The sequence below is a fragment of the Electrona antarctica genome (assembly GCF_951216825.1).
Source record: "Electrona antarctica genome assembly, chromosome: 19".
NCBI classification, from domain to species: domain Eukaryota; kingdom Metazoa; phylum Chordata; class Actinopteri; order Myctophiformes; family Myctophidae; genus Electrona; species Electrona antarctica.
In genome coordinates this window covers 8962175-9025143 of record NC_136800.1, presented here as the reverse complement: position 1 = coordinate 9025143, position 62969 = coordinate 8962175, and the positions used below count along the sequence as shown (strand labels likewise).

Genomic DNA, 62969 nt, shown 5'->3' with positions numbered 1-62969 from the left:
TTGCCAAGGCACCAAGGCAGAACTGCCAGTCTTCGCTTTGACTGCAGTTCTGCCTTCACAGTGTGTCCTCGCCAGACATGCTTGCAGAGACTCTTGGGTGATGAAGTCAATGACGTTGGCTGCCATGTTATTTGTGTCCAAAGTGGCCAATAGTGCTGCAACACAAGTCAAAAAAATCAGCTGCAAGGTGATGAACACATGCATGAATTACTAATGGCCACGTGCTTGCTTGTACGAGAGGTGTTTAAACTACAAGCCTCAGGATGATTGAAATATTTGTCACATTTATTCACTCATCTTTTACATAAGCCCCACGAAGGAATTGATAATTGCTTTGCTCTAAACATAGATATCTTGGATTTACGTCGTAGAATGGAAGGAGCATTGACCTTGGCCACAAGTGAGACATTCCACATTCCTTAAGGCGTCACCTCACTCACTGGTCAGCTGGGTGACGAGGACACAGACAGCTAGCCGGTAGCATTAGCTCAGTCTGCTTTCAAAATAATTCCCAGTTATTTGAGCTGCCACCGACGGCCATGCAGCTGCAGGACAGAAGTTAAAAATGTACACAGAGATAGGTTTGAACGTGGACTGGCCGGCGACAGAGTGGCGCTGTGTACCATTCTGGGAGTGTACATTCTGGGATAAGATGTTTTTGGACTGACTAAAGTGGTGCAAACAGATGCTCATTGTAGGAGTGGTGTGTCAGAAGGGTGAGAGAATAGCTCATGTTAAGCTTAAGCACTCAACCCCCCCAGAGTTGTTAAATTGGACCTAGTGGTGGAGAGTAACCAAGTAACCATGTACTAAATACTGTACTTTTTACTTTACTGAGTATTTTCAATACTTTTACTTCTACTCCACTACATCTCAGATGCAAATTATGTAGTTTTACTCAATTACAATTATTTGCTAACATATTACTTTGAAGATTTGTATTAGTATTACAAAACATACATTAACCACTTTAGCCCTATATACTTTGGCGATTTGAAAATGGCCAATCTACTCGCAAAGCATTGTGAACTTGTAGAGCTAATATTTTGGTACTTTATATATTTTGATGCCAATACTTCTGTACTTTTACTCAAGTAAATTTTGAATACTTGACTTTTACTTGAGTATTTCTACATGATGGTATTGATACTTTAACTTGAAAACAAGGTACACTTCAAAAAAAGAGTATCTTTTTCCTCCACTGGCTGGACCTGAGTTGGCTCTGTACTTGAACCGCTTTTTTTCCTGTCTACACCAAACCAGTGTCCCAATGTCTCAATGGAAGAGCAGAGAGACCACCTGCAGATTTACTAGTGATATTGTATTACAATTTACAATTTAGGCATTTAGCAGACGCTCTTAATCCAGAGCGATTTAACATATATCGTACAAATTGGTTCAAATTAAATGAAATTCAGTAGAATAAGTTCTGTCTTGCAGCTTTAATTTATACTTACTCTATATCACACAACAGCGACAGGAAATTAGCCTTTTGTTTAAGACACTAGATAAAGGTATTCATATTTTATGCTTTTTTTTGTGAAGCGTGTTCTCAAAAAGTAAAAAAAAAAGAAGAAAAACCAGGTCCCAGCTGTCCCACACAAACATGTTTTGAGATTGACTACACGTGTGTGCCAGTAAGCTTGTTGTTAAACCTCTGAATGAACCCCATAAAAAGCAACACTGAGGGTGTGTCTGTGAGCTATAAGTGGGTGGTGTTGTGTGTCCGTCCGATGAACACAAAAGCATCATGCCGGTGACATCATGCACTGTCCCCCAGCACCATTAGTCACGTCCCCAACACATTCGACCACCACTTCGCTCCTTATAGAACATGTCATAAGATGTGTGAGCACGCATGTGTGAATGTGCGTGTGCACACTTGATCATGTGCAAACTGATTTTTAAGACGCTAACGGGCAGCCCATTCAAAGTGATGCTTGATATTCTTTGGTTAAAATGAGTGCTCTATATTCTAAAAGTAATCATTGCTATATGAGGGGGTAAGTGGGGAACATAGAACCTGGGGAACATAGGTACGCTCCCCTATATGAGTAGTGTTTGTTTGTTCTGTAGCAGGGGTTCTCCCTGTTTCTCCAGCTCTTTCGTAAACGGACAACACATTGTCGGGTCAGGATACCAATTTTGTCGAACAAAACAAACATTTGCATAGCAATGATCACTATCTGAACATAGAGCTTTAACCTTTTAACAAAAACAAACAAACAAAACATGTTTGTCTTTAATGGAAGCTATACAGTCTTTTTTTCAACGATTCAAACCCCAGCATCCCTATTCTCAAATTTTGGCGTAGAGATTTGGAGTGGTTTTATGTAAGTGGTTAAGCCCAAATATGACAACGATGACTTATCAACGTTTTATTTTCCCCCCGCCCCCTGACAGCACAACAGCAGAGCGCTTGACCAATCACAATGAGCTGGAGCTGCAGAGGCACTGTGAGGAGAGACAGCAGGAGATTGACCACATGCAGGAGGTGCTGGAGAACAAGATCCAGCTCCTGCAGGAGGTGGGTAGTCTCTCGAGACAGACTGTTGACTCAGGTCAAAGGAAAAGAGGGTGCTGTTTTTCCTCTGTTTTGCCCAATGGGTTCCCAGATTGGGAGGTGGGTGGTGGACTCGCTCTGCTCTATGTCTCCTGTCAAACTGGCACCGCCGTCTGGGCAGAACCCAGTGGTGGACAGTAACGAATTACATTGAACCCATTTAGACCTGAGGCAGCCATTCTCCATTCGACTGTGCATGACTGTGGCACAGAATTAAATTAAAAACTGTCTGGGGTAGACGATAAAAAGACCCAAACTTTTCTTTTTAAGTGAATATAATCTTTTAAGCAAGTACAAATTGGACTGAGCAACTTTAACTTGTACTCCAAGTCATATAGGAGTATATCTGTATGCTTTAACTCAAGTACTGAGGTTGTTGAGTACATTGTCCACCACTGACAGTCAGGAACCAGACCAGTTCAACGTGTGCATTTGTGTCGCAGGAGGCCCAGCTAGCGAGGTGCGAGGCTGAACGGATGGCCTCCCTGGCTGGATCACACTCCCATGCCTCCCTGCTCTCTCTTGACACCCCCATGGAAGACTTCCCCGAGGACGAGAACCCCCTCGCTGCCCTTCCTCCACCCACCACCAACAAAGACAGGTACAGTGATGAACAAAAACATTGTAGAAAGACTGGTGTAGCTCAATGGTTTTCAAAGTGGGGATCAGGGACTACCAGTCCCTGATCTAGAGGGTCCCCACTCCCAGACACTTAAAATTAATACAAATCAAAACAATGTAAGAGCAACTATTCTAAATATATCTGTTTCATTACCACCACTATAATTGAATGTGCTTTATGCGGTTATATTAAAGTAACAAATAACCACTTAGAGTCCCTGTGCGGTCCCCCAGGACTCTATACTAGTTCTCCTCTTTTGTTCTCGCAACACGAAATCTCCCGAAAATAACCAACCGATCAGTTGTAAGCTTGCATATCAGCTATTTTCGAGTCTTCACCCCCAGAATAGGGACCCCTAGGGTCTGTATTTAAGCCAACTTGTTACTCTGTGATCTTAGTCTCTCGAGACAAATTTAAACCTGTCATGTGTTTTTATTTGCAGGCTGATCGAGGAGCTGACCAAAGAACTTTGCTCCAAGGATGCTCTGATCACAGAACTGAGTGGAGAGAAGAACTGTCTCACCCAGAGAGTGGGCGAGCTGGAGGGACAGCTGGAGGACCTGTCTTCTTCTCTACTGCAGAAGGACAAAGATGTGGAGGTAGGCTGGCTGTCGGTAGGCTACAACAGGGGTTCTCAACCCGTGGGTCGCGACCCCTCGGGGGGTCGCCAAAATATTTTAGGGGGTCCCCAAATTATTTTCAAAAAAAAAAGAAAAAAGAAAAAGATTCTTTTTTAAATTTTATTTTCACGATTTTTCAAAAATAGCAGACCTACAAGCTCGTAGCTTGTAGATCTGCTATTTTTAAATAGCTAAAGTATAACAATGCTTAAAACACCAAAAGGGGTTCCCGCCCAAAATGGTTTAAGGTTATTGTAGCAGTCAATTTATATTGGGGGTCGGGAGGGGGCGGGGCGGGGGTCCCGAGACGTTGCCAAAGCATTTTCGGGGGTCCCCGGCCAAAAACGTTGAGAACCCCTGGGCTACACAGTCAAATGTCCACAGAATGGGAGGCGTTTGTCATTAAATCAAAGCATACCTATTTACACGCACCTCGGCAGTGGGTGCAGGGCCAACAAGGCAATCACGGAAAGGAGGTATAGGGCTCGCACAACATTCTTTAGGTAAAGGAATACTTTATTGAAAGGAAGACGTTTCGATCTCAATAGATCTTCCTCAGGTCAGTATACAGAAGCTACTTTCCAACGTGGCTCCACGGTATGGCCCGTGCCATCTAGAAGGGGTCTGTCAATTTCTTCACAATAACATCAAGTAAGTTTCACCTACTTCTAAGTTAGTCTGTCTACTTCCAGCACTAGGTAGGTAGATTTAAAAGTAAAACCTATTACCTAATCATTTTACAGTGTCCAATAGTGAAAATGTAAGTAACTTTGAGTAAATCAGGTTTCTGATTAAGCCATCTTGACACTTCAAAAATAAACAAAACGACCGATTAAAAAGCAAAATATGGGGCAAAACTTCATACTTACGATATGAAGTGTGTGTCTGTCTCAGTGTAAAGGGGCTCATCTCACAAACCATCGCAATGTCCAATTAGTGATACTTGTTTTGGGCATACTGCCAGTAGGTCAAATTAGTTAAAGGTTTGTCAGCGGTATTGGGGAGCTTCCATGCAGTACGTAGTGACACAATGACTGGCCTAGAGAGAGAGAGAGAGAGAGAGAGAGAGAGAGAGAGAGGGAGAGAGAGAGAGAGAGAGAGAGGGAGAGAGACCAGAGGATGTGACAATCCACAGCTTTGTTTCAAGGGCTATTCATGTAGGGCACTGGGATAAGTAGTACCTGCTGGAACACATACTGTGTGGCGTGCATGCCACAGACACACAAATGCATGAATACACACACGGACACAAATACATAGTACAATCCTTAGTGTTCATGTACCTCTGACAGTGTACAAATGGAACAAAATGGAAAATTTGTTCTCCGCATTTGACCCATCTCTTGGAGCTGTGAGCCGCAGCGCGCGCCGCGCTTGGGAATCATTAGTTGATTTGACCCCCAATCCAACCCATTGATGCTGAATACCAAACAGGGAGGCATTGGGTCCCATTTTTACAGTCTTTGTATGACCCGGCCAGGGATCGAACCCCTGGCCTCCCAGTTTCAGGGCGGACACTCTATAACCACAAGGCCACTGTCTGGTTCTCTGTGTGTACGTGCACATGATCCCTCAATCCCATAATATTTTTTTCCCTGGTTCCTAAGGAACCGTACAGTAGTCCTGTACAGTACACCTCAATGCGTAGCACTTGACCTGGCCTTGACGACCATGCAGTCTTATGCAAAGGTTAAAATGTTATTTACATAACATGTCATTTTGACAGATTCTAGGTTCATTTGTTTACCCGACATTTTATAGTTTCTATAGTTTCAATATACAGATTATACTTTTTGATATTATATTGACGCTATAGGTTCTTGGTTCTTCTTACTACACTGTCTCTACGTTTGATGTATGTGTTTGCCTTGCTTACTGTAAGTCGCTCTGGATAAACAGCGTCTACTAAAGGCCTGAATTTTAAATTGTTCCATGTTTTTCTGTTCACAGTTCTACCAGGAAGAGTTGGGTCGGGAGAGACTACGCATTGAACAGGAGATGCAGGTAGGGGTCACTTTCGATATTATTATCCTGCCACCCTAATAGACAGCGCAACACCTCATCCTTTGTCCGCCTTCTCCTACCAAACCACACCGTTTGCACACATCTCACCATGCACAACACCAACAGCATGCCTGTCCAGACATCAACCACTACTTTGCATCCATGCAACTGTCATATTTACAGTACAATACCCATTTTTATGAAATAACACATTCTTGCGCAACACCACCAGCCTACGTCAAAATCGTCACCACTTCGCCGAGTTACGCCAACTCCGTTCACTTCATGGGGCGCACGGCAAACGCCACACAACTACACTACATTTGGTGAACGCGCCTATCGCACGGCAAACGCCACACAGCTGTGTGATATTAGTCTGGCTAGACCGGCTAACACAACTACGCTTGGTGAACGCAGCTAAAGCAGCTGCTGCTGTACAACCTGGACCTCGCATCAGTGCAACGGCTTCACAACTTCACAGTACACTATGGAGGATTTTTGACAAGTGCGCGAGTGAGTGTGTGTGTGTGTGTGTGTGTGTGTGCGCACACGCAGTACACCTACTATTTATCCAGGGTGTGCGTGTGTCTAATGCCATGTTCTTCCGTGCATTATTTATTATTTATTTTCACACATGTGTTTGTGTGTGTGTGTTTGGGTGTGTGAGTGTGAGTGTGAGAGTGAGTGAGTGTGTGCGGGCGGCCGCGCAACAACACATAATAATAATTAATAACCCATCCGTTTCTACACAATACTGGGTATAAACACACAGCTGAAACATGAAGTGGAGTCTGTCAACTCCCAAAATGTCCTTCTCCCCATATTGCGCTGCTACGTAACTCTAGGATGAGCCGCCCGAAGGGCGGCGAAATTCTAGTTATTATTATTAGTAGGAGTAGGAGTAGGAGTAGGAGTAGGAGTAGGAGTAGGAGTAGTAGTAGTAGTAGTAGTAGTAGTAGTAGTAGTAGTGGTGGTGGTGGTGGTGGTAGCCAGACTAGTGGTGGTGGTGGTGGTGGTAGTAGTAGTAGTAATATTGTTAGTATTCTGTCCCTCAAAGTTATGGATGTCACATTTCATGAACATTTTCATGAGAAAGGTGAATGGAAAATGTATTCACTTTTGAATGAAATTAAGACACAAGGTGTTATTACAGAGTTTGACCAGCGGGGGTCAGTGTTGTGTCACTGCAATGGGAGCATGTTGTTTTGTTGGAAATAGCATTATGACTCCTATGGAGAGAGGTAACACAAGGCATGTTCTGGAAAGCACCATGTAGAGACCGTGGTTTGCTGAAAATATGAGTAATCTTTTACGTCAAAGGGCTATCATTTTTGTAATTTCTGTATAATTACACCTCATGAAAAGATATGGTGAATTATTAATTTTTGTTGCACAAAGAATAATAAAAATATAATTAAACAATCTGACCAGTAAATATTTAGCCGTGGGTGAGTGAGTTACTGGGCCCAAACCCTCTATCACAAATGTTATATTTTGTCATGTTGTTTAGTGTTTACAGTAACAGCATGAGCTGTAGTCATGTCCATGGCATCATTCAAATCAGGGGCCTAAAAAAAGAGGAACTGAGTTATTAATACAGTCTCATATACAAATGATAAGGTGGCGCTTTTATGAGTCTTCTCACACTAACAATACGCACCTAGCTGGCACAATATTACACAATGAGATTGTGTTTTTGAACACTTAATCCCTGTGAAAATAGATGATCTATTAAGCTCACACCATGTTGCACATATTGTGTGCTTGTTTTATTTGTATTGTTATTATTTTTTTATTTTTTTATTTTAGAACATTTTCACCTATAACACCTAGGCTATAACTGAAATAGCGAATGCCAGGTTGAAAGTGATTCACATATCGTTCCACTTTTCCAAATGTAAAATGTACACATCACCAGAGACAATGTACCGTGTAGGGAGGCTACAGAATGCACACTAAGCCCACCACAGTGCCCAAACATCATTATTTATCCCCTCGTTGCTAGCAAGATTGATTCCCCACAGGGGAGAATTTTCTCTTCAGTTAAATGGAACAAATGGAGATGGCCCATTAGTCTGACACCAGTGACTTCAACCAGGATATTTGGTGAATCATTGCACTCCACTGGTTTGACTGATCAATAGTCATTACTACCATATTTAGCTTGATCAATGTGTCTGTCTGTTTAGCCTCAGTCCATCCATCTGGCTCTGAACAACCCTGGGTCTTGGCATTTGGCTGTGGCCTCAACGCCTCACTGATTTTGTTTCAGGGATATTTCTTTTGCTGAATGTTGTTGTCGAGTTGAGGTTCTAATTTGAGTTTTCATTTTAACTTGCAAATCAGCTCAGTCTGAGGGATGCAAAAGGCCGTTGCCAGGGAGGCCCCGTGCTCAGATTTCACACTGTGCGTGTGTGCGTGCGTGCGTGCGTGCGTGCGTGTGTCCGTGCGTGTGTGAGAGACATAGTGACTGAAAGTGTTATAGGACACCTATTCGTTCTTTAAAATATGACAGGCAAGTTTGGGACTAAATCAGTTTTTGTTGTTACTATGCAACTATGCTCAGAAATGAATGGTACAGTACATATTGTGCACATTTTTAGGGTTAGGGTTAATAGTGCATGCATGTGTGGCATGCATGCATGTGTGTGTATGTGCGCGTGTGTGTGTGCGTGGCATACGTTCTCACGGTGCTTACATCTTCCATGGATGGGTGCATGCGTGCAGCCACTTGTGTTGGATAGCATGTTGGAGAGGGTCCGGTTTCAGCTGGCTGGCCGATGGGTTGAGATGACCTTTGGGTGCTCGGAGACTTTATGGATGTTGGATATCAAGTTCTGTGGTCTCAGACAGACACCCGCTAGGAGAGCTCTTAATTGGTTCCCCAGACACCACAGGCATTACTGTTAAGATACATCTTAAGTCTAGAGAGAGAGAGAGAGAGAGAGAGGGAGAGGGAGAGGGAGGGGGAGGGGGAGAGGGAGAGGGAGGGAGAGGGAGAGGGAGAGGGAGAGGGAGAGGGAGAGAGAGAGAGAGAGAGAGAGAGAGAGAGAGAGAGAGAGAGAGAGAGAGAGAGAGAGAGAGAGAGAGAGAGAGAGAGAGAGAGAGATTTTGCTTACAACAATATGATCAAAGTCCTCATGAGGCTGCTAATTCTGAAATCAAATTACCCGGTGTGTGATTTGAACAGCAACAAACCTTCAAATTCACATTTTGATTTGATATCAGGAAACCCTGAGCAGAATTTGCTAAGCCAACTCTCTGGGTGCACGGGGTCAAGCTCTGGGTGCACGGGGTCAAGCTCATTAAAGATGTTTTCCATGAAGACTGCGTAGAAGAAGCCTGGGGGCTTTTATGGTCAGATATCTCGGTCACGGTGTGAGAACGTGACCATCTGTGTGTATGCACTCAGGCACAAGCTGTGTTTGCCATGGAGACCAACTTAAACCAGTAAAAATGCATGAACGTCTGTATGCATGACAGGGGAGGTCTGTGTTTGACTTATAAATGCTCTCAGATCCCTGATACAGCTCACAGTCCCATGCTGATCAATGCATAGCAAAAAAAAGACCTATACGCTTCCATTATTGCAGTTAAATTAACACTGTAGATTTAACCGTGCGTAACAAAATCACCAATTAGGCTACTCTAAGTTCAAATAGCGGCACTATACAAATATTTTAAAGGCAAACATGAGTCACAGATACACGTTTCTTGCAATTTATGCTACATCAGGCTAACATGTTTCAGCCAGAGCGTGATGATTTGCCTGTGAGTTGGTGAGTTGTGAGTGGGCTGACAATATGACATAGAATAATAATTATTAAAAAAGGCCAGATCATTATCATGTTGACCGCATAAAAAAATCAGCGACAACTCGCATCCAGCAACAGTTTTAGGCCAAAGCGATTGCCATTCCATACAGTGAAATCCTACAGTTAACACTCACAGGGGGTACAAATGGAACCAAATGGACCCTCAGGGTTAAGTCAAATTACTGTAACATTCTAGATTTTTACAGTGCAGCTGCCCTATCTCCTTGCACTGCCAGTGGGGGCATGTGTTACCTTGGTAACCAGTTTTATTGCCCCGTTATGCTGATCTGTGGAGGAGGCAGGAGGCTGGACACTCCCTGTATCTCCTCCATCCCCTGTGGAGCATGTGGCAGCTCTTTGTCTGATAACACACCAATGGATAGCTACGCAATCTCCCAGATGCACCTGTACCATCTTATGCAGACAATAGAATGGAACATATAGAATAGGAATAGATTTGTCCTACTTCTGTGTGACAAAACGTTGCATAGCAACACCGAGTATTTTTACCTCTTAAACACTGTATACTACTTCATTGACCGGCATCCCCCAGGGTTCTATACTAAGACAGCTCCATTTTTCCCAGTCTACACCAAATCTTTTTGAAAATAGCCGATCTACAAGGTCATAAGTGGCCCCTTTTCCACCAGGGTAGAATCGGTTCTGTTCTTTTTGAACCAATTAAATTGGTAAAGTTGGTTCGGAAAAATAATTCTTCTTGTCCTGAAGTGGGAACCAACATGGGCGTGTCACTATGCAGATGTGATATAAACCATCGTAAAAAAATGAAGAATGGAACAAGTTCTTGAACCAAAGTTCTTTTGGTGGAAAAGTGGCCAAATGTGTTGCGAGTTTCGCCGGCTATATATCGTCCCCACGAATATGGACGCTAGGGTTTTCAGTTGTTCAACGGTTGAGTTTCTATGGTCCATGTTTTGTATCTCCGTTTTATATTTGTATTGTGTTTGCTTTTATTCTCTGTGTTTAGCTACAGTGTATTTAGTTTTATTCTTCTGTACAGCACTTTGTAAACTTTGAGTTGTAAAATGTGCTTTATAAATAAAGGGGATTGGATTGGATTCAATGTGTATAATAATAATAACCTGATAAATGATTGGACTGCTTACAGTGCTTTATATATTGTGTTGCATCATTACTGCAGAAATATCACTTCACACAAGCTTTTATTTCGGTACAGTGGATGGATTTGTCTTGTGCATTTTAATGTTTCATTTCAAATAGGTCAATGATGTAGGGAAACCAAGGTAGAGAGAGAGAGAGTAGAGTGGGGAGGCGTGACACCAGATAGGGGTCGGATTCGAACACGGGTCCTCGCTCTAACTAGCAGCACATGGTCTCATTTGGTCTGTGAATTAACTGGCTGAGTCACCAGGCAAACCTCACCTGGTGTACTATAGAATAGATATTGCCATCAAAAACAAATAATAGGCTATACTTGGCAACTACCTGGAAGTGGGAATGGGGTGGACAAATAAGGGAGAACAACTATGCTGTAGCAGCCTATTTCTGTTTGCACAAGAGAGCACATGACAACATAATGAATTACGTTATATTCATCCAGGCATGAGCTGCATGACACTGTAACAATTCCTGTTTCCATGTGAAGTATTCCGTTGCAATACTAAATATTGCATGAATTAAATATTCTGGTGTAAGTTCTGTGGAATGTATTTTTCCTTTCATTATAATATAAAAAAAACATTATTTGCGAATATCCTGGTCCTCGAATATTCCTTTGAGTGTGTTCAACAATCCAATTTAACGCGTTTCAGTTCGTCTACTCTACACACTACATTATCAGAGCGTCACTAATGTAATGTTAGTATTATGCTACTGTGTGTAGAAGCATTTCAACCTGTTCACTGATGCGTATGGAGCTCCAGTAGACTGGGCAGCGAGAAGTAGCACCGTCCCCCGGGGGAGTCGCACTGTGTTCTTCCAGCGGACATGCACGGTAAAGCTGACGATAGCGAGGTTTTCAGATATTTTTCTCTGCCTAAAGTTAAAATAAACAATGATTTGCTAAGCGAATGCGACTTGTGATTTATAATTACAACCAAACGAGACACATGCGAAGAATGCACCGCGCCGTTCCACCCCCTCCCCCGTGTGTGTGAATGGTGCGGTCTGCCGTTGCAGGTCTGCTCTGTTCTGTCCAGACAGAAGGCTCTGTCTCCAGCGGCACTACGAAAAGAACGCTGCTCCTCTGTCTCTCTCTCTGCCGTTCTGGCTGGGATGAATGAAGGATTTCACAAGTCATGTTTTAATACCGAAGAATATGGAGCATTCAGAGCAGCCGGACTTCCTCGGGAAGTAGTAGCTTAAATGACAGCCGAGCAGAGCTCACCGGCGGCAGTGACAACCTGAGAGCGCTCGGTCGGCTCCCATGACAGCCAACTGATGCAGAGGAACGCTGAACGCGTGTGTGTTTGAAAAACGCACGTTTTTGTCCGTTGACGAGAGAATAAGGAATATACCGAGGAGATTAATATGAATGAATGACCTGATGAAATCTGGATGACTTGACATTTATTGTTATTTATGTTTTTTGGAACCGTTGTGCACGAATATTGCCGTCGCACCTTCAAGATCAGGAGCGACGCGGCTGGGATGTCATCCTTCATTGACATTTACCGTCTTTCTATCTCTCCTCGATAATACATATTTACGTCACAGCTTTGGCTATGTCCCAAATGACATTGGCGTTTGCAGCTCAGCAATCGTTTCAGATTATAAGGCTACATATATTACAAATATATATTTTTCTCAAAATATAATAGTGGTTATTTGTTTAATCTTGACGTTGTCTACCTCAACTGATCATATGTCTTATTTTCAAACAATCTTATTTGCAGCATCTAAACTGCTGATATTCCCAACTTTATTTATTTGAGACATATGGGGTCTCTATTATGGCCAGAGAGCTCATTGCTTCTATTACCTTCCATGAATAATCAATGCATGCTTGAGCTTCACACCTCCTTCTGAGGACATAACGCGATGAGGACTCTGTTGTCTGTGGGATCGCTGATCAAATCAGTGCGGTGAAGTGCAATTCTGACGTTCAGTACCTGAAAGGTCCTTCTCTCCTCATCACCAAAGCCTCCCCCCTCTGGCCTGCGTAATGCTCGACCTCAAGATGAAGGAGTCTTGTCGTATCTGCGCGCGGGAACTCTGCGGGAACCAACGGCGGTGGATCTTCCACCCGGCCTCCAAGCTCAACCTGCAGGTGCTGCTGTCACACGCGGTGGGCCGCGAGCTGACGCGGGATGGCAGGGGCGAGTTCGCCTGCTCCAAGTGCACCTTCATGCTGGACCGCATGTACCGCTTCGACACGGTCATCGCGCGTGTGGAGGCCCTGTCCATCGAGAGGCTGCAGCGGCTGCTCCAGGAGAAGCACCGGCTGCGGCAGTGCATCGGCGGGCTCTACCGGAAGACCAACGGCGTGGAGGAGGAGGAGGAGCAGGAGGAGGAGGGGGGCATGGCGGTGGCTGGGCCGGCGGGCGGTATGGTGGACATGTCCGGACTTACCCACGCAAAGTACTGCGCCCTGCTCCAGGAGGACCTGGTCTACTCCCTGTACGAGTCCTGGGCCGATGACGACCTCGACTGTCACCACCACCACCACTCTCAGTGTCCCAATGTCGCTTCAGGGTCGGAGGTCACAGCTGCCACATCACACCGTTGCTCGGCCAGCACCCCCAGGCGGTGTCGGGGCTGCGCCTACTGGCGGGTGGCGGACTCCGACTACGAGGCAGTGTGCAAGGTGCCCAGGAAGCTGGCTCGGAGCACGTCCTGTGGCCCTTCCACGCGCTATTCCGCCAGCGTCGTGGGAGGTGGTGTTGGCGGCGGCGATGGGCGGCGAGACGAGGATGACACGGAGGACGCCCCTTCGTCTCTCACCCTGGTGCCCGGCGGCGGCTCTCGGGACCCGTCCCGCCGGGCGTCGGACAGCGACCGCACGCTGGCCGGCCGTGCCAGCTCCAGCCCGTCCGTGGAGTCTCTGGAGACGGCGGGGGAATGCGCCATGCAGCGGCCTTCGGCTCATGCGAGGGGCGCGCCGTGCTTCCTCGGCGATCCCCTGGATGATCGGATGTCCGACTGCCTCTTGGAGGAGCACATGGGGCCCGCTGCGCTCGCCTCGTCCACGTCCCACCTGTCCCTGGCCCTCGGGCTGCTCCAGACCTGCGGTCTCCATCGACCGCTCCGGAGCCCCAAGGGCAGCAAGCTTCCGGTTCTGGTCCGCCAGGAGGACACCACTGGAAACGGAAGCGTCCGGCTGTCGTTCCCCGATCCTGTCCTGGGGATGTCCTTCTGCGGTCCAGACGGAGAGCGGGGCGTCCACGTCCCCATGTCCCAGCTGGACGCCCCTCTTATCAGGCTGGACGCAGAGATGGACAGACATCTGGACCTGGCCGAGATGGCGGAGCTGTGGGAGGATTTGTATAAAGAGTACCCACCTCCACGCCCGCACCAGGTACACAGCCAAATCCTTAGGGATAATTTAACCATTTGTAACTCTGAGAGGGTACAAATATGTAGTGTACCCTAACCCTACTACCCTCTCAGAGTTAGGTATGACTCAGGGAAATAAGTAACAAATGGATAAATTAACAATAGGGATTGTACTGTGTATACAACATTAGCGAGTGGTTCCTATGCTATGCACATCTCTGCAGATCGAACCACAAACCTCCAGGCAGGCATAAGGGGCTCTACTGCCGGAGCGCTAGATACCTATTTCTGGGTTAATTAGCTGCATAATCTAGCCGCCAATCACACAAATCCTGCCTATAGCCTTTCCACCGAAAGCCGTTCCTCAGAGCATGTGTGCTACAGTGTGGGGGTGTGCATTGCAGCGTAATTGTCTTTGTAAGTGAGTATTACTTTAGCGCTCAGGTCAGGAGTGGGTAAGCTGCCATACACGTCATCGTGGCCTGATATCCTGAAGTGTGTGTGTGTGTGTGTGTGTGTGTGTGTGTGTGTGTGTGTGTGTGTGTGTGTGTGTGTGTGTGTGTGTGTGTGTGTGTGTGTGTGTGTGTGTGTGTGTGTGTGTGTGTGTGTGTGTGTGTGTGTGTGTGTGTGTGTGTGTGTGTGTGTGTGTGTGTGTGTGTGTGTGTGTGTGAGAGATCTATGATTGCCAAGAGGAAATCTGCTATGCCTATCGAGCATTAATTGTCTATAGCTCTAAAATTACAGCATAATCTTTTAAAATTAAGAAAATATTGTGCTTTTTAAAATTGAGGTTTATGTCTGATATCTGAATACAGTTCAGAATGTTTTACTTGGATAAGTGAACTGGAGGCATTGGGCCAGCAGCCTCATACAATGACAAGCATTACAGCAGCTAGATGAGGCCACAAGGCATGACCAGAATCAGATGACGGATTCTTCTAGAGTCAAGTTTCTGTTTTCATGCAAAGCAGTTTCATCCTCTCGTGGATTAGTGTTTTGGCAGTATCGTTCAAACAATGAAATCCTCCCTTCCTAAATTAACAATCATCAGATAGACAGGGATGGCACCCATCCCATCACCACTTAATTTAAATGGGTATTTCATTTTAAAACACTTTTTGGAGGGTTGATTTTAATGTCTACTCAGGCTATTGTGTGCACCGCAGACAACTTGATTCAATTTAGATCACGTCCCCGTCCAACACGCCCATTCAGCTTCAAACTACATGTTAAGTTAGGCTCATTCATGTCCCTGGTTCTGGTGACTGATATTGTCCAACTGCATCATTTTCCAACTACATTTTTAATTTTAAATGTCTAATGTCTTTAAAAAAAAGAGAGAAAGAAAAGTAAATGTAATAGAAAAATGTCTCCTCATGCTTTAGTAATATCAGTCACCATAACCAGGGCCCTGTGTTTGAAGTTGAATGGGCTTATATAGGAGTGAGGAGTGTCTGATCAAATTAATATCGAATACCGGTATCGAATAAAGCAAGTAAAATAAAACTGTCGGGGTGCACATGTGAAAATAAAGCAACGTGTTTTAATGTAAAATACATCTTTAAGCCTTATTTTAGACTATAATCTTCAATGCTGAATACCAAAAACAAGGACATGAGGTTGAGAGTGGAAAACTTTGGAAAGGCACACAACGACCCAACGCTTGATGTTATTTGGGCTAACTTTAACCAATCTGCACAAGCAGGCTCAAAATATACAGAAGACATACCATAGGTATTTTTGGTAACACTAACACTATATATATCTCTTAAATTGGAACAAGCTGGCATTTTGTGTGTGTGTGTGTGATGGGGGGAGAGAGAGAGAGAGAGTCATCGTGGAGCCAGGGCTGTTGACTTAAGTAGGTTAGATGTGAAGATGCACAGTGACTCTACAACTGGCCTATTTTCGCAAAGAGCCCTGGAGGCAAAGAGACCCACGCAATGTCAGACCACCTCACTGTCTTCACTACTATGGCTAGTAGTACAGCAATACTCTTTTGCTATACTATTACTCTGGTTAAATGAGAAAAAGAGCTTGTGCATCAGCAATGGTTTTCAGTGGAGTGCTAAACCCAAATCCAGTATTGGCCTACATCAAAAAGTAGGAATAAAAAAGAAAAAAAATCCAAAAAGGTAGCACAAACAAAAATTACTCACATTTCCATTTCTTTATTGGCACACACCAAAAACCATTACGCGTTTCTGCAATGAGCCTTCATCAGAGCATACTATTATTATACTATTATTCTGGTGTTTATATGTAATGCCTGTACACTAGTGTAACAAAACAATTGTATTTATTTTGCCTGCTTACAAAAAAATTACTTCTGCTGAATGCCATGTTGGACTAACTGAGCATTCAACCAGAAAGAAAGAAAAAAAATAAGAGACTATATTTGTATTTAAATACATACTAGTGGTGGATATTGCTTACAATCTCACGATAGATATGTATCACTATACAGCGGCCACGATATCGATATATATCGATTATACGTTTATTCAAAATAATGTCCATGTTGCACAAATACAATAAACAAAGAGGTAGGAGCGCACACCAATAGTGGGGAGGTGCTGACCACGGGAGGTACAACTTGGAAAAAGGATGCACAGCTCGTAGTCACGATGCGGAGCTGCACAAATACAATAAAACACTTTCAGGCCCACAGAGATCTTTAAAAAAAAAAAAATGTCTAAACATCCTAACAAGGGGTCTGGGAAGGGAGTGCATTGCAACTTGCAAGGGGGGCTTTGATAACGTTAAACACGGGTACGTTTGTCAACACTGATCACCCAGACAATTCATGCCGTTTATTGCCGTATCGATATAGCAGCCTCTCGATCGATCCACCTATCGGATGTTCTATCGATATATCGCCATATCGATTAATTGAATGCACCACTAATAAATACCCAGCTTTCATTTGGATCTGTAGTATTTGGTACCTGTGGTCTGATGCCATACTGTACCTCCTACTAATTTCATGTTGCCCAGAAGGAAGTTGTGAAAGATGAACTAGAATTGCACAACTGAAGTGCAGAAGCACTGATGCGCCACTGATTATGTAAAAGATAGTAATGGTATGGAGCACTTTGAACACACTCACTGTTACACATGAACATGCGCACACACTGCTTTAGAGACTTGTCGTCAGAGTGCAGCTTTTAGCAAAGTGCACGCATGAATGGGCGATTGAGCGTTGACATGAATTTCTAAATGTAAACATATTACACAATCCCCAGTGGTGGACGTTATGCGTTGGTTTTGAGATTTCTGACTGAGTCTAGTTCTTTTGTCAACGGATCGCACACATCTCCATAAATACAACCACATTCATAAAGTTGGATATAAAAACAAAAACGTCAATCAGTAATTTATCTTGCTTATTCTCAGTTGAAAATAAGGCATTTCTGTTTACTCAGAGTCACAGCAGTGAAAAGCATCAGTATCACCAATCTAAAGCGCCAAAATGGATTTTAGCAAACAAACCGAAGCTTGTTAGTCGTTTCCATTGTGATCTCATTAGGCCAAAGTGTGAACAAACCTTCTGTGTGTGTGTGTGTTCGTGTTCCAGAGTCTCGTGGAGGAGCAGCAGAGCCAGCTGAACCAGTATGAATGTGCAGCAGGGCAGTGTGTCAGCGAGCTGCAGAAGGCTCAGCTTCAGGTCCAATCTCTGCAGGCCAAGATCCACAAGAGTGAGGCCAACAATACGGTACGTTGACTCGGAAGCCTCCTTTATACACTTGTACAATGGTGTTGCTTGCCAAAAAAAGAACGTTTTTGTTTGTTTTATAATTATTTTTTAATTGAGTTACATTCTTGACGATTCAATCGATATCAAGGAGGAACAAGGAATGGTTTCTCAGTGCATGTCCCAAGGTTTTTTAATTTTTTCCCCCCATTCATATCCTCATACTCACTCAGCCTCTCTCTCACGTACACACGCACGCGTGCGCTCACACACACACACACACACACACACACACACACACACACATACACATACACATACACACACACACAGGTTAAAAAAGAGCTTGCCAATCCTCAAACGTTCTCACGGGCAGATGCAAAAGATTCAAAGCTACACATTGAAGCTGAGCCGCCGCGTCTCCGACACACGCCACTAAGGACGCACGCTTGAACAGATATACAAAGCGACAAATACTGTATGGTGTGATCTTTGCATCTTTGTGCATGCCTCGCACAATAACGGTAGAATAGGAGGACGATCTCTGTCATTGCACTGGCAACTCCTACAGGTTAATGGTTAGAATTCCTGTTCGGTGTGGTGGGGAACTGAGAGGAATGGCATGTTAGGAATGGCATGTTCCTCAGCATGCACTACATCCTCCAGGTTTAGCTCCTCACTTGTCAAGGGAAAAGAAGCAGACTGGTGTCGTCACGTCACATGTTTCTGAGGTGGCACCCGTCTGTCACCAATGTCAATCAGTAGGGGTCTGCAGGGGCAAGGCAGGGGGACTACAGTTCAAGGGGGAATCGGGAATTGGCAGGACGACTAAATTGGGAGACAAATGTGAAAGACTGTACTGATGACTGTGTGTCTGTCTCCTGCTTACATACAGAAGCTGCAGGAGAAGTTGACTGAGATGGAATGTGAACTGCGTTCCATCCGCCAGGATGCTCAGAACCAGGAGAGAACCATCCAGGATCTCACCGACTCCGTCAGCACCAAAGACAATGAGGTGTGTGACTTGTGTGTTTGTTTATGTATGTAGAAACTGCTTTGAAAAACTAGTCACTAAGTGCTAGTGGCAGTATGTTTGTGTTTGTTGACAAGTGGCTATTAGTTTCACAAGCCGTTTAGAACAGTTCTCCCAGCATTTCCTTGTTAAAACCCGGTGGAAACCAGAAGAAGGCGTTTAAAGAACCAATTAAAGTCTTTAGGACGGTCCTTCGTATTGGGACGGTTGCACAGTTGCTTTCACAAAGCAGCAGGCGCAGGTTTCTTAGCAGCCGTTAGCAACTACCTTGCATTTAGAAGTCCCCAGGCAATGATTGGTAGGTAGAGGTCTCTGATCGCATCGTGAGACTAAGGGGACATTTTAAGCCAAGAACACTTAGTCAAACACATCCTGAATAAACCCACTTGAACCCCCTATATAGTACTGTACTTTGTCGTACTATGAAATGTTACATACATTATATGTAAGATTGCGCAAAGTGTGGTGCTGTGTTCACACTGGCAGCTACAAAGCTACAGTCTCCCATAGATTTTCAGTGGAAGCCAGCGACATGAAGATCAAAGATACATCGGATACACGATAAAGTAGCTTTTAACTTCACACCGTCAGCTACAAAGATACAAAACGACCACGTGTTGTTTCACCATTTCTCGGAGAGAGTCTCTCCACACAATTTCCTCTGGAAAACGAATGATTTCCGTCAGCCTGTTCGTCCCAAGCTTTATATTCTCTCACCCATCTTTGACGTGCCCTTTTATAACTTCAACCGCCACTCCGCGACAGACAGACCTGCTCTTTGGTTCGTTTTTTTTTCCTCAATATTTTGGAGCTGTCTGTGTTGAACGCAGCATGAACACTCAGGTCCTGTTGTGCCTCCAGGCCCAGGAGCTGTATCAGCTGATCGAGGGGCAGAACGCCACGCTGTGCAAGCTGAGAGAGATGGCCCACCGCAATCAGTTTACACAATCCAAGGCAAGACCCCCCCCCCCCCCCCCCCCCCCCACACACACACACACACACACACACACACACACACACACTACTGCTCTAAATACTTCAGTTACAATTACAAGTCCAGTATTTAAAATTGACTTGAGTAAAAGTACAAAAGTATTGGCAATCGAAATACACTTAAAGTACCAAAAGCAGAAGTATACTCATTATGCACAATGTCACATTTCACAAGTTCAATAATGTATGAAAGAAATATTTTGTAAACGGCTGATCTACAAGCTAATTGTGAGCTTGTAGATCAGCTGTTTTCAAATAGCCGAAGTATATGGCTAAATTATGTTTTGTATGGTTAATCAAAATATAGTAACTAAACATTTCAAATAATATTTGTAGTGGAGTCGCCTCTGAGATGTAGTGAAGTGTTGACAATTGGAAATACTTTACTACAAATCAAATGTGTACTTAAGTACAATATCCTACTTGAACACATGTACTACATGTACACCACATGTACACCACTGCTCCACCACTTTATACCAGTGGTTCCAAAAGTGGGGTCCGTGGACCCCTAGGGGTCTTTGAGGGAGTTCCAGGGGGTCCCCAGCTAAATGATAGTTAGGAACCAAATGGACCATTATGGGTCTGTAACTCTCAGAGTTACATTAACATTGATTTTACAATATAAATTGGGGGTCCCAGAGATAGAAATTAAACGGGGGTCCGTAGACTAATGCATGTAAAACTGGGGGTCCTTGAAATTAAAATGGTTGAGAATCACTGCTAGAGCCGTAAAAATCTTCTCTTATGGGGGTCCCTGGCATATCTTTTCAAATGGAGGTCAATGTCAATTTGGGAGTCCTTGGCATGAAAAGGTTTGGGAACCAATGCTATACACAAAAGAATCCACAAGCTTCACCGCGTAAATGCGTATTGCATATTTCCACCCCTCAGGCGGCTCCTCCGGAGAGGGGCAGCGAGGCGGAGGTGCTGGCCCGCCTGCAGGGTGAGCTGGTGGGGGTGCAGAGCTCTCTGTTCTCCCTGGGCCTGGAGCTGGAGGCCAGCCAGAGGAGTCTGAGGCAGAGCCAGAGGAAAGGGGACGACATGACCACCTTCAAGGACAGACTGCACTCTGACCTGCAGGAGGCGCTGCAGCACCGAGAGGCCACCGACAAACACAACCAGGTGTGTGTGTGTGTGCGCGTGTCTGCGTGCGTGTTTGTGCGTGTGTGCTATTTTTTTCCCTTCCTATAAAATGCACCAAAGGCCATGAGAAGTGAAGTGACGTTTGGTTTCTTGTTGTTGCTGCAGGACCTGCGCAGCGCCCTCCAGAGGGTTCGCTCTGAACTGCAGGCTAAGGAGGCAGCTCTGAAAGAGAGCGAGGCCGAGAGACATGCGGAGGGACAGGAGAGAGAGAGGAGCGACACACAGCTCAAACGATCTCTGCAGGACAAGGAAAAACAGCTGCAGGTGGGGCACACACACACACACACACACACACACACACACACACACACACACACACACACACACTGTAAAAACATGCACAAACACACATTTATTCCTTATTTCCCTGAGTCTCGTCTAACTCTGAGACTATAGAAATGTAACCAAATGGTTACATACATTATACACTCCCAGAGTTACAAATGTATGAATTAACACTCGATTTGACTGTGTGCTAGTTGTGAACTGACACGCACGCACACACACACACACGTGCTGAGGTCCCATCTGAAGTGCTGGTGTTTTGTGTGCAGGAGTACTCGGAGATACTGGAGTCTGCAGAGAGTTGTAAACCCAGAGATGCTCTGCTGGAGAAGCTAAGAGAGCGCATTAAAAGCAGAGACAAAGCTCTGGAGGTGAGACACTAATAACCACGGTTAAACACTCTATATCCTAGTGAAAATAGCTGACACGACACCTTGTGAAGATAGTATTAGCTATTAGTATGAGCTATTTTCACTTATTGGGAAAACGTGGGGATAATGGGAAAAGTTTGAGTGTTGGAGGGGCGAGGGGTGGGGCTCTACATCCTCACAGTGGGGGCTCCTCACTGGCTGGTAACATGCCCAAAATTGACAGGGTTAACTATTTAAAACCAAGAATGTTTGTACACGTCTTTCAATATCTATATATTTTTTAAAGGGAACGCAATATTCTGAGATGGGGGTAATTTTTGGGGTCCTTGACATGAAAAGGTTTGAGAACCACTGCTACAGAAACATTCATTTTTCAGAAAACAAGCCTGTGTTTAGAATCGGCCTCAGTTCTCTATCGGTTAACATTCATTATGATTGCATAACGGTACGATCAGAGAATGGTCAGAGCAACAGTGCTGCAGTGTGGCGTTGTGATGCGTGATCTGATGTCGCGTCTCCTCCTCCTCCTCACGCCACAGCGCTCCATCGACGAGAAGTTCCGCTGTCTGGAGGACAAGGAGGGCCAGGTGAGGAGGCTGCAGCTGGCCCTCAGAGAGAAGGAGAGAGACCTGGACAGGCTGCGCTCCATCCTGTCCAACAACGAGGAGACCATCACGGTGAGAAGGAGAGCTTTTAAACACTGAGCAGGAACACAAGCCTAATGTCCTGGCGTTCCGAGCGGTCAACCACTTAAGCCCTATATATTCTTTATCATACGACAAATATGTTTTGAAAACATTATTTTAAAGATTAGATTTATTTGTTGAAAACTGCCCAAAATATTTGAAAAATCGCTCAAAATCGGACACCAGAGTTAATGTGGTTTAGGGTCTAACCACATAGCCAAATGTAACGTGTTTGATTCCTAACGCCTACCTGACAAAAGACACATAGCTGGCGCTACTCATCGGGTGGCCTAATATATATGAGCTAACCATTTCAGACAGAAATATACAAGAGTTGTGTATATTCTAATAATGATGGTGGATGGTATTGTTTCTGCATTATTTTGGGGTATTTTGCATGCGTCCAGAGTCTGGACTCTCTGGTGCGCGGTAAGGAGCTGCAGCTGGAGCAGGCTGCGGAGGCCTACAGGAACCTGCAATGGCTCCGACAGCAGAGCGAGGAGAAGGAGAGGACGGCACTGAGGGAGAGAGACGCCATCGTCAGCCAGCTGCAGGCTGCCCTGCAGACACGCAGCCAAGAGGCACAGGTAACACATACGCTGCCCTGCAGAAACGGAAATGATGTTGGATCCATTCATATGTTCCAATGTTCAATCCCCAAAACGCAATTAAATCGCTAATCACCATTATTTGTACGTCTGCGTGTGCGTGCATACAGGACGTGACTGCAGCGCTCCTGTCCCGCGTGCAGGCTGCTCCCACTGAGGTGGTGGAGGAGCTGAAGGCTCGCCTGGCTCTCAAGGAGAAGCTGTTCCAGGAGCTGCTGTCGGACCGCGGCCGCCAGTCCGCCGAGCACCAGGCACAGGTCCAGGACCTGCTCAGCACCATCGGCGCCAAGGACCAGTACCTGCAGGTAGAAAGTGGTGGGGGGAAAATAGTACTCAAAGGTTTTACTTAAAGGGGCATTCCACTCATTTTCATTCATCAAGATGTGTTTCACCATGTTAATGATTTTTTTCATACTTACAGTTCTAGGAAACACAAAATGGGGGGCCTTTTTTATTATTTCCACACAACAGCTCTAAGGTATATTAATGACATAGTAAAATGTTGAAAATGGGTGGTTTTCCCCTTTAAGTAAAATGTAGAAATACTCTGTATTATAAAAGTCAGAAATTCAAAATGTACTTACAGGTCTGTTTCATCAAGTACAGAGGGTTCAAGTGGTACTGAATTTGAAGCTCAACAAAAGTTAATTCATCCTAGTGTACGATATGATTATTGTGAGCGTATGTACAATATCACTCTCTCTCTCTTCCCCCTCCCCCCAGGACTGCTCTGATAGGCTGGCCCAGGTGATTGACGAGCGGACGGGCCAACTGCAGGAGCTCCGCAGACAGCTGTCCTCCGCGGAACGCGAGCTGAGCGACGCGAGGCGGGAAAAGGAGCGGGAGAGGGAGGCGGGCGGAGAGACGGAACTCCTGAGGAGTCGGCTGAAGGAGAAGGAGGCCTTCATCAAGGTTCCTACCTCACTCACTTCCTCACTTACACCTAGACTTACACACCCCAAGTGTCCTCTCTACGCACGACACGTGCACCAACAAACGCACACTGTAAAAATGTCTGTCTGATCTGTTGTCCAGGAGCTGGTTCAGGGCCAGGAGGAGGAGGAGTCCATGGAGTCCTCCTGCAGAGAGGGGGCGCCAGAGGTCGAGGCCCTGCAGGAGGAACTGTGCCTGGTGCTGAAGAAGGAGAGGGAGGCTCAGGTACCCAATAGCATAGATATATAAACATTTTGGAACAAACTATCACAACATTAACGAGGAATCCTCACAAAATAGGAGGTGGAAGATGTGTTTCTAGTCTTGCCCTAGAGTTATGTAACGGTGAACAAATGAGATCATCCATTGTTTATGTCTCACTCTACAGAAAGAGCTGTGTGCCGTTCGCGTGACTTTGACCCAGGTCCAGCAACAGGCCAAGCAGTCTGCCTCTGAAGACACCCAACACCAAGTAGGATGGAGCTTCACTCTCCTCCATCTGCACAGCAATCTGTTGATTTAGCTCTGAGAGAGTAACACTATGAGCTTTATGCGTCTGCCAACCAGTTGCACTTTACACCCATGTCTAATCTAATGAAGACATTGAAGATATTTGATATTATTTGGCTTATGAAGACCTTGATCACCAAAATGTAATCGGTTTGGATTTGTTTGTGTTCCTGAGATATTGCATTCAAAATGTCGGAAAAGACAGACATTCTGTATGTACGTACATAGGGAGGGATGGATTTACAGATTGACGGACGGACAGGCAACACAAAAACTGGTCACGGTACCATTCTCTCTGTCTGTGTTGAATCACCACTTGCCGTGCAGAGGAGTGCTAGATTGGCTGACAATTCAGACATTCGATTTGCCGTCTCACTCATTGCTCCTGATTTCTGTCATCACTTTAACCCAGTGTGTGCTGGAGCAGATCGTGTCCGAGTACCACCAGCTGAACGATGCCCTGAGGGCGGAGAAGAGGCTGTACCAGAGCCTCAGCCACATTCACACCAGAGGGGACAGGTAAGTGACACCTCGTCAAGCTCTTCACATGACACGTTCACACTATTTCACACCAGAGGGGACAGGTAAGTGACCGACACCTCGCCAAGCGCTTCACATAACACATTCACACTATTTCACACCAGAGGGGACAGGTAAATGACCGACACCTCGCCAAGCGCTTCACATAACACATTCACACCAGAGGGGCAGGTAAGTGACACCTCGCCCCACTCTTCACATAACCACTCCTTCGGAGGTCATCTATAGGTTTACGGTTTTCACTTTGACTTTGACTTCAGGAGATTTTCAACACTCCCCATATTCATTTAGTTTATTGATTTGTTGGTTTGTTGGTGTTTTTGTTTGTTTACCAGGGACATCGTCAGTTTTCACATCGATGTAAATATGCCAGAGTTAGCTAAGAGCAAATGTTTATCTGTAGTCTGTAGGTATTCATTCAAAACAATACAACTAAAGTACAAAGGACAACACAATTACAGTGTAATGTAAACACAAATGATTGCACGTTCGGTTTGCTTCAAGCCATCTCTTAGGGTTGAATTTGAAAGTAAAATCATTGGTGCTATAACCTGACCTCACTTTACTCCCCTCGTTCTCCACCCCACAATGCAGCAGCTCAGAGAAGACCCAGGCCCTGCACACCGAACTAGATTCTGTTCAGGCGCTCCGTGGCCAGTTGGAGGAGGTCCTTGCCAGGACCCGTGACATGGCCGCGGCGCTGGAGAGGGCGGCACAGAGGCGGCCCGCTGATTTTGGAGGTGGGGATGGGCGGTGTCCGGCCTCCAGGGCTGTTTAAACTAACCCGCTGTCTGCGGACGGTTACTGGCACTGTGTATGTGAGAGGCAGGGGGTCTGTCCATGCTGAATGCCAGTTTTGTTTGCCTTTCTACGCAGTCAAATGTTCAGTGTTCATTTGTTCCTTATGTCCCTGAGTCTCGTCTAACTCTGCGCGTACAGATGCAACAAAAGGGACCTGTAAGGGCCTTTGTTATGCACGGTAAAATCATTTAGATTTATTCATTTGGTCCTTATTTATTTCCCTGAGTCACGTCCAACTCTGGGAGTGAGTGTACTAACACTGAGGGTTTTACTGTGTGGGTGCATGGCGTTGACTTGGTCTCTCTCCGGGACATTTTATTGGAATAGGACTGACATTCAGCATGTAGGCTAACTTTGTCCAGACAAGCACTGATGGCACTGCTCACTAGTGGAGCAGATGCCTGTTCACAAGTATACTGTATGATGTGGCAACTTGTTGGCCTCATATTAATTTATTAATATATTCTTCAGTGGAGTGTTTTGTGAATGTGTTTTTTATATATTGTGACTGCCTGCGTATTGCTTTGCAGTGCGACTGTTCTGTATTGCCATTTCTTTTTTTTTTTAAACGTATGTATCGTGTTCTCGCCATTGTCACTCTTCTGCCTTTGTGTCACAGTGACATCTTGTGGTGTGGAAGCTCATTGCCTTATAGTGAAACGTCTCACCTTTCATCTTTTTATTTTAATACCATCTTTGTGTACACACATAACCCAGGCCCATGAAAAGTAAAAAAAAAAAGAAGAAAAAAGATGGCCAATTAGAATGCTGCTATACAATTTGCGCTTTTATATATATATAGTTATTATATAACCTAAGCCTTTACCTGCTTTGCACTACTTACTAGATGGTAGTTTGGTCGGAAAGACAATGCATGGACAATGAAGTGAACCATAATGAGATATGGTGCCAATATGCGTGCAGATATCAATAGGCACTGTACAACATCATGGTAGAGTAGGGCAGCTTTAGCGTGTGCTAGCGTAAAGCCTAATGTACTCTGTTTTACGACCGTGTGCCTTGCCGCCAAGAAGTCGAGTTCTTGGTGGCAAGTGACACCGTCGTGTGATGGAGTGTACAATTAAGTGTGCTGAGGCATGTTGATATCTAGTTGAGCTTTGTATCATCATGGTAAGTGAAAATGGTAATGGATGTTTTGCATAGGAGCCCTGCTACATGTGAATGATATAGAATTAGCCTTTTCCCAAATAAGTTATTAAACTACATTACAGAACAGACCTTAGATTTTTTTTTATTTGCCCTGATTTCTCATTTAACCTCGAAGATGGTCAGCTCTTTGAAACATTCATCTTTTGTATTCTAAATGCAACACAAATAAAAACGTGCTGGCTTTTTTGTCAAAAGCACTTTTGTTATGGATTTCTCTTTCTTCTCATTAATTAGGGGGATATTATCCCTAACTGTTGGTCACCCCAGTTGTTCCTTATTGCACTGCCCCCGCCCTCTCTCCTCTTCCCAAAGACCAACCAGAAGTGGATTTTAAACATCCTTAAGCCTTATTTATATGCTTTAATAGCTGTGCGCTGGTGTCACATTAAGCTTGCTGAAAACAGCAAGCTTAATAGTTGTGCTACTTTTGACACGCAACACCACACACGACAAAGCTAACACCAAGCCTTAAGTTTTGGAACTTATCCCCCGCCTTGTCCCAAAAGCCTACCTTTCATAACCTCCCACATCCACACCCAATTAAAATGCCATGCAATATGGCTTTAGAGACTTTTACCATTAATGTTGACTATTTTATTTTATGCTCCGTGGTACGATTTTCAAGCTACTTTTCAAACTACGGGGGTGTAGAGGCCGTGTGGGAATTGGAAGGTTGCCAGTTTGACCCTTGGGTCACACAGTCTTAAGTGTCGAAGTGTAAAAGACACTTAGCCCCGAACAGCTGCTGGCTGAAGCTGTAAAGGCAATTTGCCCTCGCCAGGGGACCGGAAATACACTCCCTCCCTTCAAGTTATAGCTTGAAAATCAGTTCCTTTCGGCAAGCAACGACATCATGCAGTGGAGGTTTAGTCTTACTTTTGCAAAAAACGACCATCGATGTCAATGGTTGGTATTTTAGGGTAACTTTGCCAATTGTCCAAACCAAACCCTAGTTTAATGAAGTTGAGGACATACTCAACATGATGTTGGCTCTCCATGGCCACCTCCGTGATGGAGTCGGGTAACACCACCAATCTCCAGACTTGTATAACATTATTACAATATGCAGTTGTTACACTCATGTCCTTTCTACGTCATGCATGAGATTCCAGCATGGTGTTTTCCCCTGTTTGCATGGCTACGTTGACGTGATGTGTGGCTGGTTATGAATTCACAAACGCACTATACAAAGCACCGACCCATGCCAAAACACAGCTCTGCCTCCTAACTATTGGACTATTATGATGTCATCGGTGCAAAAGGTTTGTATAAAAAAGAAAAGTTCAGAGAAGGATAAAGCACTGTCAAAATCACATGCTCTGCAACATAAAAGAGAGATTATAATATATACTTTATATACTTTATAAATTGCCGCTTATATTTTATTATGCTAGACTACTACCCCATATATTATACAAGACATACAGAAACATACAGGGCCCAACATACAGGGCCCATTCTAAATATAACCATGATATGGTGCTATGGTATGTAAACAGACTCATATCCAGTGTGTTTATATTACACATTATTCACTTTCAACCTGGCAACCCGGTGAATCTTTTGCGTATGCATTCAAACATTATTCTAGGTACAGTAGGTAGTCATCCTATATAGCTCTAATTGTGATTTGTGACCTTTCCATGATTACAAATCTACAGCATTCTGAAGTCCCAGTAATGTAATGATTAACAATTAAGTATGCCCATATAAGTGGAGTGCATACGGTGCGTGCGCGCACCGTATGCTGTCCCATTGTGGAAAATATTTGCCCCTTCATAACCTGCCAGTCAAATTCCACTGGGCCTGTGCTTCCTTTTCCGTCCGTGCGTGCGTGCGTGCGTGCGTGCGTGCGTGCGTGCGTGCGTGCGTGCGTGCGCACGCATACTGCAGTGTAGTCAGTAGTTGTCTGGTTATAACTACTTTTCAAGTTAACACAGTGTTATAATTTTGGTAAAGTGTGTGTTCGGTAACTCAATAATTTCCAACGACAATCGTGTGTGTGTGTGTGTGTGTGTGTGTGTGTGTGTGTGTGTGTGTGTGTGTGTGTGTGTGTGTGTGTGTGTGTGTGTGTGTGTGTGTGTGTGTGTGTGTGTGTGTGTGTGTGTGTGTGTGTGTGTGTGTGTGTGTGCGCTCAGACATTACACAATTGGAAGCAAGCTTTTGGCTCCTTTTGCTTTATGCACAGTAAAATCCAGATTGTTTATTCAACTCTGAACGTGTAAATGGACTTGTACGTGTAGTGGAATGGAATCTCAGAACGAACACGAACACGCACACACGCACACTCATACAGGGCCGCGTTTCTGGCTGGCTGGCAGCTTGTGACATAACATTTCCCTTCGTTTCGTCCCATGACTTCAGAAGCGGGTGATTCAGTCGGCCAATAGGAAAGGGGAGAGGCAGATTGAGGGAAAGCACAGGGAAGAGTTGAGAGGAGAAAACAAGTGGAAGACAGACAGTGAAGCGTGTCTGTCGTATACAAAGACCCGTGCGGTGTTAGGGGAGGAAAATAACACTAAGCAAAAGAGAGAGAGAGGCCGTTTGTCCTGACTCTGTTCACTGTCGTCTCTTCAGAGCTCAGCGCAGAGGAAGACGTGGAGGAGGATGAGGAGGGAGACGATGAAGAGGGCAGCAGCGACGAGTTCAGCGACAGCATCGAGGACGACGGCGCCAAAGTGACCGCCCGGAGTCTGGCCTCCGCTCAGGTAAACATAACAATGCTTTGTCAGTTCACCATACAGAGTTGATCTAACTCTAGAGATTGTTTTGGTTATACGTTTGTACCATCTCAAAGACACAGATGGAATGATTAACATTTACATTTGAGCCTGTTTGAGTTCAAGTGGACAGTTTATTATCACAGATGTCACTTCTATTTCAGTTTCCATGTCAACAAAAAGTACAGGCTCTGTCTGACCCCGTGTTTATAACAATAATAATTAACAATAGTAATTCCTATTATTAAAGTGTCATGTCACAAACGTTTTTGGGTTTGAAACCTCTCTCTCTCTCTCTCCATCCCTCTCTCTCTCTCTCTCTCTCTCTCTCTCTCTCTCTCTCTCTCTCTCTCTCTCCTTCTCTCCCTTCACTGTCATCATTATTCAAATGAGCCAAAATGCTTTAATAACAATCTTATGATGGTAACATAAATCCTCTTTGTGCAGTCCTCTGGAGTGACCCCCTGCGGGCCCATGGGATTCGCTGGAGGCCGGGGGACGGCAGCACAGTCCCAGGAGAACGGGGAGACCGCACAGGTGGACGTGCGGCAGCTCGACGAGCCAAAGAGGACCCTCGAGGGGCAGCAGGAGCTTGAAGAGATGAGGTCCCAACTGGAGAGAGACGGATACAGCTCCTTGGCTCAGATGAGGTGTGAATAATGATGTCCTTCCAGCAGCACTCTCTGGAAATGTATTGATGCAATAGACCAGTGGTTCTCAACCTGGCATGAAACGGAAGTGACTTTAAATTAAAGACATTTATAATACCTCAAATGAAATTGAAAAAACTAAATGTAATGCCTCGACTCCTACATTCCAAGTGCTTGTCAGGATGGCTGATCCACAGCCTTTTGTTGATGCTATCATGCTAATGTCGCCTCCTGTGTCTCCTCTCCGTAAAGGAGTGTGTTGCTGAGCCTCCAGCGGGAGAACCAGGCCCTGCGAGAGAGCCGAGGTAGACCGGAGGGTCCGGCGGGAGGTCTGGGACCCAAGGAGGATGAGATGCAGCAGGGAGAAGAAGCAGAAGATGGCGAGGAAGATTATGTGGACGAGGAAGAGGAGGGAGGAGCCCCACCGGCGGCGGTGGGCAAGCGCGGCCCCCCGTGTGTGAAGCTGAGAGAGGGACGGGGAAAGAGGCAATGCACTCGACCCCACTCCCTAGACCTGGGGTCACTACTGTCCCACCGCCAGCCCCAGCACAGCGACAAGGTGACCGCACTTAAAAGGACCATACTAGCATCAATGTACAGTTTGACTTATTGTATAATCATTCATACCCAATTTTTAATGGCTTTATTTTTATTGTTTTTTTTGGGTTTTTTTTTGAGGGGCGCTCCTACATCCAGCTTTTAGTTACCGTCCACAAACTTCGTCTTAAACAAGTTTTTGTCCCATTGAATGGAGAATTTTACATCATAGTGTCTGAGCAAATAGGCATAGTGTCTATTTTATGTCATGATGATGTACGCCCCTCGCTGATTTTATTGCCATACTGCAATAAATGGAATCAAATAACTCATAAATCCAATTACATAATGCTTTTTTACATATATATTTTTTAAGCAGTAGCGCCACATAATAATAATGTAATGCCAGAGTAAAATACAATTCAGTTTAGTCACTTTAGTGTACGTCTCTGTAATAGCGTAATAAAAGGATAGAGACCGAACCGGAGAGTTAGCCCCCCCCCCCCCCCCCGCTATTCATTTCAATAGAAGTTTCTCAGTGGCGTTTTGAAGCACCCGGAAGACTGCCAGAAGTACAGTTATAACTCAATGGCTCGAGCGAGCGGAAGTTTAGCGTAGCCTAGCCCCGGACCTCAAATTTGAGGTCCGGGCTTACGCACGTGACATCATGAACGTCCGTCCACCTCCATGAAAGTGCTGCAATTCCACATTTCGCCAGTAGGTAGTGGCAGCTTCAACGTTGGATAGCCTTACCGGGGGCTTGGTAATAATTGACTACACTTGTATTTGGTGTACAGGCGGGGAGTGCCTTTCCTTGTTGTTGCTATTGCTAAATCAAGTCTTGTCGTCACAGGAAGGGGAGGAGCCTGGCGGCGGAGCTGCGGGGGAGGCGGCGGTGAGGCGGGGCTTCTGGCAGCACGTGGAGGAGGGTCTGCGCGAGCAGGCGAGCGCACTGCGCGCCGACCTGGCACTGTGCCGCCAGGAGAATAGGGAGCTGCAGGAGAGGCTGATGGTGTCCGAGGCCACTGCGCACGCTCAGGCCGAACAGCTCAACGACTACAGAGACCTGCTCAGTAAGAGTCATGCACGCACGCACGCATGCACGCCATGGCACTTGGCAGTCACGATTCAATTGTTTTATCCATCCATCCATCCATCTTCAACCGCTTATCTGTAGTCGGGTCGTGGGGGCAACAGCTCCACCAGATAGCTCCAGACTTCCCTCTCCAGATCAACATTAGTAACTTCATTCCCGATTCCCTACGATTAAAACATTTTATTTGATGATTGCATATACTAATAATTTGACATTTGACAATTTAATTATGTTTTTGGCATTGAACATTGGAACATATATGTCATTTCTGTTTGTCTTTTAGGCTTCGTAAACAAAATAATGCACAGGGCAGAAATGTCAAATATCTTAAAGAAGAAAGAAATTATTTGCTGATCTTCAAGCTCATGTGTCATGAAGTGACACGTCTATTTCTGTATCTCTCTCTCTCTCTCTCTCTCTAGGTGAGACATCGGTGCAGCAGGCCAGTAAGCAGGTGCAGGTGGACCTGCAGGATCTGGGCTATGAGACGTGCGGACGCAGCGAGAACGAGGCGGAGAGAGAAGACGCCAGCAGCCCAGGTGACCCTAACGAACCCACCACACTGTTAAACACAAAACAAAATGTGACCCTTAACATATCCACTTTTTGCACTCAAAGGGCAGTATTATGCGTGTCTTAAGTACCAGGTCTTATTACTTAACTTAAGACCTGGAGGCGTGATCAATGCCATTTGGCTATTCTGAGTGGCCAAACAGCATTGACCACGCCTCCAGGTATTAAGTTAAGTCATAAGACCTGGTACTTAAGACACGCATAATACTGCCCAAAGTGTCCAGTAACTCAAATTAGAATTTAGAATTTAGAAACGCATCCTTTCATTATGTTTCCTGTCATTTTTTTCCTGTGTTTTTAAAGTAAACTAAACACTTGCTGTTGTGCGGACTTTTATTCATTTGAACTGTCACCCTGTGTTCAGCACCAGCAACGAACTGGATGTGTGCAACCCACTGTTTTGAACTAGTCTCTCCTGTTCAACCCACTGTTTTGAACTAGTCTCTCCTGTTCAACCCACTGTTTTGAACTAGTCTCTCCTGTTCAACCCACTGTTTTGAACTAGTCTCTCCTGTTCAACCCACTGTTTTGAACTAGTCTCTCCTGTTCAACCCACTGTTTTGAACTAGTCTCTCCTGTTCAACCCACTGTTTTGAACTAGTCTCTCCTGCGCAACCCACTGTTTTGAACTAGTCTCTCCTGTTCAACCCACTGTTTTGAACTAGTCTCTCCTGTTCAACCCACTGTTTTGAACTAGTCTCTCCTGTTCAACCCACTGTTTTGAACTAGTCTCTCCTGTTCAACCCACTGTTTTGAACTAGTCTCTCCTGTTCAACCCACTGTTTTGAACTAGTCTCTCCTGTTCAACCCACTGTTTTGAACTAGTCTCTCCTGTTCAACCCACTGTTTTGAACTAGTCTCTCCTGCGCAAACCCACTGTTTTGAACTAGTCTCTCCTGTTCAACCCACTGTTTTGAACTAGTCTCTCCTGTTCAACCCACTGTTTTGAACTAGTCTCTCCTGTTCAACCCACTGTTTTGAACTAGTCTCTCCTGTTCAAATCACACTATATTGAAATCGTATGTCTGCTGTCTGCGTGACTTATTGTCGACTGTAGGAATGCACGTACTGTACAGTATGCCAAAGCAATGTCACGACAGTCGTGTACATGAACTATTTTGGTCATTTAGGTCTGTGTAACTTATATACCATGAAGAATAAAAAGTCGTCGCACACTTGTATCTGCCGATGCCAGTAATGTATTATATCTCACACCGACACTAAACCCTGAAGAAGGGCAGCCTAGACTATCCGTAATGTTGGTCTGTTTTTAGCCTGTCCTAAATTAATTACTGCCATTGGCAGCAACGAGTGTGCGGTGACTTTTTTGTTTTTCTAGTGTTTATACCGTTGGCCGGCACCTCTCAAGGATTGGTCTGTGTTGCACCCTGGTTACATAATGTATAATTTTATTCTAGCTCAACAGTGTGACTTACATGTCATGTACCATATCAAAGACCACATTTTCAACCCGGCAGCGGGTTGACAATCAGTTCTTTGTGTCAAGCTTCCCCATCGTAATACAATGTATGAATTAAGCTACCCGAAGTTGTTTGTGTGTTATTGTGTCATGTGTTACCACCGCACAGCTAATTCCTCCCTTCTCGCACTGCGTTAACCGCTCCCGACTCCGTCCAATATGAATAATCACGTCATCAATAATATCCGCCTTTCCGTCCTGTAGAGTTTGACGACCTGGAGATGTGCACGTCGCTGTCAAACCCCCAGGACTACGAGGGCGTCGGGGGAGGCTGGTACCAGGACGACCAGAGCCACGTGGAAGGCTCTTATGATCTGGAGGAGGAGGAAGAGGAGGAGGAGGAGGAGCAGGTAGGGCTGTCACCATTGTTGTCGATTAATAATGTCACACAAATAATTGTGATTAACGATTTAATTGTGTTTTTTGGCATTGGATATTGGAACTTTATGAATAGAAATTACATTCCGTTTGCCTCTTAGGCTTTGCAATGAAAAGTGTACAGGGGCGGATATAAGAAATAACTTAAATATACAAATAAATTACTGCCATTTTTATACATTTTATACTTAATTAATGTAAAAATAGCAGCAATAGCTGATCTAAGCTTGTAGATCAGCTAATTCTCTATGTATGAACATCTTTCAACATGGAAACGATTATGACAACATAATTGCGATGTCTTTTTTTAAATAATTGCGATTAGACGATGATAATGTAATAATTGTGACAACCAACCCTAGGTGGAGCAGGGAGACGGAGCAGCCTCTCTCCAGAAGGTGGTGAGGGACCTGCGCTCCCAGCTGAGCCGCTGTCACAAGGTGATCCGCGGACTGCAGCTGCGCATCCGATCGCTCTCTGCCACCAGCGACTACGCCTCCAGTCTGGAGCGAACCCCGCGCAAGGTAGCACACAGCTGGACTCATTCATCAGTTACTCCAACTGCCAAGAAAGAGTGTATAAATGAATTGACCAAAAAGAAGGAGAAAAAAAAAGCATTATAGTATTCTATTTTTTACATGTTGGCAGTAGCTGAACTACTAGTTTAAGTACCATTACCAATAGCTTGTGCTTCACTATTTTCACAATGATGGTGTAGCTTTCAAGAAGTTAAGCTATTGCTTTTTTAACCATGTAGGCTACCTGGCTAACTCCTCAGTTTTGTTTTATTCAATCACTCAATGTCATGACATAACATGTCCTCCGCCACATTACCAACTACATTTGGTACAATGTAGATAGCTATTTCTTTTTTTTTACTAACTTGTGTAACTGGCTACTAATGTGAGTACTAATGTGAGTACTCCCTCCACTGTTTCCAGGTGAACTGGGCCTTTGAGGCGGCATCTCCGGCGCCCAGCGGCTTGGAGGAGGATGAGGGCTGGATGTCTGACAGCCTGGCCACTCGCACAGAGCCCAAGTCCAACCGAGAGCTCCGGGAACTGGTGTCACGGGTGACGTCACTGGAGGCCCAGCTGAAGCTACAGGGCAAAGGCATGGCGGAGGAAGGGAAATGTGCCACCTGGCCAGGGTGAGTGGAGTTACCATTTACAATTTAGCAGACACCAGGCCTATTCATACTCCTGTTTTAGGTGATAAGGTGACCCCCGGAAACTACAACATACGCATGAATAGGCCTTTACCCAATGTGACTTACTTATGTGTGAAATAAGAGTAAATGGCATGCACCCGTGTCAACAGACAGCAGTGTAAATAAATGAGTAAATAGTCACATAAGTAGAGTGAAAAAAGAACAATGTATTACTGTAGTTCTTCAAAGAATCTAGTGTACCGGGTTCTATAGGCTAATTATTTGATCAACTGTGGACAACAATGCAATAATAATAAAAATAGAATTGGATAAAAAGGTAACTAAGGAATAATACAAATTGCCACACATGGGCAAATATAAACAATTGTGTATAGTCTGTAGAGCTTTAATCAGGCCTAATAATTTGAGCCCGACCCGGCCCAGCCCAAAAAGATTCAGCCCGAGGCCAACCCACAGCCTTTGAAATGTTTGACAAACTGAGACAGAGACAACAAACTGAGACAGAGACAGAGACAACAAACTGAGACAGAGACAGAGACAACAAACTGAGACAGAGACAGAGACAACAAACTGAGACAGAGACAGAGTCAGAGACAACAAACTGAGACAGAGACTGAGACAGAGACAGAGACAACAAACTGAGACAGAGACAGAGACAACAAACTGAGACAGAGACAGAGTCAGAGACAACAAACTGAGACAGAGACAGAGACAACAAACTGAGACAGAGACAGAGACAACAAACTGAGACAGAGTCAGAGACAGAGACAACAGAGAGTCTGTTGTTTATATAAATAACGCAGCCACCAAGTGGCTGCAGTGGTGATGGTAAAGTAATAGCACTGTTGTGCAGAAATATCTCATCAAAATGCAATACTACACACACCATTCTTTTTACGATGTGGCGCTAAGGTGGCGAGCTGCCCGAGAAGAGCACCCCGTATATCTATATGTGTCCTCTTCCTCCCTTCACAGGAAGTATAACACGCTGATCCAGGCTCAGGCTCGAGAGCTGTCCCATCTGAGACAGCGCATGAGGGAGGGCAGAGGAGTGTGTCACATCCTCACTCAGCACCTGGGTGACACCACCAAGGTACCGTCCGTGGCTCATGCTTCACTTATACACACCGTTGCAGGCCAAAAGACAGCTGATCTACAAGCTCACAGTGCATCACATTGAGATGATTGTCATTTTGATCAGCTTACTTAAAAGTCATCGTCTGCGCATTTATATGCAGTGGTTACATTTCAATACATCTCATAGTATAAAATGATCTCATACTGGGGAAAGAACGCATGAAGAATAGGCTTGCAGTGTTGGCGTCTTTATACCCACTCGACTCCCCCTGGTGTGACAGGCCTTCGAGGAGCTGCTCCGTGCCAACGACATCGACTACTACATGGGGCAGAGCTTCAGAGAGCAGCTGGCACAGAGCACGGCCCTGGCACAGAGAGTGGGCACCAAGATCAGCGGACGTAAGGAAACACTCTCACCCCTTCTTGAAGCTCAACTGCACAGAGGGCCAGCTTAAATGGGCTGTCCGCACCAAGAGCGATACCTATAATGATGAAATACGTCGTTCAAATGTCATTGTGGATGCTCGTCACGTCATTATCGTATTTTTTTCCCCTGCTCATTCTCTCGTCTGTCCTACGCAGGAGATCGTGCCGAGGCCCACGACGATAAGACAGGCCACGAGCTGCTCGCTCTACGGTGGGTTGGTCTCTCGATGATACGTCTGTCTGTACACAGGGATGTGTGTGTGTGTGTGTGTGTGTGTGTGTGTGTGTGTGTGTGCGTGTGCGCGCGCGCGCGTGCGTGCGTGCGTGCGTGCGTGTGCACACATATACAAGTCTCAGTAATTAGTTTACTTGGTCCTATGACCTGACACGATCAGGACTGTCCACATGACTATGTAAAAAAATGAGACATGTTAATCCACACACAGACAGCAGAGTAGACACAGGCCTCCTATGTATCTTTAAGAGGCTCAGTGACTGCAGGACAGTCCTCCAGTAAAAGACGGAATCTCCTGAATGTTTGACCAATTTGTATTATTTACATGAGTTTCCAAAAAAAACAAGAAAAAACTAAACACAAATGTAGCCAGAAACCTGCACAGAATCTAGTCTAGCCTGGATCTATTTTCTCTCTACTTTGACCAGACGTGACTCAAAAGCAGGTCAGGTCCCGACGCATTTCAGGAGTCACGCTTCATTTCTGGGTTTTGACAGGAGCCTCCGGTGGCTCCTCTGTGGAAGGATATGACAGAGGAGGTCCAATGGCCCCTCTGTGGAAGGATATGCTTTCTAAGAGCAGTCGTGTGTACCGGGCCTCCCTGCGGTCTTTCTCTATCACTAGGCAGACTGGTGTTTTTATAAACACAAGAGGGGGGGGGGGGGCATTTCAGAAATGGGGCCATTCACTTTGTGGGCAGTAAAAAGGGGGCATTCAAAAAATCTCGGCATCCGAAAAAAAAGAAGAACAAAAAAAAGTAATTTCAGCAGGAAAAACGTAGAGCTTAGAGCTAACTACATATGAAATTAAGTACTCATCATGTGTTTGTGTGTGTGTGCGCGTGCGTGCAGGCTGAGCAAGGAGCTCCAGCAGAAGGATAAGATCATTGAATCCCTCCACACCAAGCTGCAACAGCGTCCTGAGACTCCCTCCAGCTGCCACGCCCTCTCGGAAACCACCGACCAATCGGACAGGACCTCCACGGTGTCGGACGAGTGTCGGACGCACGAGGACCTGGACCTCTGTTCCGACCTGGACGCGGCCAGCGAATACGCCGAGCCGGGCCACGGGTCAGAACAAGAAGGTATCGTTCATCTGCTCAACTTCCTCGTGTAGCAGGATTTCTGCAGATCCTTCAAATCTTAAATGAAAAAACAAGGCCATAAACAAATACATGTATTAAAGTTCTTAAAAATGCTACAGACCTGTATCATTTTGCAAATGCTACAGCAAATGCTAATCCTGGTCTCTAAACTACCTCCCCCTGGCCAGCCAGGGCGCCTGATGGAGGGGAAAGGGACTGGTTGGAATAACGTGTTCCTTCCACGCGATATGTCCGGCCAGGGAAACTCCCCCTGTCAGGTGAAAAGAAGCAGCTTGGACTTGGAAGTGTAGCGCCCAGGATTACATTAGATAATTGACACTGGGTGGAAAAAAATGGGTTGCAAAATCGTGGGATAAAAATTATATATATAAAAAAAAATGCAGGCTAAATATTCTGTAACATTTTTGCAGAATATGTTGCTAGGGTTACGTTTAATCCCGAGCTACATTAAGAAAGTATAACATCTTAAATCTAAATTTGGGCTAAACCTGCAGAAACCCTGTGTAAACTCTTCCTCGTTCCTCTCCTTGCGGAGTGACTGCTTCCATCCTTGTCATCCGTTCCCCTCTTCATCCTCTCCTTCCAGTGTATTCCTCCATCCCTCCTCTTCCTCCACTACTCAAGTCCTCCGCCAGCTGTCCCAATATGCTCTCCTCCAATCCTGTGGGTTTTTCTAATCAGACTCTCAGAGGTAACGCGACACACGGATGTCTACAGTTTAGGGCTGTGTGTGAGCCGCTGTGTGGAGATCTTCCCACCACAATTAATAAACGCATGACCACACGGGTAAAACCAGTAACACTGGATGTGCATGCTCACAGTCTGCCTTGTGCAGTCTGCTTTACGTAACTGCATTACTGTTGTGAACCAGTAGGTGTAGCTGCTACTCAACGGTTCTTTGTGCTCTGGGGCTTTGATTAGTTTGGCTTTCAGAATCAAGTGCCATGATAACAACCATGATGTCATGAACAGGAAATAAGCAGCGAGACTGGTTGAGAACACTTTGTCTACAGATTGTTGTGAAGTAAATAAGGCATATTATGAAAAGACACACAGATATGACATCATACAATCCACATAATCTTACTTTTAACATAGACCTAGATGCCACTAGGAGGATAACTGGCATGCAGACCTACAGATGTGGTGCTGTGACCAAATGCTGTGCATGCGTGCAGTATGACGAGTGAGCAGTACGAAAAAAGACCACCTAATGAATTGTTAGGGTTGGGCGGGGGTGGGGGGGGTGGTGGCGGCGTGTGTGTTAGCTTGTTGGCGAAGGGAGATTGAGCGTGGGGGGGGGGGGGGGGGGGGGGGGACCGCTTGACTGCCATGCTTCCCTGAACTATCGCCATGCACGGCCACCACAGTTCATATCGATTCAAATTCTTTCCATGTCGTTCCTCATCCTTTCCATCCTCTCCCCCCTCCTCCATGCAGCCCGCCTCTCTGGTCCCGTCTCCGGCTCCCTTCCCGGCCCATTGGGGCCTGACCCCGCCTGGGGCCCACATGTCACCTGGGAGCCCCCGCCCAGGGCCCTGTCTGTAACGGCCCTCGGCCAGGAGGTGGATTGGCTGCATAGACAGATGAATCAGCAGCATAGGGGTGAGGGGCCCAGGGACAGCTTGTACACAAGCTGTTGAGTTATGGGCTCATTTGTGTGTGATATTATGCAGAGTGTGTGCTGATGGGGTTTCTGAGTTGTGATTTAACATCAAGCCAAAGTTATTACAGTTGACTAAAACCAAAACTATAATGAAAACTTACTGGATCTACAAAACACTAAGCAAAACATTGTACCTAGCCCTAAAACCAACTAAAATCAGTATCAGAAGTTAGTTTTTGTCTGTTTATTTAACAAGCCCAGTATTTTGGGTGAATATGAACTATATCTTCAAATAGTGTTTAACTGTGAATTGTGTTTTTATACAGAATATTTCTTCTAACATTTTTATATCTGTTTTTATACAGAATATTTCTTCTAACATTTTTATATCTCATCTAATAATACCTCATTATATAATATAATTATATAATACCTCAACTAACACTAAAAAAACTAGAACCAAGCTTTAAAAAACACTAACTAGCTAGACTAAACAATAAATAAAAACGGTTGTGACTCATGAGCCGGACAGTGGAAGAGGGGTATAGTATAGATCGTAAATTTAAACGTTTCCACCAGCGTGTCTGTCCAGTCATATCTCCTAACACCTGGTCGTTTGTGGTTTCAGGCTTCGTGGCGTCCCGCAAGGCTATGTCTGCCCTGTCGCTCGGCGGCCACAACCAGCACGACCTCTCCCACTATGGCCAGCTATCCCACCATGCCTTCCAACCGTACCAGCTGGGCGTCGTGCCCGAATGTGCGTCGCACTCGCTGCAGTCTGAGTCGGGTCTGTTGGCAGGCGGCGGCGGCGTTGCACCCTGGGACATGGATAGCGGACCGCCGCCGCTCCGCGGCTACATGGGATCGACGGGGCAAATATCAGTCAACAGCCATGGAGGTACAGTACAGTATGTCTGTCTCTGTGCTCTGCAATACCACCAATAGCCTATCTACAAGCTCACAAAGCGATGCGCTGCGAGTGTGTAGATGGCTATTTTCTGTATAACGTAAGCATCGGGCTTAAAGTTTGTGGACCTTTGCCGATGGTGACAATAAATCATTATTAAACGGAAAACATTTGCTGTGTCTGGCCTTAAACACATCTTGCTCTTTCTGAGCGGAACTATATGAACTGAACTACTTCCTTTTTAAATTTGTGAACTGAACTTTGAACTAGTTCATGACTAGAAAGTGAACTTTCCCAACACTGGACCCCATGTATAGATCTGATAAAACATGTTTATGAAGTCATATAAGCTGAACATGCGGTCCTTAGGTAAGACACTGCATTGCCTCCAGTGGTCGCCACCATTGGTGTGTGAATGTGGGAAGTGAGGACGCTGGCGTCGACTGTTCGCTGCTTCACCTCCCAATGTATGAATGAATGGACCATTGTAAAGCGCTTTGAGTAAGCACATAGAAATTGCGCTATAAAAATGCAATCCATTATTATTATTATTAGATGAATAAAACAAACATGTGGCCACATGTCTCTCCCAGGTATAGATCTGATAGAGGAACACCTGCGAGAGGTGAGGTGTCTGCGGCAGCGCCTGGAGGAGTCCATCAGGACCAACGAGAGACTGCGACAGCAACTGGAGGAGAGGCTGGCCGTCTCCGGCCGTGATGGAGGTAGGTCGGTCACACACTCTATCCATCTGATACCCGAATAGTCACGTCTAACTCAGAGATGGAGGTAGGTCGGTCCCACTCTCTATCCATCTGATACCCGTTTGCCAGAGTCACGTCTAACTCAGAGATGGAGGTATATTTGATGCTTGTTTCCCAGAGTCACGTCTAACTCAGAGCGTGTACAAATGTAACCAAATGGACCCGTAACACCCGTTGTTGTCTTATGCAAAGTTAGAATCCACAGTGAACGTTTATCAAGAAAATATATGAACATGTATATTTCTTATATATGCCACATGTTTAATGTGGATATGAGCTACTGTATATATGACACAAATGTCCTATAACTCCACATAATATGAACCTGAATATGGCATATATGCAGCATATATTCTGCATATATTGGCATATATGTTCATGTCGGCGCTAATTTCCGGGAGACTCCAGCAACTTCCAGGAGAGATGGGATGTCTGTAACACTGAGTATACATACGGTACTCCCTAGCTTGTGTTCAGGCATGCGCGTACACACACACACACACACACACACACACACACACACACACACACACACACACACACACACACACACACACACACACACACACACACACACACACACACACACACACACACTTTAATTTTCCCATACAGAGCTGTGTTATCAAACTCGACACAGTTAATTTCAACTGAGTACTGCTTGAATTGTTTTCCATCTCAGGAGCGCCCACTAACATCTACATCCAGGGACTGGACACGGTCACTCAGCTGTCCAATGAGATCAGGGTCCTAAAGGAGGAAAACATGGCTCTACAGTCCCGCCTACAGGCCAACTCAGGTACTACCGGACACTAAACAGCCGTTTTGACTGAAATGAACCTGTCCTTGACTTACAATATGTGATAAGTGATCACTCACTTATATCAGTCAGTCAGTCAGTCAGTCAGTCAGTCAGTCAGTCAGTCAGTCAGTCAGTCAGTCACAGCCAAACCTCGATCACTGTCAAACGACATTCATGATAACTCATATGATAAATAATAGGAGCTCATTTTCAACTTTAGCTTTTATAATTGGTCGTCGCTAATGCTCATTATCAGATGGCACCATTTCCATCCACTCGCTCGACACAGAAACCTGCCTACCACTGACATCATCGACACAGAAACCTGCCTACCACTGACATCATCGGCACAGCAACCTGCCTACCACTGACATCATCGACACAGAAACCTGCCTACCACTGACATCATCGACACAGAAACCTGCCTACCACTGACATCATCGACACAGAAACCTGCCTACCACTGACATCATCGGCACAGAAACCTGCCTACCACTGACATCATCGACACAGAAACCTGCCTACCACTGACATCATCGGCACAGAAACCTGCCTACCACTGACATCATCGGTGGGGATTTCAAAGATGGAAAAACTTTATTTTATATTTTAGTCATGCAAGCATGATGGCTTCTATTTCAGTATGCTAACTATATCCAGGAAGATAAAGGCTATACAGTAGTTTCCATGAGTTTGGAATAGGTAGGCAGGTTTCTGAACTGTCCATAGCCCACCTCTGAGACACAGAATATACTGTAAGGGGCTTTAGTGATGAGGTCTTACAGTCTTAAGCCCAAACCACACCAATGGGTCGCCATGCAACTCCTTGTAACCAAACGGTTGCGAGGAGTTGCATTGGTGTTGTTTGGGCCATTGGATTGAAGCCAGTTGAATCACTTGGGTCGACGTGCAACAGGACATAATCACACCGCTGGGACAAACGCTAAAGCCGTCTCGTCCCGTCTCGACCCTTTGGTGTGGTTTGGGTTTTACACAGAACTATCGCAGAGAATTAACTGTCCCTGCTCCTCTCCTCTCAGACACGTGCGAGGAGGTGGCGCAGTTGAGGGAGGCGGTGCTGGCGGGCCGCGCCCGTCTGAAGCAGGCGGAGCTGGAGGCGGAGCAGTGGAAGGAGGAGCTGAGGCGACTGCAGACGCACAGCCAGGAGCAAGGAGCGCAGATCACCACGCTGCGCCACGAACGCCAGGCTGGCCAGGACAAGAGCAACAGGTGTGTGTGTGTGTGTGTGTGTGTGTGTGTGTGTGTGTGTGTGTGTGTGTGTGTGTGTGTGTGTGTGTGTGTGTGTGTGTGTGTGTGTGTGTGTGTGTGTGTGTGTGTGTGTGTGTGTGTGTGTGTGTGTGTGTGTGTGTGTGTGTGTGTGTGTGTGTGTCAGATTTGTGTTTAATAATAATGCATTTTATTTATAAAGCCCTTTACATGCTACAAAGCATGGCAAAAAAATATCAAATCAATAATATCATGGGACCCAACATGGCTAAACTAAAACACTAGCTAAAACATGTTTAACGAAATGCTTTCTTAAAAAGGTGGGTCTTTAGTCCATTCTTAAATGGATTAACATCCCTATCTGAGAGTTAGAGAAATCAATAAACACTGAGAATTTCACTGTATGCGAGTCAAACGCGCAGTTTGTTGCCTTGCTCGACGTTTATTTTGTAGAAGCTTTGTTTGTTTCAGTGTTTTGTCCCTGTGCGTCCCCCCCAGGCTCCAACACGAGGCGTCTCTGCTCCAGCAGCAGCTGTGTGAGAGCAGGGATCTGATCCACTCTCTGCAGAGCGAGCTGCACGTCTACGACCGTGTGTGTGCCGCCGGAACCAAGCAGGACAAAGGTCAGTCTGGTGACAGGGTCGGGACCCACAACCGGGTCCGAGATTGGAGAACCAGAATCGCTTCCATCGCATTTAGAACCGTTTCAGTTTTTATTTTATTTTTTATCACACTGTCAGAGCTCGTATACCAGTGGTTCTCAAACGTTTGAATTACACTCTGAGAGTTACAGTCCTGTAAGGGTCCATTAGGAATTAATCGTTTAAGGGAACCGTTAAGGAATCGGATCGCTAAGAGGAACCGGAATCGTTAAAATCCTAAAGGTTCCCAAAATCCCAAACCTAGCCTCGTCCGCCGCCTACACTCCTCTACTGTAGTCAGTGACATCATCTGTAACAGGGCCACCTGTACTAATGACACTTGTGGTTTTCCATTAGGCAAAAGGCCTGGTACTCCCCCAGTCCCAGATTTCTTGTATTTTCTATGTTGAGGTTCCAAGCGAATGAATACTGTTAACATACTTTAAATCTAGCTGTTGGAAATGTGAAATAATTGAATATGAGCAACTGTATGTATATCTATTTCTGACCTAAAATGTTATCAGAAACGTCTTGTGTTGGACTGTGCAGGTTAAACAGATAGCTTTAACTTTAGCATTGTTTAGCACTCTACTATGCAGAGGGTCGAACATCGCTATGACGACCAGCTACATTGAGTTTATTCGAGCCGGTACCATACTAGACATGTGTGCATAGATTCACTTGTTCATGTCTGTGACCAGCCCAAGGAATTTTGCACTTTCAGCACCCTCTGCTGGATACATTTTCTTTAAGTGACATACACAGTACAGAGTAGACGTAATGTACACAGACAGACAAACTCACTCATTACAATGACTGTGCATGTGCTTTGCACCGGGTCTAAACTCTCAAATGACACCAGATTTTATATGGTTATATAGTTAAGATTTGAATCTATTGGTCACATTTTAGGGCAATAAAGAAGAGTCAGTCAGTCAGTCAATCAATCAAGCACAGAAGTACAATCAGAGTTGACAGAATGGTTTCTCTCGTTAGGCTACAGTCTGTGTGAGCTGCCGCTGCTGCCGGTGGAGCTCGGGGAGCTGCTGGCCGAGGTGAGGAGTCTGCGGGCTCAGCTGCAGAGCAGCGTGCAGGAGAACGTTAGCGCCCTGAGGCAGCTGGAGCTCCACAAGCAGCTGGAGCAGAAGCTGCAGGGTGGGGGCGGGGGCTCGCCCCGGACCCCCTCGCTGTCCGCGCTGACCGCCAGTCCTCAGAGGGACCACTTCTACAGGCGGCAGCTGCTCCACGGTGAGAGGCTGACTGTCCCTCTCTCCAGACACCCAGCCGTCCCGTTGTTTTGGGATACTGTATTCAGTCCAGGGCAGGGCAGTGGGACCTACAGATGATATGACATATCTTTGAACGGATGTTGAACGAAAAGTTGACAATCGATAAAATAACCTTAAATTTAAAAATGGTAAATATTATAAATATTGTGCCTTTATCCAAAGCGCTTTTCAAATATGCATTACATTCAGTTCATTGTAGGGTAGGGAGACCAGATGTTGAATGTTGAATGTTAATTTTATAGCGGCTATCTATACATATATAGAATAGATATAGTATTTACTATACTATTGGTATAGTATAGTTCAGTATGATTGAATAATACAAATAAGTCTCGGATTGTAGCTTTAAAGAGCAAGGAACAATATAGAGATTTAAAGGAAATGATATGTTGAATTTAACAAAGCACACATACTGTATGTATAAAATACCACCAACACCGACTGCACACCATTCACATACAGCATGGAGATAGTTGCATACTTGGTACAGCTGGTTGCTTGGTATCCATAGTGTGCGCTACTAACCTGTGCTACTATTTAGTGCTTGGTGTTGTGTGCTGCTGTGTGACCTATAGCCTGGTGTGTGTGTGTGTGTTGCTCAACAGACCCGGCTCCATCGCCACCGGTCAGGGACATTGGTCTGTTTAACTGTGGATCACCTTACGCTCCCTATTCAGACCTGGACGACAGCCACTGCACTGCCAATGGTGTGACATTAACCTATCACTGCATGACCCGCAACTGCTGTAGCTCTACAACATAGTGGCGTGGTTTATGATTTCTTCATAGATCATACAAGCTCACAACGTGGTGTGAGCTAGTAGGTCTGCATTTTTCAAAGAATGTGTGCATATCGTTTACCATTTTTTTGCTGAAACTTTGCCTATTGTGGTAATGTGGTAAAAGTGCCCCTGCACTGTAACTGTAAAAGGAAATCTGCAAATTAAGAGCCACATGCCTACATTGGATATAGCTGTTAAATATCCCTATAATAATAAATATCCCTAATATCCCTTTTACTTCCAAAAACATTGTATGTAATTGTTGAAAAGCTGTATTTCTGTGGAATCGCATCATGTGGTCTAGACTAGACCACAGAAAAAGTACCCAAATTGTGACACTGCCAGTCTTTGGGTCTAAACTAGAGATGCACGGTAGTGTATCGGAATCAGCCATAAAAACGCGGTATCGAGTCGGTCTCAAAATAATCCTAATTATTTTCACCGATATTGATGACGCACTAATAATGTGACCGTCAATGGCTTTGTTTGTACTCGCAGAGCAGCCTCAGTCTGCCTGTCTGGTCTATTTTAGAGCATCAGCTGTTAGGGCTAAAGGGAGGTTTACCATCCGTACTTTCACCAGCAAAACAAAACATTCAAATGAACATTGTCAGCAATGAGTTCAAAATAAATAATAAATATAACATAATAATGTAATATATCGGTATCGGCCGATATGACCCTGCAAATAATTGGATATCGGTCATAATTTCAATGTAGTGCATCTCTAGTCTGAACCCCACACTTTTACCCCATAGTACGCTGGTGTCGCTTACTGAAAGGATGAGATCCTTGTCGGCAAGCGCCACTGTCGTGCAGCGGAGTATAACTTAAGCTTAAAGACTCAAATCAAGTCCCGCCTCTCTCTCTACCCCCCCATTCAGACTCTTTGGACCCCCACTCTGAGCTGGAGGGGGAGGCCCCTGACGGCTCCTTCGCCAACCGCAATGGCCGCCACACCATCGGCCACGTGGATGACTTCAGCGCCCTGCAGCAGCAGGTCCTAGAGGGGCGGAGTCTGGTCCAGCGAATGGAGACGACGCTGCAGGGCTGCCTCAGCCAATCACTGCTGGACGCCAACCAGATCAGTGACCTGGTGAGAGAGAGAGGGCCAATGAGAGCAAGGCATCTCCAAAACAATCACACCCGTGTGAAGTGAGGGGTGCTCTTGTCATCATACATCATCACATCATCACATTCCGGCCAATCGCAATTTGCGTCTTCACTTTTCCGTCCTCACTTTTCTGTCCTCACTTTCGCTATGATTCAAACAAAAACAAAGCTGGGCATCCAAACAGGAAGCTCCATGTTTTTGAAATGTTTTGAGAATTTGTTTTCCAATAAAGTACCCCCCCATCCTCCAACACTGATAAGCATATACTTACAACCACATGTGTACATTTAGGTGCCATTTGAACTATATTTGGGCATGCCTGACATCACAACACTCCATATTTGGGCATGCCTGGCACAGAACTCCATATAGGAATAAAGGGACACAGTGATAGACACAGAAATCTCCATATATGGGCATAAAAGGGACACAGACGAATGGGTAATCTGACACGGGTACAACTGGTATTGCATAGCCGGGTGGTCATGGATATCCAACTTCCATCGTTACCGACTTGGTGCTCTACAGCTGGGCACCAGCCTAGTAATTGTAATACAGCATTAAACATGATTAATACTAATATTATATTAATAATAACAAAATAAATAATCTGAATTATTTCACGGACCCCCTGGCTATGCGTCGCGGACCCCACTTTGAGAACCGTGGTTACATTTATTTTTTCTTAGAATTTAAAACATAAATAAGATTCATGCTAAAAAGATGTATTTCAAAATATATTCGTATTCCCGGAAATAAATTAGAAACATGTGTTCCCATTATATTGGGCCATTTTAGTATTTTTTGTAAAAAGTGAAATGTGTAGGTTTCCTTTACCGTTATGTAACTCTGTAGCTCTGCGTGTGTACAGGTGCTGGACTATGGCTGTGTGAAGAGTCTTCTGTCCAACACCAAGACTCTGAGGCAGATCTTAGAGGAGGCCGTGTCCCTGTTGAAGATGTTCTGGAGGGCTGCTCTGCCCAGCAGCGACCGGCCCACCCACAACCTGGTGAAGGTATACTGGGCTTCACACTTCACTCCATGAAGGAACTTTGATATTCTTTATCTCAAGACTTGCAAATACAATATAATACAGAACACTGTGGGACAGACAAACATTGCTAATCCAAGATTAGACCGTAATAATATCCAGTTTACCATAATTACTTTCCAACAGTAGAAGTAGTAAGTAAGCCTTGCCGAGCCAAAGGGCAGGAGCCTATATATATCTCCTGTTTCTGTGGCGTGAGGCAGCTTATTAACCGTGTTAATGCCAGGAACGTGGGATTCCGTTCTATTCTCCACCCCCCGCCTGTGCCAGAACGTAAAGATCTGTCTTTTTTAATGTCATTTAATCCGGTATTTTTTTATTTATTTTTTGCATTTACTCACATGTTAGACAAGCCTCCACGCGGTTCCGACTCGCGCGGCCGCGGCCCCTTTTCGTGCGTGCGTGTTTGATTGTATTGTTCCACTTTTTGCTTTGTCAATGTAAACGTATTTTCTCATCAATAAAGTCCTTTGAATTGAATTGAATTGAATTGAATTGAATTGAATTGTGTGTGTGTGTGTGTGTGTAGGAGCAGGGCATGCATGAGGAGATCTTGTCCCTCAGACTGCGCATGTCGGAGCAGGAGGAGGTTCTGCAGGGAACCATCCAGCGCCTGAGGAGCACCAGCCGCACCAAGGAGAGCATGGAGCACTTCATAGTCAACCAGTGTAAGTGTGTGACCGCCAGTTTTCATTCGCCTGGCGTCGAAATTTAAACAATGTCTTCTAAATCCTGACAGTTTTCTGAAAAACCTCTGTTTCTATGTCAGTGGTGCTCAATATTTCATGTCAAGGACCCCAACAATTATATGTAATTGGCCACCGACTCACATCTGAAAATATGTTGTTCCAGGGACCTCCCACTCCCAGAAGCAAAGATTTGAGTTAAAATGTTCACTCTGTAATAATATATTATATATATATATAATATATATATATATATATATATATATTAAGATTTGAGGCACATTTTCACGATTTTTCAAAAATAGCAGACCTACAAGTTCATAGCGCGGCACTCGGTGCCGCGCTATGAGCTTGTAGATCTGGTATTTTTCAATCTTCTCCCATATCAGCACAGACATCCATAGACTTGTATCACATGAACACAAGACAATAAAGACATGTTCTTGAAGTTGTCTTCCAGTGTGTTCACACTTATCTTCCACTGCAGTGTCAAGGACCCGTGATGTGCTGAAGAAAGCCAGGACAAACTTGGAAGTAAGACACCGTTTCAAATATTTCCTTTTATCTGTTTGTAAAACACAGTAAATGTCCTCAGTGTTGCAGTATTCATTTGTAATCCTCCAAACCAAATGTAATTTGTAGACTCTAACTCTGGGGATTTTACTGTTATAGTGTGTGTTGTGTTATGATGTGTCTTTTCCCAATCATTGTCCTTGGTATTATGTATAAGGGTGTAAACGGCCCTTCACTTCTCTCTCACGTTCTTTCCTCATCCTGCATTTGTCTTTCGTCTTTTCTGCTCTGTTCCTTTCTCTGAGTACCTCCAGAAGAACGAGCAGAGACTTTCCTCTTTAAGCATCTCCCCTTCCTGTGCTTATGCCGATAAAGGTTTGACATGGCGCGCCTTTGGAAGAATTGTAGAAGTTGTCCCAGATCAGTCGGTGTCTGGTTTCTGCACAGGAGTATAACCCCTGGGTTGAGATATGGCACTAACACTAACCCAGTCAGTCAGGGGCAACTTCTACTGCTATGTGGATGTGCCTGCCTCCCCGTGTCATGTTGTGACATCACTGCTTTAACATTCTGTCATGCTGTTGTATTGATGTGTTCACTTACCTTTGAAGGTTGGGCTTTTATATTTTGCGTTCATTATTTTAAAACCTACACAGACATACTGAACCACTTTTCAAGCTAGCATGTCATTCTAGGTTAAAATAGATAGATAGATAGCAGATTTATTTATTAGACAAACCCCCAACGCATTGTAATGCAATATGCTTGTAGCTTGTAGAGTGACGATTTTAACTATTCTTTCGTGACACATACAAAGAAAGTATGAATACGTATTGATTTATGATGCAATAAATACATAAATTACATAAGATCAAATGTTTCTGCTCGACAGTGAGAATATTATAGTGTGCAGAAAATGTCAATGTCTGGATTGATTTAGGTTCCAAATATGTAACGTTTCCCTTTAAGTACATGCAGTTGAGAGCGAGAGAGCGCACTGGGTGCAGACATGTGACAGAAGACTTACCCTCCTCACCTTTTAGGTTGTTGCTTTAAATAAGAATGTGTTCATGGTCACCCTGAAGGGTTTCAAAAAAAGAATTCCACGAAATAACTCGGGACCCCTCGACGCCAAGGCTCAGCCTACTGAGCCCACCGGGGTTCCCAGCTGTCTCCTTCTAAAGGCCGTGGCGTAAAATATGAGACTATTTACAGTTTAGAGCGAGCTACTGTAGTGTGGAGAGGAGGAGACCCTCCCCCCCATGGTGAGGACTGAAATGTCAAAGTATTCCATGGTTGACATTCTGTGTGCATGCTGTCATGGTTATCACTGGAAAGTGGGCAGTGTTGCAAGTGAGAGAAAGACACAACCATGTCTATGAAAACGAGTCCAAAAGAAGCGACTAGGCTACTGTACATGAGCACTTTACACCTTTGTGTAAGTATATACATTGGCTATTTGAAAATAGAAGATCTACTAGGACTAGGTCATAACAACGCGTCGCGATGTGACATGTTGTAGATCTGCTATTTTAGAAAGTATCTTGAAAGAAAATGTGTTACTTTTACACAAATCTTGCATGGGCGACCCCTGAATATTTTCAGATGGGAGGGGTCCACGGACAAATATATATTAATTTGCGGGTGGGGTCCCTGAAATTGTTTTGAGAACCACTGTTTTAAACAACATTAGGAAGCAAGCTCCAAATAAGCAACTATACACTTTAGAAACAAGCCCAATAAAACGCAACAACAAGACCATAATAGCAGACATGGCAACACTGAAAGAGGGTCATGGCATCGGGTCGTACAGCATGAACATTTACGCCTATCTCACACCCAATAGAGATAAGCGGAAATCACGTGTTTTTGTGTGTGCGTGTGCGTGCATGTGCGTGCGCGTGTGTGGGAGGGGGATAGATAGATAGTAACTCACAGCAAGTCTCTGCAGAGAATTGAAAACATGGTTAATATTGATCTAGTCTCCTTGGAAAAATTAAGAACCTCCTTTTAGCTTTTTGTCTTTCTTTGCATTTCTAACCTGCTGCTAATGATCATTCGTCCTCTGCTTTTCATCACGTCGGCAATTTTATTTCCCTCCATAACAATGTAAAACTTCATTTACTATAGTAAAGAATAACTACTGTAGAATAACTACTGTAACTAGAGCCCGACAGATATATCGGTCTGGCTGATATCAGCCATTGTTTGACTTTTTTGACATCTGTATCGGCCGAAGTTGAACCACTTTCAACCTTATTTTTTGTCATGTCATTATAGGTGTCATGTGAATAGGGCTTAAGTGGTCAAATGAAATAAACAGTTTGCTTAGACTATAAGATAAATATTCTCAAAACATAAACTTTTATCAAATCAGTTCAAGTTTTTGAAATTGATTGGAAAATGTTGCACTTTTTGTCAAAAATATCGCTCCAAAATTGGTATGTGCATCGGCCCAAAAGATCTGGCATCGGTCGGGCTCTATATAACTAACATTTTTGCAGTGTTAATTATTTGGGATTCCACCGCCACCAATACCGCTTGGCTGTAACATCATCATCCACTCTCGAAATGTCTTGATGATGTCCGCCTTAATTCTAAACTACTTCTCCACCTGCTTCCCCTCCCTCAGCTGAAGACCCAAGAGGTGTTTATGCCCGGGAATGGCCTACTGATTGGAGTCTCCTGAGAGCCGGCGACACAGCCAGCGTTGCCATGGCTACACCCCAACAGCGCCCTGCGCCTCGGAAGCGCGGCAGCCAATGCCTGTCGGAGACACTGACCTGTTAAAGGAGATCCAGCCCCAAACAGCTGCCAACTCTGACCTCTGTACCGAAAACTAGCCAAGACCTACCCTCCACCTCCAGCCTTATCTGTCCTGTCCCTCCACCCCTCTCCTACCATTACCAACTGTACGTCCTGCCTTGAGAGTGTCCCCATGACCCACCCCTCTCCTCTGCCATACCAGCTCAAATTTATAGGCAATATGGACAACATTATAGTGCAACTTGAGCCTTATCCAACTCTGCCTTCTGTCTTTAAGGTCAATTCATAGTCATCCATCGCACGATGCCAGTATTACGGAATATAAATTAAGCTTCATGTTTCCCCCACACTCTGTTCTTTCCCTACAACCGCCTAGCTACTACTACATCTTGTGGCATCTCCGAGCGATAAAGTCTGCAGTTTGCCTTGTTGTGAGAGCGAAGAAGAAGGTGTTTGCAATGTGCCTCTGGTGGTTTCAGTAATGCGTGTCCTGGCTCTCATAGGCGAAGACGGGAGTTGGTTGAAGTTTTTCCGTAGGTACCGATCTCAGACCGGATTCTTGCTTCCGACCCTAGATTCAGAGAAGGTCAGGATTTGGGATTATGAAGCTGGCCTGGGATCAGTATCTACGTGCAAGCCTCTCTTTAAGAGCCGTTGGACAGAATTGAGTGTTAATGCATGTTTACTCACAGCTCGTGAAAGGAATCCTATTGGTCACATCACATGTATGTACATAAACGCCTGTGCACAAGAACACGTCGACGTGTGTTCCAATCGCTTCGTCTGAGGACGAAACCTTAACTTTGACTGCCACAGAAATGCAAGTTTACTCCTTGTGGCATGAAGATATTTCTGCAAGTGCAATGCAAATGTAAATGACATCCACAATGTATCACCAGACACCGTGGAGGAATGTACGTAGGTGAACACTGCTAATTGTGAACTAGTTCTATTTGTGTCTGTGGGGGAAGCTTGTGAACGGTCTGTCAGCCAGTCCAAGGTTCTGAATAGCAGAACCAAGGCCCGAGATAGGTTCCATTTCAGTCACTCAGTAGCCTCATCCTGCATTGGTAATCATCACCAATAATCTTGGAAGGGAACATTGGACAGGGAAAGACAGGAGACAGGCTGTGTCAATTTAACTCTCATGGGGTATGTGTAATGAGTATGGTCTTACAGAATATGCTTTGTTGTAACAGAGTGTAACAGATATACAAAATCAATTATTTTGGCCATTGATTATAGTTAACTAAAACTAACAAAATAAGGAACACTAGATGTAAAACAAATTCAAACATTTAAGTTAACTGAAATAAAATATCCAGGCTTTACAAGAAAAAGAAAGATACAGTAACTGACACTTTTGTTTGCTTACAAAACAAACTAAAACCAAGTAAATAATAGATCCTGCATGTCTTTCGGTTTTCTTAATTTAATTCATACGGTACATAAGCCCAGTATTTTGGGTAAATATGAAATCTATAATGTTTTAGCTGTGTCAGTTTTAAGTGTGAACAGTGTGACAATCTGTTTTTATTAAACAATACTTTTTTAACCTTGCCCCTGGCAAATCCCCCATCTTACAACAAAAAATAAAAAATAAAACTAATCAAAACTCAACTAAAACTAAACAATTTTAAATAAATAAAACCTTTAATCTATATACCCGGTTTAAAAAACGGAACTGAAATAAATAACCTTTAGGTGGTACGAGGAAGTTTACAATAAATTAGGAAAGGAAAGGGCTCAAATGGAACCAGGCCAAACGCGTATTCAAACTCCTCAGCAGCGGTTCTCATACGAGCATGTGCAATAACGACATAGTGTATTTGAATGACCATGTACACCAGCTTTATGTTCTGTTTTCTTTTTGCTTGAACACTGGATCCCATGTATTTACTCTCATGAGGACATAATATCACCATGTATTTACTCTCACGAGGACATAATATCACCATGTATTTACTCTCACGAGGACATAATATCACCATGTATTTACTCTCACGAGGACATAATATCACCGGTGCAATGTTGCACTGCTTAAGCCCGATTTATAGGATACTTCACACGACAGAGTCGCGTGCCGAAAATAGTGGGCCTACAATACAACGGGGGTCTCTTTTCAGCACACGACACTGTTGTACAAGCTGGTAGTATAAATTAGGCATTGTTTTTGTTCTAATACTACTGACTTAAAGAAAGTGCTGTTTTTTGTTTTTTGTTTTCTGACAGCGTTGATGCATGATAAAGATAAAGTTGACAGTGTTTTGTGGAAAACAGGAATCACACCAATACTTGCCAAAGTTTGAGTTTTGAACTCCTTTCTTCACTTATTTGCCTTATCCATGAGAATGACAATCCCGGGTTTGATGTGGATGGTCAACAATGCCCTTCTGATGGACATGTATCGTGGCTTCCTTTTACAGGGCCTCTAAATCTACAGAGACGGTAACCGTTAGACTTTTTTTTTATTAATTTTTTTGTGGACCAAATCTTTAAGCAGTGGATCTTAACCGATGGGGCCTATTATTGCTAAATGCGACTATTGTCTACTAAAATGTATTCCTGATGGAAATCGACAAAACAACTGTTTTTGTTTCATTTTGAACTTATTGGTCTTGGTTCACGCACTTTGACAGTAGGCTTATGTCCCCATGGTGTTGGCAATAAATGTAAATTAATGTTCTGATACAAACTTTGGCAGGCTACTGGTTGGTCCATTGTCTAGAATCAGCATATTATTTAGAGTTGATGTTCAAGTCCTTCACATTTGCTTTGATGTGTAGCCTATGCTAGCTGTACATTGCGATTTTCCAGCTGTAAATTACCTGCTTTTTTCTGTATTTACAAGTTTACTGTGTGTGTGTGTGTGTGTGTGTGTGTGTGTGTGTGTGCGTGTGCGTGTGCGCGTGCGCGTGTGTGCGTGTGCGTGCGTGCGAATAATGACATCCAACATTTGTGTGTGTGTGCGTGCGTGCGTGCCGCGCGTGCGGGTGAATAATGACATCCAACATTTGCTTCATGCAAAGTTGATTATCGGGGTAGCCGTGCAATAGCTTTGTATTGCTTTAATTTGATGTTAAACATCATTGTATACTTTATGAGTGTAGGCCTATTTCACTGCTCTGCTTTGTAATGATTTGTTGTGTAAAAGTTAGAGAATAAGGCCAATGTTTTTTTATTTATAAGCTAGTCACACATGCAGTCATCTCTTATGAAATCAAACTATGCCTTTTGCTTTTTAAAGTCACAATATTAACTCCCACCTTGAATAAAGTAACATTGCTTTGCCTGCCTTAGTTTAAAGTTAACATGAGCTCTTAACCACTTAAGCCCTGATTTTTACTGAAAATGGCTGATCTACAAGCTCAGGTTGTGTTGTGATGTGCTGAGAGCTTAGAGATCTGCATATATATATAAAATCGGAAAGTGTTTTTGCATTTTCCTTTTCCTTTTTTGGGAAAGACTTTTAGAAAAAATAATAATAATACAAGCCCAAAATATTGACACCAGGGTTAAAGTGGTTATAATTGGCTCAACTGTAGAAATGGCCTTGAACTAGTGCTTGAATGTCTGCCCTTTAGGACACAACACTAGCTTTTGCCAAATTAGGTCTTGTTTGCGCTCCATCCATCAGGAAGAAAATCTGAAAATAAAATACAATGAGTAAATTGCCAAAAATATTTATAAATTCTGTTGGTTATTTTCTTAGAAAGAAAATATTGTGCAAGTATGTGCAAAAGCATAAATGGAATTGGTTTGAAAACTTGTGAAATGAGTCTGTAAGAGCGCCAGCAATGCCTGGTTACCACGCTGCGTTTGTTGTTTTTGAGAACAGTGGTTCTCAACTCGGGGTATGGGGACCCACAGGGGTCCTTGAGGGGGTTCCAGGGGATCGGCTAAAGCTAAGTGAGGAAACCAAATGCACCCTGTAACTCTGAAAGTGTACTCTTAAAAAAGGGTTGAGAACCACTGGTCTTATAGGGTGAACTCAAATAGCAGAATGACAGTTTATTGTTGGTATTGAGTGTATATGTATATATAGTGCTATTTGATGGATGCAGCTACTGTACTGTATGCTATGTGATTGAAGAGAGGTCGTGTCCCTGTGTGTAATGCAGTATACTAGAGCACTTCCACAGGACTCCTATAGATCCTGTCTTGACCGCAGTCAGTGCGTGTTGTGGTGACAAATAAAGTATTATCAATGAAGGACTTGGGAGGGAAAACAATAAAACAAATGTATAAAGAGCATACTGCAACGGTGTGGGCTAAGTTTGTGGAATATTCACACCAAGTGGTGGTCTTGATTCTTGCAGTTGTATACTGTTTGACCGCGTGAATGTTATATTCGACATATTTCAGATAGTTCAGAAATAATGAAGAGAACAAAAACTGCATTGGGCGTTTCAGTTAAATAACTCAGAAACTACAAAACATTTCAAAGTAAAAAGTTCCAGCATGTGTCTCCACAGTAAGCTGAATAATAAAAAGTGTGAATGGAGTTTCTAGGTGAAAGTGATTTTTTGACGTGCCACTATCTGCCATTATAAATTTCTCAAATTTGAAGCACTATATTTCTAAAACTATGAAACATTTCAAAGATTCCTTTTCAGGCAAACATGCACCGTAAGATGAACCTAAATAGGTTTGAATGGGGATTCTAGGTGTAAGTATGTAGGACTAGTAGCATGCCAAAGTTATAAATCTTTTCGGACGGCATACTATAGCATGTCGTTTTTCGTGATTTTGGAGGATTTGAAAAAGAGATGAAAATCATGAAAAAACGACATTATAGCCCATGGTTTCGGACGGCATACTATAGCATGTCATTTTTCGTGATTTTGGAGGATTTGAAAAAAATATGAAAATCACGAAAAAACTACATACTATAGCCCATGGTTTCGGACGGCATACTATAGCATGTCGTTTTTTGTGATTTTGGAGGATTTGAAAATCACGAAACAGGCCTAATAGTCCGGAGGCTTAGTGAAAGGATAGTGCAATTGCGGATAAAAGCGTAATTTTTTGCATGATGGTTCGTTAGGGTCAGTTATTGAATTTTAGCCTAGGAGCCCTTGTCAAATATCTATTTTAAATATCAAATTGCAAGACATTATTATCAATGCAATATGTGAAATATGTGAAAATCCGCCTAGTATTTTTCAGACTATATACATCATAAAATGATCAGATTATTTTCAAATGTGTTAAAGTTGACTTATTTTGACATTATTAAAGTCACAGAACATGAAATATCATCAATAACACCTTTATTGTAATGAAGAATACATACAAATGAACTAGAACTCGACCGGCCATAGGACGGTCTCGCGCCACACTATCCAGGTGGCCAGTTGTCCGGGTGGCCACTTGTGCAGGGTGCCCACTTGTTCAGTCAGACTACATTTTGGGTGCGATACGGAACCATACTGTAGCGTACTGTACTGTACCATACTGTACCGTACTGTACAATACTGCACTGTACTGTACCATACTGCACTGTACCAGACTGTACCACACTGTACTGTACTGTACCATACTGTATGTTACTGTACCATACTGTATGTTACTGTACCATACTGTACCAGACTGTACGTTACCGTACCGTACCATACTGTACTGTACCATACCGTGCTGCTGTGTGTGTGTGTGTGTGTGTGTGTGTGTGTGTGTGTGTGTGTGTGTGTGTGTGTGTGTGTGTGTGTGTGTGTGTGTGTGTGTGTGTGTGTGTGTGTGTGTGTGAAGTGAAAAAGGGAGGGGTCGGTGAATGTGGAAATTGTGATATAATTTGCGTCACAGCAAAATGTTGCACAATAACAGTATGGCACACAAAAGCAATATTTGTACAATACATATGACAGGTGAGCGGAGGCAATGTAGTGCAGATGGATTCCTGTGGCATGTAGAATTTGTTATTCTGTCGTATATGTCCTTAGACCTTCAGCTCCATTGCAGCAAGCCAGTCAAGTGTGTCATTGTCTAGGTCAATTAAGCCTTGATCACCATTTGGTGGCCGGTATGTGGGACAGCTGGTCAACACGTGTTCCACAGTCTGTAATGGATCCCCACATTCTCAGTGGGCACTGTTTGTGAGACCCCACTTCTGCATGGATGCACCAAAGCGTCCCACACCCGTCCTCAGGCGGTTGAAGGTTGTCCACTCCCTGCGGGGGAGGCGCTGGCCAGGAACATCTGTGAGATCCTCGATGTAGTAGTGAAGCCTGGAAGGATCTGCTGCCTTCCACTGGTCCCTCCATCTTGCCTTCACCCAGGAAGCCTTGGAGGTGTCGGCTGGTGTTGTGCCGAGCAGTTCCTGGGCCTGTGTGGCAAAGGGCCGCCGGGACTTGAGATGCGTACGCTGTGGTGTCTCCGTGACGACCTTGTGGAGGAGGTGAGATTTTCTCAACTGTGCCTTCCGAGTGAGGGCCAGTCTGGCTGCTTCTCGCCTGACCTCTGCTGGGGCGATTCCAGCAAGGACTGGCAGTTGGTTGGTTGGCGTGGCTCGTAGGCATCCAGAGACCATGTCCAGCTTTTGGACATGGTCCATCCAGGCTGAGGCACAGTATTCAGCGGCAGGGAAAACTAGGGCCTCGGTGGAGATGCGCAGTGTCTTTGTGGTGACTCCCCACGTGGTGCCAGCTAGATGCTGTATCAGTGCGGCACGGGCTTTCCCTTAACACTGTCCAGGTGTTGTTTAAAGGACAGTGTTCTATCGAGCTTCACTCCATGTATGTCGGTGAGGACTGGGACTGCAGCCAGGCACCGTCGACCATGATGTTGATTTGGCGAGTTGCTTCCCTTTTGTAGAGGTGGAACATTGTTGCTACAGTCTTCTCACCACTGAGCTTGAGGCGGCAGTCCTTCAGGTATGAAGAAAGGGTGTTCATGTCCTCCGAGAGGCCTTCCCCTATACTGCTTCCAAGGATGGCTTGCTGAGCAGAATTGCCAGGTTTCGTAGGAGAAGCCGGACGGATAAACATATTGGTTTGCTCCCCCTTTCCATTATAGTACAAGGATATGCATCATAGTGTGAAACATGTTATAGAGCTGTGCTTTCTGCCTAGCTGTCACAATTGCATTTGCAAAGTGGGGAACAGTCCAAATTTGCATTACTGCATTTTCAGGTACTACACTACAGTCACCTTTACAGGTGCATCTGATCAGCTCTCTGGAAGCTCTGGAAACCTCTGGAATGGTCAGCCAAACTGGCACCCATGACCCTTCTTCCTTAACCCACCCATAGTTCTGTGGAGAAGGAATCACTTGGTGGCTTCGTGTGCTGGTGGCCCAGATGCCCGCTTGGTAGACTGCAATAGCCTATAGGGGAACCCAAATCTCGAGCGCTGCCTATGTTTCACGCATATTCCGGTTGTGAGACAACATATGCCTTAATAGCCGGGGAGCCAGTCACCCACAATTTGAGAGGACCTGTGATGTCATAACATACTTTTTATTTGTGTTTTTTTTCTATTCATTTGGTCAGAGCAGACCTCTCATTCTGTGTTCCTTAATGACCAAGTGAATAGAAAAAACACAAATAAAAAGTATGTCATGACATCACAGGTTCATCTCTATTCCCGCTCCCCGGCTATTAATGGAAAGGGTAAGAAGTCAGCTTGGTGGACCTGGCAAGCCTATGATGCTGCGACAGAAACATTTGTCAACTGCCAGCACTTCCGGGAGCTTGAAAGACTGACAGTAATTTTGTACGACAAATCCAGTCCTTTGAGCTCCATCAACAAAAAAAGAAAATAACTCTTCTGTGAACAAAATCGAACGATAGAGAAATTACCTCCCACCCAGGGTGCACTCACATGTGAAACGGGCAGTCTACCAAGCAGGTATCTGAGCCACCAGCACACAAAGCCATCAAATGATTCCTTCTCCACAAAACTATGGGTGGGCCAAGGAAGAAGGGTCATGGGTGCTAGTTTGACTGACCATTCCAAAGGTTTCCAGAGCTTGCAGAGAGCTGATCAGATGCACCTGTAAAGGTATTGTATACCTGCCAATGCAGCAATGCAAATTTGGACTGTTCCCCACTTTGCAAATGCAATTGTGACAGCTAGGCAGAATGCGCACAGCTCTATAACATGTTTCGCACTATGATGCATATTAATTTGTATTCTTCATTGCAATAAAGGTGTTATTGATGATATTTCATGTTCTGTGACTTTAATAATGTCAAAATAAGTCAACTTTATCACATTTGGAAGTAATCTGATCATTTTATGATGTATATAGTCTGAAAAATACTAGGCGGATTTTCACATATTTCACATATTTCATTGATATTGATAGTCTTGCAATTTGATATTTAAAATAGATATTTGACAAGGGCTCCTAGGCTAAAATCCTTTAGCATGACATAAAGAAGCCTCATACAAAATTTGGCGCTTTTATCCGCAAGTGCACTATTCTCCTAAAAAAGTGCACTAAGCCTCTGGACTATAATAGTTCATGGTTTCAGACAGCATACTATAGTATGTCATTTTTTCATGATTTTGGGACACAAATAGATAATGATAGATGAGCCAGAGACTTGTTTCCATTGTGGTTCATAAGCGTGACGAAAAAGCGTGACGAAAAAGCGTGACGGAAAAGCGTGACATAGTCTGCCATTGAGCCCCATTATACATTTCTCAAATTTTAAAACACTATATTTCTAAATCTATGAAACATTTCAAAGATTCCTTTTCAGGCAAACATGTCCACCGTAAGATGAACCTAAATACGTTTGAGTGGGGTTTCTAGGTGTAAGTATGTAGGACTAGTAGCATGCCAAAGTTTGTGCTATTGCCATTGAGAAAGCATTGGGTGTTTAAGTTGAATAACTCAGAAACTACAAAACATTTCAAAGTAAAAAGTTCCAGCATGTGTCTCCACAGTAAGCTGAATTATAAAAAGTGCGAATGGAGTTTCTAGGTGAAAGTGATTTTTTTACGTGCCAAAATCTGCCATTGACCCCCATTCTGAATTTCTCAAATTTGAAAGCACTATATTTCTAAAACTATGCAACATTTCAAAGATTCCTTTTCAGGCAAACATGTCCACCGTAAGATGAACCTAAATAGGTTTAAATGGGGTGTCTAGGTGTAAGTATGTAGGACTAGTAGCATGCCAAAGTTTGTGCTATTGCCATTGAGAATGCATTGGGCGTTTAAGTTAAATAACTCAGAAACTACAAAACATTTCAAAGTAAAAAGTTCCAGCATGTGTCTCCACAGTAAGCTGAATTATAAAAGGTGTGAATGGAGTTTCTAGGTGAAAGTGATTTTTTGACGTGCCACTATCTGCCATTATACATTTCTCAAATTTAAAGCACTATTTCTAAAACTATGAAACATTTCAAAGATTCCTTTTCAGGCAAACATGTCCACCGTAAGATGAACCTAAATAGGTTTGAATGGGGATTCTAGGTGTAAGTATGTAGGACTAGTAGCATGCCAAAGTTATAAATCTTTTCGGACGGCATACTATAGCATGTCGTTTTTCGTGGTTTTGGAGGATTTGAAAATCACGAAACAGGCCTACTATAGTTCATGGTTTCAGACAGCATACTATAGTATGTCATTTTTTCATGATTTTGGGACACTATGTCAGAGTCAGGACTTGAACCTGTGGCCTCTTGATTCCCAGGCAGGCTCTGTACCCAGTGAGCCACTGTGCTTGCTGTGTACTAAAAGCAAAATAGATAATGATAGATGAGCCAGAGACTTGTTTCCATTGTGGTTCATAAGCGTGACAAGATTCCTTTTCAGGCAAACATGTCCACCGTAAGATGAACCTAAATAGGTTTGAATGGGGATTCTAGGTGTAAGTATGTAGGACTAGTAGCATGCCAAAGTTATAAATCTTTTCGGACGGGATACTATAGCATGTCGTTTTTCGTGATTTTGGAGGATTTGAAAAAGAGATGAAAATCACGGAAAGCGAAAGGCTATAGTCCATGGTCTCGGAGGGCATGCTATAGTATGTCGTTTTTCACGATTTCAGAGGATTTGAAAAAATGGTGAAAAATCACGGAAAGCGAAAGGCTATAGTCCATGGTCTCGGAGGGCATGCTATAGTATGTCGTTTTTCACGATTTCAGAGGATTTAAAAAAATTGTCAAAAAATCACGGAAAGCGAAAGGCTATAGTCCATGGTCTCGGAGGGCATGCTATAGTATGTCGTTTTTCACGATTTCAGAGGATTTGAAAAAATGGTGAAAATCACGGAAAGCGAAAGGCTATAGTCCATGGTCTCGGAGGGCATGCTATAGTTATAGTATGTCGTTTTTCACGATTTCAGAGGATTTGAAAAAATGGTGAAAATCACGGAAAGCGAAAGGCTATAGTCCATGGTCTCGGAGGGCATGCTATAGTATGTAGTTTTTCACGATTACAGAGGATTTGAAAAAATGGTGAAAATCACGGAAAGCGAAAGGCTATAGTCCATGGTCTCGGAGGGCATGCTATAGTATGTCGTTTTTCACGATTTCAGAGGATTTGAAAAAAT

General features: G+C 44.3%; 1 protein-coding gene and 1 long non-coding RNA gene across 3 annotated transcripts; one reads left to right on the top strand and one right to left on the bottom strand.

Annotated features, from left to right (window-relative positions):
* Positions 1-11812: 11812 nt before the first annotated feature.
* LOC306912585 (myomegalin-like) lies at positions 11813-54071 on the top strand. 2 transcript variants are annotated; one of them, XM_079488918.1, is made up of 42 exons: positions 11814-14122; positions 17678-17815; positions 18690-18809; positions 19689-19781; positions 20715-20945; positions 21072-21230; positions 21521-21622; positions 22162-22299; positions 22716-22895; positions 23027-23221; positions 23640-23828; positions 23952-24074; positions 24238-24321; positions 24772-24878; positions 25494-25639; positions 29448-29578; positions 30038-30240; positions 30493-30799; positions 31631-31850; positions 32296-32412; positions 34131-34276; positions 34667-34828; positions 35246-35454; positions 36451-36568; positions 36834-36951; positions 37135-37189; positions 38065-38297; positions 38905-39009; positions 39759-39923; positions 40553-40822; positions 41425-41556; positions 42278-42394; positions 43438-43627; positions 44123-44247; positions 45262-45513; positions 46160-46261; positions 47221-47432; positions 48322-48465; positions 49031-49169; positions 49675-49721; positions 50015-50075; positions 52333-54071. In XM_079488918.1, exons 1-42 carry the CDS (start codon positions 12770-12772, stop codon positions 52488-52490), a joined length of 7596 nt encoding a protein of 2531 aa, XP_079345044.1. In that variant the 5' UTR covers positions 11814-12769; the 3' UTR covers positions 52491-54071. The 2 variants fall into 2 exon arrangements, with proteins under 2 accessions (XP_079345045.1, XP_079345044.1); XM_079488919.1 differs by lacking the exon at positions 50015-50075 and having other exon boundaries at positions 11813-14122.
* On the bottom strand, positions 53984-56719 carry LOC306912587. Its single transcript, XR_013788401.1, has 2 exons — positions 56268-56719; positions 53984-56232 (listed from the first exon to the last, which is right to left on the bottom strand). It is a non-coding gene; the product is annotated as an uncharacterized lncRNA (long non-coding RNA).
* Positions 56720-62969: the final 6250 nt, after the last annotated feature.

What these genes read in the sequence shown, in the direction of transcription:
- LOC306912585 (XM_079488918.1), top strand. Translation starts at nt 12,770, where the DNA reads ATGCTCGACCTCAAGATGAAGGAGTCTTGTCGTATCTGCGCGCGGGAA. An exon ending in CTGAAGACACCCAACACCAA is followed by an intron (nt 24,322 to 24,771) that starts GTAGGATGGAGC and finishes ACTTTAACCCAG; the next exon opens with TGTGTGCTGGAGCAGATCGT. An exon ending in AGAAGACGCCAGCAGCCCAG is followed by an intron (nt 32,413 to 34,130) that starts GTGACCCTAACG and finishes TCCGTCCTGTAG; the next exon opens with AGTTTGACGACCTGGAGATG.